We start from the raw sequence: 72,089 nt of genomic DNA on the forward strand, positions 1-72,089 counted from the left end.
ATTGGTGGGAGGCTGACTCTTCTCTATTCTATCTTCATTCGCCCAGCCTCGGAAAGTCTGTGGACTGGATGATGTCAATCTTCCCCTTTATTTGTTCATTCTGCAGTCCTTACCTTGACCTTCATTTGGCACTCAAATTCCAAACCACATTGTTGGCTTCTCCTTAATGTTATAACTCATCACAAGATTACACATGACCAAGCTAGGATGCCTCTTCTTCTGAAATATGCTTCCTTTCCATACTGCATCAAAGTTGTGGATTCTCTCTTTCCCTCCTTCCCTCCCTCCCCCCTCCACATCCTGTCAGTTACATAGTACTATTCATTGGTTAATTAATTTAGTCCTTAAATATTAATGGGGTATTCTCTATGCTTCCAAGACTAGATTTGGGAGTTAGAAATATCCAAGTAAGCCTTGCCTCTTAGTCTCACTGTGACTGGATTTCAGACTCTTATTTAAATAGCTTTTCATTCCCACTGTCAATAAGTTCATTTTATTATCTTGTCAAGCAGGATTCTCAATCAGATAGCCTATCCCTTCCTCTTCTCTGCTTGTCCCCAGGCCTGTTCCATTTGAGTCCCTACCTAACCTTCCTATTCACTACCAACAATGGGTCCTTTCAAGACTCACTCTGCAGTGTTGGTCTTTGTCCATGCGACTAATGTTCTCTATTGCTAGAGGCACCGTGTTCAGACCCATTCGTCTGCATGTGAAGGAGTTGTTATTGCTGGGAAAACCATGTTCACACCTATTAGACTCTATAATCCGTTTCCCCTTTCACAGCCTTGTGTCCTGCATAGCCGCGCCTTTCAAGCATGCCTTCAAACTCCTTCACCCAGAGTCAATAGGTATCTTACTAGAGATAAGGAATCTCTGATCTGCCAATGAAACAGCATGAGCATGCATCTGAGAACTTGGAAAACATCCCTGGACATCCAAGAGCAGACCTGGCACTCAGAGCTAGAACTGTAGTATCCTCCTGTTAAGCACAGCAATCCCACAAAATGCCAGCATCAGACAAAGCCACTTGGAGATTGTGATAGACAAGCATGAAGCCAGGACCAGACCACTAGAAACTTCACAATAGCTCCCATTCTGGCCAGTATGATTGATTGTTTCTCCTTTGCCAGATAGAGTTTTAATATCACTGAGTTCCTCCTCATACTAGGTAGGCATTATTAAGGAACCCATTCAGAGAATTACCCCTGGTTCCTGGCAACATCTAGAGTCTAATCCAAAAAACCATTCCTGTTTCCATAGCTCCTCACCATGCCATGTAATACAAATTCAAGTCCTTTGTAGTATCCTTTAGTGAGATACTCCATTTTTCTCCAATGATGTGTGTTTTCTTTCTTTGAAATTAAAAAAACAAAAAAAAACAAAAAAAAAAACATCAGACTTTAGCTACTTTGGTTACAGAGCATTTGAGAAATCACATAAAAACTGCGTTTTACTGAACTTATTGCTGTGAAGAGACTCTACAACCATGCAACTCTTATAAAGGAAACATTTAATTGGGGCTGGCTTACAGTTCAGGGGTTCAGTCCATTATTACCATGGTGGGAATCATGGTCGCATGCAGGCAGACATGGTGCTGGAGAAGGAGCTGAATCTTCAGGCAGCAGGAAAAGACTCAGACACCTTGAGCTTCTGAGACCTCAGAGCCCACTGCCAATGGCATACCACCTACCCCAACAATGCCACACCTACCCCAACAATGCCACACCTACCCCAACAATGCCACACCTACCCCAACAATGCCACACTTACCCCAACAAGGCCACACCTACTCCAACAATGCCACACCTACCCCAACAATGCCACACCTACCCCAACAATGCCACACCTACCCCAACAATGCCACACTTACCCCAACAAGGCCACACCTACTCCAACAAGGCCACACCCACCCCAACAATGCCACACCTACTCCAAGGCCAGACCTACTCCAACAATGCCACACCTACTCCAACAAGGCCACACCTCCTAATAGTACCAGTCCCTAGGAGCCTATGGGGCCATTTTCATTCAAACCATCCCACCCTTTAATCTGAATTCAATACTGAGAACCATAGCTACAGTCTGCCTGCCTTTCTCAACAAGAAGCAGCTTGTTGAACCTTGCTGGTGAAGTTGCTTCTTTTCTTTTTTTTTTTTTTTTTTTAAAGTATTTATTTATTGATTTGTTATGTATACAATAGTCTATCTGTGTTTATGCCTGCAGGCCAGAAGAGGGCACCAGACCTTATTACAGATGGTTGTGAGCCACCATGTGGTTGCTGGGAATTGAACTCAGGACCTTTGGAAGAGCAGGCAATGCTCTTAACCACTGAGCCATCTCTCCAGCCCTTTTCTTTTCTTATCTACCTCTCATGGCAAGACCTGCTGCTGAAAATAAAGCTCCAACATTTTGATCTGTTAGGATTAAGAAAAATGGACTGTTTAATATCAGACCCTGTAGAGCAAAATATAAGAAAAAGAGTCCCAGTATGAGGACTCTCTTCCAGGACCAGTCCTCAAAAGAGTTCCCAGGGAAAGTGCCAGACGCTGAAAAAAGAGAGGAAAACCTGGCTTCAATGAGTGTAAACGTAATAAATGATTAAATGAATAAAAAAGTTTTGAATGCTTGTAGTCCTAGAGCAATCAACAGATATTCCTGAACATCCGCATATTTTGACTGTATTTCTTGCAATCACATATTCTTAAGAAAGCATGTGTATGATTCCCAGTTTTTTGATTTTTTTCAAGACAGTTTTTCTGTGTAGCCTTGGCTGTCCTGGAACTTACTCTGTAGACCAGGTTAGCCTCAAACTCACAGACATCTGCCTATCTCTGCCTCCCATGTGCAAGAATTAAAGGCATGTGCCACCGCTACCTGGAATATATTTTTTAATTCAAGTGAACTTTTCCATCCTTAAAGTTTTTCTTTGAAAGGAAGCATCACTTAGTATTTAAAGTCAGATCTAAATCTGGACATTCAGTTGTGGAATATCACAATACATCAAAGGCATTGCCTGCAAGAATTCCTAGGAATTGCCGCAGCATAACTAGGTTACTGCTTAATTTCCCCCACCCCGTTTTTCCCTTTTTTCTTTTAAATTTCATTTTGTTTGAATTTGGGGTTGTGAGAGGTTTCAGGGGCGTAGGGCAGATGCAAGGGATGGGAGATGGGTGGGACCCCAGGATACATGGGCAGATGCAAGGGGATGGGAGATGGGTGGGACCACAGGATGCATGATGGGAGAGACAAAAAAAGTTTTTAAAAAGTGACGCATTTTGGAGAAGAAAGTAGGGAGGGGAGGAGAAAAGATGGGTACAGGGTACATGTAGTCATTGACTCCACGTGAAAATTAAATTAATTCCAAATTGTCTTTGAAATTATAAGAAGCTTATACATTAGCCTTAAAACAACAGGTTTCTCTCCTTTGACCAATTTCAGACTTTTGAGAATGAAAATATATCTATTTTCTACTTTGTCTTTCACTAAAAGCCACAGCTTACAATTTCTTCCTTATTTTGATTACTGAGGCTGTCAGCATAACAGCACAAAACGCTCCATAAGTTTATGTCAAAGAGAAAATAGAAAACCTTCTCCTCCCTGAAACCAACTGAAAACATTCGTATCCAAATTCTTTGCCATTTAGTCAGCAAGCCAAACCCAGTTTCACTGTAGAAACAAGCAATTGTCAAATATCAAATAAGTGAAGAACTGTGTTAGCATGGGCATTGCTTTATTTCATACATGACTGGAGTGATTTGGAGGCTTGAATATTGGGTTTAGAGAAAGCAAACATTTCCCCTAACAAAACCTAACCTACTCCAATGGTTGACTTAAGGCTAACATTCATTTAAGCCAGGTATAAAAGGGGTATTGAAAGTCCGGATCATGCTCTCTGATATTCTGGACTTATAGTGAGCAAGTTGTCAGCTGGTTCCTGGAGTCTCTATCAATGCCAGCAAGAACAAACACTGGTTTGGTAATCCCCTTCATGCCTTTCAGAAAGCAGCCATGATGTGGTTGTTTCTCGAATGCAAGCCTTCTTTGGCAGCACTCAGAGAATTGTCTGTGGAAGGAATGATGCCAAAGTTCCTGCTATGGGATTTTAGACAGCCTTCTGCATTTATACTCAGACACAGAGCACCAGACAAGCGTGTGATAGACCGAAGACTAGACTGTGCTCCAGTCTCGAGTCCATCTCCCACCAGCTGCATTAACTTTAGTAACTTCTCTGAGCTTATCTTCTTTAAAAGTATCACAGGAGTAAGAAATACCTACACTGGCAGATATATTTTGATGGTTAAATGGATCAAAATACGACCCAAGTTAGCACCAGGAAATGTTAGCTTCTTATTTTTGTGTCATGCTACAAGGGTCTGGAAAAAAATCTGACAGCAACCTTTTAATATGTATATATGTATACATATATATTAAATGTTTGTATATTAAAATACCATTGCTTTGCTTTCTGTCTCTACTGGAATAAATCTGCCTGTGGAAGCTTTCCTAACGTTCACATGCAGGACATTGTGTTGTTCAGTGTATTCTAGACACTCTGAGAGAAGTGAGCTGAATATTTAAGTGCTCCCCAAAGTCAGTGCATGATTTAGGAAATTATGTATATTAGAATGCTATGCTGCAACGTGATACACTAGGTCTCAGTGAAGCTGTGGTTCCTAATTCAGGCAGTATTAAGTTTCTCGGCTTCAATTTTATTACAGCGTAGATCATCGATATCAAGTGAATCCAGCCAACCATGGAAGCACTGCTAACAAGAGAAAAGCATTTGAATGTATCCAGAAACCACTCTATGGAGTTTCACACAAAACACATCACTTACACTTCAGAGACATTTGCTGGAGCTTTTACTAATGCATGTTTACCAAATGCGTGTGCAGTCACCTTTGTCTCCAGTCTCTGAAGGTTTGTGCTACATCATTTATGCTCAGCTTTCCATGGGAGAGGCGGTGTGACTGAGGACAGAGCACAGCTTCCCCACACTAGAATCAAAAGTCGATAATGTGGTTCTCAACCCTTTTCAGAGTCGCTTCTACTCTCAAACTAGCCAGACTACGGTACTGAACTTTTTTGCAAGTTCTTTTCCTTACTTTCTTCTACTAATTAAAAATGATACTGTCTCCCAGACCTCCCTCCTACCCACAGAGCCGAGAAGAATCAGCACCTCCCCTCCTTCCCAGCCATTTGTTTCTCCACTAGAGCATTTTACTTAAACGCTTTTCATACTAGAACGTACTATAATTCTTTTCTTCTCATACGATCTTGGCTTTTTGGTTACATCCAGACTTGATACACTGCTTTTTATTAATTAAATTTGTTCGTTGACAATTTCATACAAGCATATGACACGTTTGGACTACTCTCATCCCCACCTTTCTCAGCCCCTCCTATCCCTGTCAAGCCACCACTTGCTACAAGTCCTTTTCCAATGTTCATGTCTTTGTGTTCATGTATTTTAAAATGCATTTATCATTTAAGGGAGTGGGGAAAGGCGTGCCATGGAGTCTATATGGAGAGCAGATGGCAGCTTAAGGGAGACGGTTCTCTCCTTCTTTTTCAGTGGGTACCACTGAAAAAACTTAGTCAGGCTTGGCAGCAAGTGCTTTTATACATAGGGGCATCCCACTAGCTTTTCTTCACTCAAACACAGTATGAGTTGGAGCTAGCCATCCTTTGGGTCACCTTGACACTTTGTAAGTATTCTCCTACCACCTGTCTATCTGCAGGTAACCACATCCATTCCTCATGTCATGTTTTCTTTTCCTAAACATCATAAGGGTGGTTAGGCACCTCTGTTTCTTTTAATGCAGTTCTAGCCCAGTTGTTGCTCTGACAACCAGTTGTACAGAAGTGTAAGGGGACAAGACTTGTTTCCATGACAATGAAGTTTTGTTTTCTACATTAGGGAATTTTCGCTGCAACATTTGTGGGAGCCAGCTCAGCTATTTTTGAGTTACGTATAAATCTGGAAGTGTGTAGTTAAAGCGATGAGGAACAAGATAGTCCCCCTCTGTCAATAGGATAACACTAAGGTATTTCCTATATAGCTACTCAAACTGTTTTCACATAATACAAATCACATTGGTTTATAATCCAGTGGATATAAATGACGTTTTGCCTCAATGTAAAAGTATAGAGTTTAGGGCAATGATTCTCAACCTTCCTAATGATGCAACACTTGAATACAGTTCCTTATGTTGTGGCGACTCCCAAACATAAAATCATTTTCCATGCTAATTCATAACTGTAATTTTGAATTATGAATTGTAATATAAATATCTGTGTTTTCCAACAGTCTGAAGTCAGCCCTGTGAAAACGATCATTTGATCCCAAGGAGTTGTGACCCACTGATTGAGAACTACTGGTTTAGGGATATTTTTGTTATGCAAATGTACATACACTTCTGAGTTTCTGAAGTATTTTATCAGTTCCCAAATCAGCATGCATGGTTTCCAGAATAATGAAGCCATTCTAAAGAATTTGAACTACTTAAAAATAAACATTTTCGAAAAACTACTGGAAAAAAAACAAACCAAATGAAATGTTAAATTGTATATTCAGGTCTGTTCTGTTCAACGTCTTAGTTTAAAAACATGAAAAACTAGATTTATCCTTTCAAGTTAAATATTTTCTCTTTTAGTTTATAGAAATACATTATGGAAGCTAGTCAAAAATGGAATCATCACATTGCAAATCTAAAACATAAAAAGTTCTACTTTCTGACATGGTCTTTAAATTTGCCTCAAGATGATTTCCAACTTAATACCCTCCTTTAAATACGGGTAGAAAATCAGAGGTCAGCCAAACGTCTTGACGATGTTAAATTATGTTTTAAATGCAGTCCTGAAAACTCTCGTTTTCATTCTCTAATCTTAATTCAGAGAAAATGGAAAACACAAGGTTTCAGTCCCCAAAGAAGCATCAGTTCCTCAAGCGGCTGATTTGGGATAAATGGCCCTGCATGTGTGCCCCATGAGCTGAGTTAATGTCACTGTGAGTACTACACTTCACCTTTCTGGTTTGTTCTAATATTTCCAGCGTATTGGTTTAGTGTGTAAAAGGAGTGTTGGAAGACGGCTCTTGAAACCGTGAAGGCAGAAGGCTGCCGTTTGTCTGGAAGGAAAACTCCAACATCTGACAATAATTCTCTATCTTTCACTTGGATGGGTGACATAATTGGTTATAGCCATGGCTTTTCTTCACACACAAATTGAACTGTTTCACAGGAGGTTGACTTGGTTCTTTTTCTCTTCAAGAAGTAAAAGTTATGTATGATGCCATTCTTGGTTTCTGCCTGAGACTCAATAATATGCCCAGGGTTAGCAACCAAACCCATTATCCAGTCACCACAGTTATTTTTAAACCAGAGAATTTTTTCTCTGTGTCGTCAAATGTGTTTAATAATCTGCAACAGTCCTATGTACGTTATTCTTTTTCGAGAAGTTCATGTATATTTGTGTGTGTGTGTATGTGTGTGTGCACATGTGTGTAAGAACACTTTCATGTCATGGTATATGCATGGAAATCAGAAGACAATATCTGGGAATTGGTTTTTGCTTTCCTTCCACTTCGGGATCCAAATCAGACTGAGGTCTTCTGGTTTGTGTGGCAAGTGCTTTAACCTGCAGAGCCAGGTCCTTGACCTTACTCTTTGTTAGCACTGGCTATGGACAAAAGCCTGCTCAAATAACAAACTGTGTCATTCTTCTGAATTACTTTGGAGAAATACCAAGTATAGTTTAAGATGTGCAGACTGGCCTCCATACTCCCTCCCTCTAAAAATAAGTGTTTAATTTTATTCTCATGTGTTTTAAGAAATGCTAAATTTTTGTGTTTATTATTTTTTTACAACCACATAACCTAAAGGTCAGACCAACCCACATTCATCTTCAAATATTCAGCTAAAGTTTCGTCACCTCCTTCCAGCCTCCTTCTAGTCCCATAATTATCATCAGCATATCTTCCCTCGCAATCCTATGCAGGTTGCACCAATACATCATGACAAAATTGCTTGCCTGAGAAAGAGTGAGATTTCCTTCGGGACAAAATGGTTTCTGTTGCTTACCTATGTACCGCTAACGCTAATGTAGGATGTCTTATGTGGTCGGCAACCAACAAACATCTCTAAAAGAAATGATTGACCCAGACATGGGTTTTATGTGCATGTCCCTGGTGAATGTTTATATCACAAATGATGAAAGACCGCAGATTTGAGATTCAAACTGTATTGGGATAGAAGCTTCTTCTATTTCATAAGAACTTTGTGCAATGGTCTTGGGTAAACCATTTAACTACTCCACGCTTCTTTCCCCTAGCTATAAAGTGAGAGATAATAACATCAGCCTTATAATACTGCTGTAAGAAATGATCATAACATCAGGCCATCTGATTCTATGAATATCATTAAAAGAGTTATTATTTTAGGAAATCATTCCCATCCAATGCCACTTACCATACAGAAGAAAGATGCCAAAAATTTTCACCTACTATTCTCGTTTAGTCATCCAAGCAGTTCTATTACATTGTTGGCAATTACACAATGCTTAAGTCACAATAAACTTAATTATTAACAGATCCTGATATTATTTGAGTCATCTGATGGGACACACAGTGATAAATAGGATAGATCATACCTAGCTATAATAACTAACCAATCCTGAAACTTCAGAACAAGGTAAGTTTGTTTTTGAAACCTCCAAACTCTGCTCTGGAGGCAATGGTTTCCTTACAAATTCCCATTCCAACTTTACGTGAGGCTTCGAAGGCTATCTACAGCATGCTCCTTAGCTACCTTTAATACATCATTCTAGTTTACTGTGGCAGGGAATGAGGGACCTGAAGTATTGCCCTTTGGTTATAAGTTCTTCAATTATCGGATACATGGCACTTCTAAAACCATAGGACATTGGCTAATGTCAGTCATAATCTTTAGCCCAACTTCAAGAAAACTACAGAATATGGGGGGCCCATGAAGCCATTCCGTGCGCAGTAAATATTTTGCTACATCTAACAAATATGAAATGTTCAAAATGGTCATATATCTGTCTCTGAGTCCAGTCTAGGCTTCTCAGGTAGAATACAGTAACCCAAAGTACAAAATAATTTTTAAATAATTAATAACTTTAGTGTGCGTATATCACACAGTTTGGATTATCTTAGAGTTAAAAATAGTAAGAGTTGTTTCTCTGAAACAGAAAACTGATTTGTCAAATTTGTCCAATTTGCTCAAAGGCTGTATGTTCAGACATGACTAAAACCTTATTTGAAGTGGATTTTTATTAACCTTGCCTAGAAGTATGTAAAATCATATTTAAAGTTTTCTAGCCTATGTAGGAGGCCATATCAAATTTGAACTTCGTCAGTCATTTGCCAACTTACAAGTCAACTCTAGTTTTTACAAGCCCTAAAATCTCCATCACCAGTCGTGTCTGTCGAAAACTTTCTGAGACTTACAAAGATTTTCGAATATCTCCTTTACTTACTTGTAACATTAGGATGTTCCATTTTAAAAACTCCAAGGTAGCTTCCTTCTCAGAAAATACACTATACTGTGGCTCTATCAGGTTACTTCTTTAGTAATATGGCAGGATATTAATGAAAACATTCCACATATAATACTTTTTTTTATTAACTTCATTTCATATGCATAGGTCTGAAGGTGTCACTTGTTTGTTCCCGGCTGCCCAGAACCAAAATAATCACACAAAACTTTATTATTTAAATCACCACTTGGCCAATCACTTAAATATATTCCCAGCTAGCTCCTAAATCTAGAATTAACCCATTTCATTATTTTATATTTCACCACGAAGCTCATGGTGTACTGGCAGTTCCAGCTGGCAGCTCATGACTTTCCCCTCTGGCGGCTACACGGAGGTTCCTGACTGTCTCTCCTGGAACTGGAGTTTCAGACAGTGTGAGCTGCCATGTGGGTACTGAGAATTGAACGCAGGTCCTCTTGAAGAGCATCCAGTACTCTTTTACCACTGAGCTGTCTTTCCAGCCCACAAGTAATACTTTTGAGTATTCTCTTGTCCAGGATCCCCCAGAAAGCTGTAAACTGATCTGATAGTGTTGTTGCTTAAATCATTTTTAGAAAATGCAGTAATGTGTTCTTTTGTATATCTTCCTCTAATGGCAAATTACTATTTTCATCAAGGTAGATTAGATTTTGTTGGAACCAAATGAAAGTTATTCTGAGACAAGTATTATGCATAAAATAAAACTAAATAAATAAATGGAAATCTTGGACTAAAATTGAGTGAGATTTAAAAAAAAATGAAAATGATCTCTTTTCTAGAATTCTGGAAAAGCAGATCGCTTTAAGAGAGAAGTTTTAGAGGTAGTATTAGGTGAAGGTCATGTCCCTGAAACACAATTATTGCCTCCAGATTTGATGGAGGAAGCACACTCAGCTGAAGATGTGAATTCTCTGAGTTGGTAACAAAGAGTCACCTCTATCAAACCGCTAGTGACTCACGGCAGTTCACAATAAGGTACTGAAAATTCCGTTCCACATGATTTATTACTTAGATGCTCTTGAAAATAACTTCTCCCAAGGCAGAGCTCCTTTGCAGTGAACTTTTCAACTATGTTTAAGAAAAGGAATAGCTGATACTTTGGTTTAATATCTCCAGCAGAAATGCATGTAAATGAGATATATTATGTATATAAATATATGGCCATATCTTACTCATGAAATTATTTTATAAGTCTAAATATCTATTCTTTTCATTCTATACGCTATATTACAGATGAATATAAGGGAAAGAAATGTTTTTAGTAGGAAAAAGGGATTACATCAAATATTGTTTCACATGTAAAGATTTGAAAAGCAATTTCCAATTAAAAATAAAGAGAAATAAACAAAATAGCCTGAATGTCATTTTAAGAAAACGTGGGCTCTTCATTATATTTCAGAAGCCCTAATGTTCTTAACCTTAGTGGTGAGAAAGAAAAATACTATTATGTGTATATAAGAAAAAGTAGTTTATAATAATAATTTGTAACTGATTTATGAAAATTATGGCTTGTAAGCCCCTGAAATTTTTATAGCAATTTAATTCATTATTGGAAATGTTTCATATGTAGAAAAGAAATATATGTGGGTATGGAATAGGTGACAATAGGGTACTTTGGATGCAAGACTGCAGAAGAATTTCGTATAGCTTAATTATTGGTCCATTATTTCTGCAACACTGCAAAGAGCTACAGTGGATTTGGTGTTGGTCTGCTATTCCCCCCTGGAAAGAATCAGATCTGGCCTGCTCTATCTCTCATTACTGTGATGACGGCTGAATCCAGATGCTAAACACTCAAGGGGCACTCTACTGCAGTGTTAAAGACTCTGAATGAACACTTCATCCCCCAAGAATGTAACATTCCAAAAGAAAACAGCCCTCCTTCTGACACTAGTAAAATTGTGAAGATGTGTGATAAATCAGAGATCAAAATGAAAGGCCAGAAATTGCTAAAGGTGTACTGCCCCTCACAGGGGGTTTCTGCTTTTTTCTTTCCAATACATGAAGCCACACGTTATAACTGTAACAACAAAGCTTGTGGATACAAGAGCAGAAACAATGATAAAATGTCTGAACACTAAGTCAAACAAATGCTGCAATGCCCTTAAGATAGGCATCCTCTTCTTTCCTTCCTTCCTTCCTTCCTTCCTTCCTGCCTGCCTGCCTGCCTTCCTTCCTTCCTTCCTTCCTTCCTGCCTGCCTTCCTTCCTTCCTTCTTTCCTTCCTTCTTTCTTTCCTTCCTTCCTTTTTTATTCCTTATTCCTTCCTTTGTTCCTGTGTTCTTCATTTCCCTTCCCTCTCTCCTCTCTCCTCTCTCCTCTCTCCTCTCTCCTTTTGGTGGCGCTCAAGAACAAACCTATGGGGGTGTACACATAGTTTACCACTAAGCTATGTCCCCAGCACCAACAAAAACAAAGTGACTCTAATTGAGAGCCTAGAAATACATAATTAGAGATGCATCTACCTACGGATCACGTTCTGAAATGGGAAGAAATGTTTCATCCTTTGTACAGTGGTTTATTCTACTTTCTTTTTCAACTGTTTTCTTCTTCCTTCCCCTTTAACAGAAATTTTCATGTCTTCCTATTCATAAAAGATCAACTATAGCATTTGACAATTCCATTTACCTGAATCAACTTTCTAAAGAAATGAAAAAAACCCTCTAAATAAAACCATAAACCAAATTTTATTTATATAAAAGACAAATAAATTTGTCTGTAATCTATTTTTTCCCACCAAATGGTCAAAATATTTTAATTGAAAATATGCCAAAGATGTTTTTAAAAATGCTCATCTCCAAGTTTGGTAATCAAAAAGTGAAATACTATATTTCATCATAATATATATCATATCACTATAATATATAATGCCTGTCTGTGTAAATTAAAATATACTAAAATGAGTGTACTTGTTTTACTAAAATAAGTAATTGCTGACATTTTTTCTTTTTGCTTAAAAAAATATGTGTATGTGTACTTGTATGTGTGAGTGTATGCTACTTGCAGGTGCTCATGGAGGCCAGGAAAGAACTTTGGATCCCCTGAAATTAGAATTACAGGTGGTGGTAAACTGCCTTATGTAGAGGCAGGACTTGAACCTGGGTACTCTGCAAGAACTACAAGTGTTCTTTCTTCCTCCAATCTATTTTAAAAATATTTTTTAAAGTCACTAAAATGTTGACAAAATTATTCATCGTGATATCTTTTCGCTTGCTTGTGAAATAACCCTAAAAGGCTGATATATTTGAACACATGGTTCCCTGATGATGGCACTGTTTTGGTAAGCTTTGTCTAACTGGCAGTTGTGGGCACCCAGGGAAGGCCTTGTGGATTAAAACCCCACCTTACTTCCAGTCCCAGTCTCTGTATCTTGATCCTTCAAAGTATCGTGAGTCTCTTCCGTGGGCACCATCATGGATTCTCCCACACCTTCCCTGTCCATTATGGACTAACCTGTGAGCCAGAATAGTCTGCCCTCTTATGAGTTGTTTCTGTCAACAAAAAGTGGACAAAAAAAATCACACATAGTGTTATTTGCATTTGTAAAGTGGAAATAACCCCTACGTCTAAATTTATAGTAGGCTATAGTAAATTGTAATACATTTATAACATACAAGCAAAATGACCTTGAAAGAGTTTTATCACCATTAGAAAAATATCCCATGATGATGGCTTCTTCAATAAAAGAAAATAGGGACAAAAAGAAAAAAAATCAGTGGAAGAACAATTGAGGAAGACATCAAACCTCTACATTGACATATCTCTGACCTACACAGATACACACACACACAAACAGGCACACACACACACACACACACACACACACACACACACACGGGCACAAGTGAGTAGTTTGGCCTAGTAAGAAGGGTTGAGGTGGAAGAGATGGGGGAAAGAGCATGATGGGGAAAAGCCAGTTGAGTCTTTGGAGTGTAGCAGAAGGAAGAGTAAAAGGAAGAACAGGTCCTTTGAGGTCCCCTTGAGGACTTTCAGATTTCATGCTAAGAACAGTAAAGGACCACTGACAGTTTGGGCTGAGGGTCCTCAAGCTTTCACTGTCAGAGTGTTGTTTTGTTAGCTGTACTATACAGAGTCAAGTGGATACAGGAATAAGCCTCAAACATGTTCCCATAGCTGCAGGTAAGACACAAATTGCATATTAGGCAGGCTTCAAAAGTGCAGTCAGATACTAAAATGATGACTCAGCGGGTGGAATGTTTGCTATGCAAACTTGAGGACTGGAGTGCAAAGCTCTGGCACCTAGTCAAAAAGCCATCTGTGCTGGCGCTCACCTACAACCTTAGCACTGGAGAGGTGAATGTGTAAAGATCCTGGAAACCTCACTGGTCAGCCAGGCTCAGCAAATGGTGATCAGTGAGAGATGGTACCTGAAAATAAATAGAAGGCAGAAAATGATAGAGGAAGACACTCACCATTGGCCACTAGCCTCTACAAGTCCACTCCTGAGTGCACATGCAGGCACACAGGAGCACACACACACACACACACCACCACCACCACCACCACCACCACCACCACCACCACCACACCTCCCACAACAAATATCAAGATAAAATCAAGTGCAAAATGTTATGGGAGTCTTAGAGATGGGCCCTTAATTGTGGGAATTTCTAGAGTTAGCCAGAAGAAGGAAGAGAGGAATGGAATACCAAGCAGATTAAAAGCACTAAGCCTTGGAAGCATGATCGATACCTGCCTGACACACACAGGTACAATTAACATCCTGAGTTTGAAGGCCAAAAAGTCAGACCAGAAGAGAAAGGTCCCATTCACTGAGTATCTTCGAAGCTTTGCCAGGTGGGTTAGAGTTTGGTCCATGAGTTAGCACATGATGGAGTAATATTTGATCTATAGTAGGAGTGGAACAGGTGGGTAAAGTAGAACACAGCGGACCTGGTTAGCAAAGAAGTGGGCCGTTAAGCAAGAGGTAGCAATGGAGACACAAACTACAAAAATATGTGCACTTGACAAATATTTGGGACTACTCTTAAATGAACGTGTCTGGAAGGCACTGTCTATGACTAGTCCTGAAACTTGTTTCAGCTTTAAGTACAGTTGACGGTGATTGGCAGTAAGCAGGAGTCAGTGTGTGAAGATGGATGCTTTAGAAATCCCATGCTTTGCATCACTGGAGAAAATCAAGACAAACTGATTTCCCATAGAAATAAGCACCAGGAGAGTATGACGGGGGAAATTATTAAAGGAAAAGGAAAAGGAGAAAGCTAAAATCTCTACAAAGGAAACAAGCAATAGATGTGTACCCACAAAAATGAGCAAACAAACAGTGTGACCTGAGCTATAGAAACAAGCCTAAGAGTGTAACATGTTTCCTGGTGTGGAAGATGACTCAAACGACGAAAACACAGCTTTGAGGTGAAAGAACTCACCACAGAGAAAGAACACATTTCCAGAACACGGCAGCAGATAAGCACAGTCGACTATGCCAAAGAAAATCGGGGAGTGGTCATTTGAAAATATACTGAGATTGTTTTGAAGACCAAAAGAAGAGATGAGAGCAGTTAATCAAGCCAGTGCACAGATCATTCCCACAGCGGCAGGCTGTGAGTCCTGCTATGTGCCTATTGCTGCCTCCTAATCTTCCCTAAAACACATTCTGTTCGGCCTGACTTGACACATGATAGGTGCAGGATATGTCTGTGAAACAGAGAGATTTACGTCTCCTGGACAACTCCTCTATCCTCCACCTCCCGCACTCAAAGGAGTCATCCAGACCAGAACACTCCAACCTCGTTCCCACCCTTGCCTGCCAGGCAGTTCATCTCAATAGGCACCGAAGACTGGGGAAGGACAGGTCTCCCTGTCAGAGAACAGGTACCAGGATTCAAAGCATTTGCTGGCTTTGCCTTTTCCTCCCATAGTTCTCATTCTTTTCTAGCCACTAGTCTTCATGTCATCTAAGGGATCTTTAGAACACAAATATGCTTATTTAGACTAAATCACTTACTAATTAACTCAACAGATAGCTATGGTAACGAATAAGCATCACATAGTAGTGAACATGGCCTGTCTTTGCAGAATTACTATATTACTCAGGGTTCTCTAAAGGAACAGAACTAATAAAATTTGTATTTGCAAGTCTAAAGTGAACTTCTTAAATTGCCTCACAGGCTGTGATCCAGATACTGCAGCTATGACTGTCTCCCATAATAGAAAGGCCAACGGCCCAATAGCTGTTCAGTCCACAGACTAAATATCTCATCTGGCTCAGTCTGATGTTGGAGTCCGAGGATTCCCAGACAGCTGCCTCAGTCACAGAATAGATGAACTTGCCCGCAAAAGTGAGGGCAACCAGGCAAAAAGCAAAAGCTTTTATGTTCTGTGTGCTTTTATTTAGACTGCCACCAGAAGGTGCGGCCCAGATTTAAGGTGTCTCTTCTGACCTCAACTGATCCAGTCAAGAAAAATTCCTCACAGGTGTGCACAGTTGCTTGTGTTTTAGTTGATTCCAGACGTAGCCAAGTTGACAACAAAGATTATCCATTCCAATCACCTTGAACCAAAGCCACTAACCAAATAAACAAGGCTTTGTGATATGAAGCTGAGAGGCACCTTCCTGAACAGGCACGTCAAGAGAGACTTCTCTAGCCATACACAGAGCCTCACAGTGTCAGCTTATTCTGGGTGTAAAAACAAAAAGTCAGTCTGAAAAAGCCTGGGATAAAACCGGACTCATTGAACATAGCGGACAGTGAGGACTACTGAGAACTCAAGAACAATGGCAATGGGTTTTTGATCCTACTGCACGTACTGGCTTTGTGGGAGCCTAGGCAGTTTGGATGCTCACCTTACTAGACCTGGATGGAGGTGGGTGGTCCTTGGTCTTCCCACAGGGCAGGGAACCCTGATTGCTCTTTGGGCTGACGAGGGAGGGGGACTTTATTGGGGGAGGGGGACGGAAATGGGAGGCGGTGGCAGGTAAGAGACAGAAATCTTTAATAAATAAATAAATAGAGAAAGAAAGAAAGAAAGAAAGAGAAAGAAAGAAAGAAAGAAAGAAAGAAAGAAAGAAAAGCTCAGGAACTGTGCTGTTTTCTTTGGAAACATTTATAGGCCTCCCTATTCTTTGTATCCATAGGTACATGGAATATAGGCAGAAAAATATACTTCATTCCTGACCTAGTAAAACTAAATATATTGGCTTCAGTAGCACCAGATCCTGCCCATCCATAAATTAATCTGTCACAGTGATCAGTACCACTGAAAGGGTTCAAGATAGGTAACATAGACGTGGAATATTTTATAAAAGACACAGAGAAATAGAAATGCTTAACAGATAAAGAGGTATTCTGAATTGGTTAGTGGTTTATTTAGATTATGGAATCTTATAGACTCACAAATCTGAGATTCCTATGACATACTCCAATGTACTGTGAATTGTTACATTCTTCCCAAATAACTGAGTTGTTACATTCCAGGTCATAGTGTTGGGGACAGATGAGGAAGAACAGTGACAGTTCTATTTCTTTGCATCCTTCTAGTTATCTACTTGAGGGCCACAGAGCTCGGGGGCAATTAGCTGTCAATTCTAGCATTATGAGGTGATTAGTGAAGAGAGTGGGTTAAAGTTCTCCCAAGGTGCCTTTTCTCTGTGTGATTCTTCAGTGACGATGACAGCAGGATTGAGTGAGGCTTCTGGAAATGCTCACACAGGCATTGGGTGTAATCAGTACATGGGGAGTTCAGGAAGGTCCCTCGGGAGCAAGAGAATGAGGTCAAGAAGAAGTCATCTTCCAAAGATAATACAAGAAACAGCGAGTACTTTGCCATAAGAACCAAACAAATAAGACACACATATTAACTGTGTATATGCTTTTAATCTAATCAGATCAATGTGTAGCAATGCAATTCTCATAGATATCATTGCTTATACTATTGCAGTGTAATTTGTGCTTTATATATCTATCCTTCTGCCCTGTTAATAATTCTTTTCAGAGAAACAGTATTTCAGTGGGGTTTACTCTATGACTCTCACACTGTCTGGCACTGATTAAGAACTGAAAATGCATTTACAAAATGAAATGGAAATATAACTGAAGAAGGCAGATATACCAAAATACAATAAGAACCCTCAGGTAGTACATAAAAGGATAATCAGATTAAGGTGACATCATTGCTCTTTAGAAATATATGAAAGAGCCATTGATTCTTAACAAACATTCTGATTGTTAAAACTTGTGTCTGTTGTAGACATTCATTTGAGAATATCAAATACACATTTTTTAAGATCACATAGTTCTAGATACTTGGCCTTTTTATACCTTTATTCTTTTCTAAAACATTTATTATTTGTTATGCACAAGGTACTGAGACAGGAATTAGAATTAGAGTATTAAATAGTTGTCATATTCATGTTTCTCAAGCACGAGTTTGAATGTAATTGGCTCCCATAAGCTCATTGGTAGTGGCACAATTAGGAGGGGTTTTGAAGCAAGTGTGGCCTTGTGGCAGGAATTGTGTTTTTGTGGGGGTGGACTTTGAGTTCTCTTATGTTCAAGCTATGCTCAGTGACACAGTTAATTTCCTGCTGCCTGCAGATCAAGATGTAGAACGCTCAGCTCCTTCTCCAGCACTATGCATGCCTATATGTCGCCGGGTCCAACCATGATGATAATGGACTGAACCTCTGAAACTGTAAGCCACCCCAATTAAATATTTTCCTTTTTACAAGTTGCTATGGTCATGCTCTCTCTTCACAGCAATAGAAACCCTAAGAAAGAAATTGGTACAAGAAATGGGGTATTACTGCGAGAGACCTGACCTTGTTTTTGTTTGGAGGAATTTGGACTTTGATATTTTGGGTTAGGAAAGCAGTGGAATGCTTTAAGCACTGCTTAATGGGTCATACCAGTAGGCATATAGGACATTTGATTGTGGAGTCCTGGCTCAAAAGTTTCAGAGAATGATCTTAGTATGTTGCCTAGAGATCATTCTTGTGATATTTTGGTGAAGAATGTAGCTGCCTTTTGCTGTTGTCCAAAGAGTCTGCATAAGGCTGAAGTGGAGAGATTTGGATTATTTCTCTTGGCAGAAGAAATCTCGAAATAGCCTAGTATTGGCTATATCGTGTGGTTATTAGTGTTAACTCTAATGAATATTTATAATGAAATGAAGCGAGTTGAGAAAGTAAAAACACAATATGTACAATTCAGGGAGAAAAAGAGCAACAGGAAATCAAATAGAGGTAAATCCTATTTTCAAGGAGATAAACAGATTAAGAAATGAAATAAAGGGAATGGTGATCTCTGGGCAAGATCCTACCCAAATCAGTTTCCAATTTGTAAAAAGGGATTAGCAGTAGGTGGGGCGGTACACAGCTTTAATCCCAGCACTCCAGAGGCAGTAGCAGAAGGATCTCTGCGTTTGATGCCAGCCTGGTTTAGAGATTCAGTTTCGGTAGAGTCAAACTTAGGGAACAAGTCAGCTGCTCTCTATAACCGCTTCGGTCCTGCAGTTTTCCTGCTACCAACACTAGAACCATGGGGACAATTCTTTCATGAAGTTCATCTGCCAGCATAAGATGCAGCTTGTCCCCCTAATCCTGAGTAAATACTCCCAGAAGATTCAACCTCTACGATGCTGGTCTCTTAATCACAACTGATTTCCCATATTAAGCTAACCAGCATCAGTTATCCCCCTAAAACAAAGGTTTCACTTCAGTCATGCTGGTCTCTTGTGACCCTGATAGAGTCTTTGAAGGACTCTCAGACTTCCCTCTGAAACTGCACAAGCCAGGCCTTCACCATTCCCTATCACTCTTGGTATTGTCTTTAATGTTCCCATGGGAGCTCAATAAGCTCTGGACATGCAGGTTTTTTTCAGCCCCAGGTTCCAAAATCCTTCACAATTCTCCAATAACAACATGGTCAGGTCTACCAAGGCAATAGCCCACTCTCTGGTGTCAATATTTGTCTTAGTTTGCTTGCTGTTACTGTGACGAACATCATGGCAAAAGCAAGTGCAGGAGCAAAGGACTTTCTTCATCTTTATAACTGACACTCTGCCAGGAAAAGAAGTCAGGATAGAACTCAAAGGCAGACATTGAATTAGAGGCCTCGGAGAATTTTGTTTATTTGGGTTGCTCCTCATTGCTGCTGGTTCAGCCTGCTTTCTTAGACAACCCAGGATCCACAGAACAGTGACGTATCACACAGTAGCCTGGGTCCTCTCATACCAATTGTCAACCAAGAAAACAACACACAGAGACTTGCCTACAATCCAGTCTGGAAAATGGAGGCATTTTCTCAGTTGAGGCTCCCTCTTCCCAAACCTGGCTTGTGTAAAGTTGGAAAAATAATAAGCTAGCCATCGTGCAGGCTAATAGCAGCAAACAAGGCCTAGGTACAAGCTACATCATTACAAGCTCCGCAATAAAACCTTGTTTTTAAAAGAGAATGGTAGCAGGAATTATTCAGGTCTGTCTTGCACATGTAAAAACACAGAACTGGGGAAAGCAATGTTTCAAATAAGCCTTGAAAAAATTACATTAACAGGGTGAAAAGAGAGAGAAGAGTATAGTTTTACTGAAAAAAAACAATGATATTCAAAGCTTGAGCAGAAATGATTATGGAAGGGGTATATGATTCTGGAGAGAGAATGTCTTCACACAGTGTACTGAGGATGCTAAAATGTACACAAAACCAGGGAATAATGTGATACATTCGTTTGGTTGGGCTGCCATAACAAATCATCACAGACTTCCTGGCTTGGTTTACACAACAGGCATTTCTTCTGTCTACAATCCTGAAGGCTAAATGTCCAACATCAAGGTATTATAGATTCTTTCTTATGAATCTTTCTCCTTTGCTTATATATAAATGTCTTTCCTCTGAACATATCTGTGCTCTAATCTCTGCTTTTTGTGTGGACATATAATGCAAATGGTATTTTTGTAGTCACAGTTCAACTGAAAATTAAAGCTGGCTTTGGAGTTGCAGTGTGACTCTCTCCTTCTCTAACCCCAAGCATGTTTGTTGAAGTAAAATCTTGTCTCACATCACAAGATCTACCTGATCTGGGACAGAAGAAAAAAATCAAGAGACTATTGTATTGCCACTAATCTCATAATCCTTTGGTTTGATTTTTACTCTTTAAAGCTTTTCTTAAAGTATAAATATCTCAAAATTTATAACATATATATTACTAAGCTTTTTGTCATACTATTAATGATCATATAGAGTACTAACTAATTCTAGAAAAACGCTTTATCTAGCTTCCCATACATGATTTCAGATTTGAAGCTCTATCAGGTAACTAGGAATTATGTTTTTGTACTCTGGATGTACATAACAAATATTGATCCTTTAACTTCTTTGAAATCTGCTGCATATGACATTTAAAATATTTAAGTTTTCTGCAGTGAACCAAGACCATGCCTAACAGTTACCTTTGAAGTCTCCAAAAGGATGATAGGACCCCACAATGATGATTCCACCAGGACTATGAAACACCACTAAGCTGACAAACATCACCTAAAGATTGGCTTTGGACTACAAACAGCTCAGGAAAATTTCAAGGTGGCTAACAGACAGTCCAGTCTCACAGACTACTCTAACCAGGACTTGAGACAAGATAAGACACTTTCCCAAAGTCTGGACAACAAATGATACAGCTACCTCTTCCAGAATTTGACAATTAACCCAAATTTTTCTTTTCAGAATCTCCTAAAGATGCAGTCACCCCCAGACAGCTGGAAGTAAATTTAAGAACACTATGCCCACACTTCCAAGAGTTGGGGTGGGTGGTTTTTGGCTTTTTTGAGGGGGGGCATTATGGATATTTATCATTGTTTAGGGGGATTACTTACAAGTTGTTATTGGTAATGGTCACTAAAAACGCTGAACAAAGGAGATTAGATTCAGAGTTCTTGCTTTGAAAAAGAAAAGGGGGATAGAGATATGATAGGATAATAGGTACATTATTGGATCTACTTTTAAATCAAAAGCAATTGCAAGTTCTAAATATTTTACATTGAAATGTATTTTTGCTTGTTGTACAAATTCAAGGCTATTTTTGTTAGAACATACTTTACACATATTTCTAATATTGTTCAAGGTATTGTACCTATACAGCTCATTAACAACGTAATGCAAATTTCTAGTTTTTATTACCAACGATTTAGGATACAAAGGAAATGTAGTAACTAGTCACCTACTCTAATCAAACTTTTACTACATATAAGGTATGTTTTCATGGTCAAACAGAGATATATTTTAGATATTTCAAACACTTCAGAGAACTGCAGAATAGGACATTTAAGATGTTTTAACAACATAGTTTTTTATGACAATGAGCCATACCTGCTCCTGGCACCACCAATCTATTTCAGAGAAGATGCTGGACATCAAAGAAACTCTACATGGAGTTTGCTTTCTTTGTGGCAAAAGTAAGCTACTGGGAATCCTTGCTTCAACTCTGCCAAGCCCCAAGAACATTGTGTACAAGGGCATCTTCACATCACGCTATGATAGGTTTATGCTTTGCATAATTGCTACCCCGTTGTAACTATGCCTTGTGGGCTAGAATTATTTTCGTTCTTTGTTTCTCAAGAGCTCACTATGGTGATCATTCAATGGAGAACATCCAGTACACATGTTATGGATTCGTAAGAATCAAACTTTACCCCTGACACTACCAGAGTGCATCAGATGAATTCTCTGTAATATTTCTTTTTATGAAAACATCAGGAAGTGACTACATCAGTAAAGTTAGGTTTTCCATATTTAAAAGTATAAACCTCCCAAATACCAAAAGAAAAAAAGAAAGGAAAAATATTATTCGGCTAGGAAATTTCCAGGGGAAAATCCAGTCCAATCAATCAACAGTCTCCACTTTAATCCAGTTTATAAATCAACTCCAGCTTAATTTTTGGGGGAAAAATATCACTTTCTTCATGTCTTTTCAATTTAAGAACTCAATAAGCGGCTCTCATGGTCTATCTGGTGAAGTACAATTTTTCCCATCTAACTGCCCCCACAGCCTACCCACCCATCACTCATCCAACCCACTAGCCACACAGCTGTCAGAATTAACCTTCCTGAAGTATAGTACTATTCTCTTTCATACTCAAAAATACTTTAAGACTCCCCAGAATTAAGATAAATTTCAAATTATTCACAACTGTTAATATTTGGCACTCACCTTTTTTTTTTTCTGTCACATCCTCTCCTGTAGATACTAGTCTTTAGCTAAGTTTCCAAGCTCTTGTTCTCAGATCCTTCTTTAATTTTCCTGCCTGTGTGTTTCTCTGGTGTGTAAACTGTTCCTGAACCACGTGCATTTCTCTCTTCTAGGTCTGAGTGTCTGTCATAAGATCTAGCATCCTGGCCGGTTGGTGGTGGCGCACACCTTTAATCCCAGCACTCAGGAAGGACAGAGGCAGGTGAAGCCCTGTGAGTTCCAGGCCAGCCTGGTCTACAAGAGCAAGTTCCAGGACAGCTAGGACTGTTACACAGGGAAACCCTGTCTTGAAAAAAAAAAAAAACCCAGCATCCCCAATCAGCCGAGCTTTCTCCACCTGCTGTATGTCATTGCTGATTTGTACTGGGCATCAGCGTGATTGATCGTCTGTGCTCTGCTCATATTCCAGTCAGTTTCTCACAGCACTCTCTTCCTCTCTTAGTTATCTGCATCCGTATTGTACTGAGTACTATTAGCATCCAAACCATATTGTTTAACGCACACTCCCTTTATCGCACCTCCTACTCATTTTTCTACTTGAGGTCCTCAAAATATGTTGCTGCAATCTTTCTCCTTTTATCTTTTAAGTTCACCATGAATAGATTTTTCATCCAAAATCTATTAACAGCTCCCATGTTAAGGTCATCAGTAGGAAAAAGGAACCATAAACAAATAATAATGGCAGAAAATTCTTGTGAATAATCTATATAGATAAAATAAAATAAATTGTTGTAAATAATTTAAATGTAAACATAGGCTTTATCACCAAGAAGTATCAGAGCTATTACATTTAATTAACGGCTTCTAGGATTCCTCCCCTCCTTTGGTTCTTAGGACAATACCGCCTCTTCGCTCCTCCATCTGTATTGTATTAGTTGGGGTTCTCTAGAAAGACAGAACTGGCAGAATAGGGGTGTGCGTGTGTGTGTGTGTGTGTGTGTGTGTGTGTACAGGATTTATTAGAGCGGCTCACAGGTTATGGTCTATGTCAACAATGACTGTCTCCCAATAGAAAGTCCAAGAACCCTCTAATCGTTCAGTTCACGAGGCTGGGTGACTCAGGTGGTCTTCATTACATGCCGGAATCCATAAGTGGACTCTAAGACCAGTGGAGAAATGAACTTGCCAGGGAGGGTGAGGGCAAGCCGGCAAAGAGCAAAAGCTTCTATTTTCCTTATCTAGGCTGCCTCCATAGGTGTGACCCAAATTAAAGGTGGGTCTTCTGACCTCAAGTGATAGGGATTTAAGGTGAGCCCTCGGGCTTAGTAAATTCCAGCTGCAGTCAAGTTGACCTCCATGAAGGCATTTATTATCCGGTGCTATGGTCTGAATCGCCCCACTTCAGTAAGGTGAGGTACCTAGATTTACCATCCCTCGCCTCTCTTTCAAACACGCTGACAGCCTAGCTTTATGCAGTTTCATGGTTTTCAATCCTAACAGTAAGTTAGCAAGAGTTATTATATCTCTAGGTCTGATCTTTGCCTTTGTTCGAGTTTCAATCTGTACCGTGACCTACCAATCATTCCCTCCACTTAGACGTCAAGTAAGCAGTCCAAACTACACCAAATCTAAAACTGAACTCTTGGTTCCCTTCCTCCATAGAACTAGCATTTATTCATTGGTGCAACAAGAAGGGAACAGTGCAGAATTTGGAAAGAGCAGAAAGTCGGCTAATGGCTTGAGCCCCACCCAGGAGGTGTGGAGAGAAAGGGAGGGAGGAAGACAGGGAAGGAAGAAGGGACCACAACGCGCAGGCGCGACCCTCGTCCGCCCGCTTTGGCGGAGCCGCGAGCGCACATGCGCAGTGCGGAGTTTGTCCGCTTTTGGGCGCTGTTTTAATAAAGTTTTCGCGGACACGCTCTCCTTTCCCCGGCAAGATGGCGGAGTACGACTTGACGACGCGCATCGCGCACTTTCTGGATCGGCATCTGGTCTTTCCGCTCCTCGAGTTCCTCTCCGTGAAGGAGGTGAGAGAGCTTGGAGGCGGAAGAAGCTGTAGGGACGAGAGAGGCGGCGGGAGAGGCGGGGAGGCGGCGACCGGGCCAGCACACGTGCGAGCCGGAAGCCGGCTCAGGCCTCCCTGACACCGGCTGGGCCCCGGGATGCGGGGCCCACTGTTGGGGTGCACGGGGCGGCGGGGATTCGGGGGTCCGAGGTGACAGAGTGGGGTCCGGCGACGCCGAGGCCACTGCTTCCTGCGTGGTGTGGGATCCTGAGGGCGTCCGCGGCCGTGCTCGCCCGCCCGAGGCTGCGCTGGTGGGGCGGGAGGGGCGCCCGGTGCGCGCTGGCCTGGCCGTGGGTGCTGTCGGAAGTTTCAAAGTTTCTTTTAGGAACTGAGTGGGTGGGCTTGGGTTTGGGGTTGCTGTGCGCGGAATCCCTTGACATGATTCTCGTACGCTTAAAAAGTAGCATCTGGCCCCTTGAATTAACAGGATACTTTGCTCCAAGTTTCCTGGGTTTTGATAGGTATTCGCTTGGTAGAAACGTCACGTATGTTGTCGGGGGGCGGGGGATGAAGACACAGTGCCACAAGCTGCAGTGTAAACTTTGTTTTCTGGTGTCGATGTTCGGACGTAACGTAATGGGACTTGGTCGTTAATGTTCACTAAGGATGTAGTTCTGGGAATTCATCATAACATGTTTCAGCGTTTTAAGGCTTTTGGACTTTGTTTTGGGGTATTGAAAAGAAATACTGGCTTAGAAATAATTAGGCTTCGTTTTACATTGACTTTTGGAGAAAATTGATGCATTTTAGTAAGTAAAGCTACTATAACATAAGGATAGAATTTTGTCCAGCAAAGTTGATGAATTCTGTTTCTGCACACAGATGATAACTGTAGATTGGTGGGTGGTTCGCGTTCAGATAGCATTTTTTTAAAAAGTCTGATTTTGATGACATAAGCTTCCAGATACAGTTTATATGGCAGGTGTATTCTTTATATTCATAGGAAGATTTCTAAACACGTACACACGTAGATTACTCTAAAATTGTTGATAATAATAAAGTTCCATGCTAAAAAATGGCTTAGCAGGTGAGACTTAATACATTTTTTTTTTTGCATTGAATTTTGTACTGTACATGAGAGATTAAAAAGTTGAGTGTGCGTTTTGTTTCATTTTCTGGGTAAATGAAAGTCCTTTGGTACATGAGAAATGCATACGGAAATTCCTCACTTTCTGTGGGTAGCAGAGATATTTTGAAACTCCCTGAATTTCATATTCTTTGTGTGTACTCCTTTGAGGATGTTGCTAAGATGGCCTTAGTACATCAAGAGGAAGACAGATGTTGGAGTTTCTGGTTAGCAGTTAACTAAATATTGTAACTTGGCATTTGGTTTTGTTTTTCGAGACAAGGTTTCTCTGTGTCGCTTTGGTGCCTGTCCCGGAACTAGCTCTTATATACTAGGCTGGCATCAAACTCACCTGCCTCTGCCTCTCGAGTGCAGGGATTAAAAGTGTGCACTACCACCTCCCCGCAAAACTTGGAATCCTGAAAAATCCAACTTAAAAAGGTAGACATCTCACCATTGAAAAACTTAACTTTTGTCTGTAAGGTAAAGTAGTACATATGAGACAGTATTGGCCAAGTGCTGTTAAAGTTTTTCTGTAGTCTTCAGTGGATAGAACTTTGAGGAGGTGCTTGTATCCTGAAAGCTAGACAGTGAGCAGTCAGGGATCATGATGGATGTCAGGACTGACACATGGTAGGTATTGGAGAGCATGGTTTCCAGAAGAGGAACAACTTAGGTTCTCCATGTTCTCGCCCTTTTATAGTTCTGCATAAAGGCTTTGAAATTGTTGAATAGTTAAATGACTATGTATTTGCATATCACCATTTATTCTATGTCGAGACAGATGGTTCAAAGGCCCATACCCTGGGCTTTGAATTTGGACATGGGTTAGAATCCTTGCCCTGTTTTAATTTCTCTGCACTTCAGATTTTTTCCTCCCCTTTTAACCAGTGTCTCAGTCATCACACCTTTCAGTGTAAGCTCTCTTCACATTATAGATTTGTTTGACCTGTTTGGGCTTCTGTTTTCCTTTTGAGGGAAGATCTTGCTGAATGACCTCAAATGGTCTTGAACTCCTTATTTGCATGTCTGTAACAGGAGGGGCTGTTTGTTGGGGTTTCTCTCCTGCCCAGTTCCCACAGCTGGCAAGTCCCAAAGAATCACACAGAAGTTCTACATAAGTTATAAAAGTGATTGGCCCATTAGCTCAGGCTTCTTCTTAGCTCTTGTGGCTTATATTGACCCATTATTTTTATCTATTTCATATCAGTTTTCCAAGAAATGGATTTATAAGACCATGCCCAAATTTTATATATATATATATGTATATGTATGTATGTATAAAAGCAATTCAGCATCAGGAATGTATGTTTGCCAAGGACTTCCAGGGACTGAACTAATCTCTTGGTATGGCAGGCAAGCTGTTTGCTACTATGATCTATAGTCCACGTTCGATTTTTAGAAACAGGATTCCCCTATGTAGCTCAGGCTGATCTAGAATCCTGTAGTAGGAAGTACGGGCTGCTTTTCATATGGCCGGGCTCCTGGCTGCCCGGCTAGCTTATGCCCAAAATAATCACACAGAGATCTTTATTAATTAAATTGCTGCCTGGCCCATTAGCCACTTATTGACTAACTCTCACATCTTGTTTCAACCCATTTCTAATAATCTGTATGTCACCACGAAGCCATGGCTTACCGGGAAAGATTCAGCATGTCTGATTTGGCAGCTTCATGATGGGCGGCTCTCTGCCTGCCTTCTTCCTCAAAGAATTCTGTTTTGTCTACTCCACCCATCAAAAGGCCAAGGCAGCTTCTTTATTCAACCAATGAAAGCAACACATAGAAAGAAGACCCTCCTACACCAGAATCCCACTGAGACCTGGGATTGTAAGTGCATCCCAGCACCCCCGGCTTCATGAGCTCATTTCTGTGACCTCTTATGCTAGCAGTTGCTGATTTTCAGGCTGGTTAATCTGTTGGATTATGCCAGTTTACTCATCCGTTGTAGCTTTAAACGACCCGTGAGCTATGCACAGTTTTAGGAATATACTTAAATAGATGCTTTAGTTATTTTGCAGAGTTCATGAGTTGAAGAATGTATGACTTCAGGAGATAAAAGCTTTGAAGTGGTTGTATTCTTGCTAGTAGGGTATTAATATTCTAGCCAGTCTGTACTGACATTAGCACTGATGTTTTTTATCATAGTCTTTATAGGCAGTTCCCTTTTGATTAAGGAAGTTGAGATTGTCTCAAGTGCCTTTTGTCCATTTGTCTTAAGTGACTATTAAGATGTCACTGTTGAAGATTTGTGTATGATTTGTGATGTTCACCTTAGATTCTGTGATACACTATTGTGGGCTCTTCCTAGATTTTTCTTTCCTTGGCAAATTAAACTCAGAACATAAGTCTTATCTCTCACATAGATAAATGTCTCTCAGATTCCTTCTTTGTTCTCAGCCTTCATCTTTATGTGTGTCTGTGTATATGTTTTTTTTCTATGAGCTAATACATGTTTCCCAAGCACGCAAATCAAAAACCTAGCATCGGTTGTTGGCTTACAACATTGGTGCTAGTATTATTTTAGAGGTGGAGAAGCCCATAAATGATTGCAACTATTAAGTGAGAAAAATGTGAAGGCGTGTCCACATCAAGGAGAGGTTGGTAGGCATCATGTGGAGGCAAAGGATAGTAAAGAGGTGAATATTTAAGAGCCTAGTCCTCATTACCTGTGTGGAGAGGGGGCAGGGGTTCTTGCTTTGCAGTGGAGAAGGCATAGAGATTTTTATATATTGTATAACTTCTAGAAAGAATAAAAGATTGCTTGATAAAACAGTAATTAAATTGTTCATTTTCAAATCTTTGAGTAGATAATATGTTGAGTAATTGGGTGCTTGCTATTTTGGTTACTTTTTACAAATAGGTGACCCTGTGGTGTGTGTGTGTGTGTGTGTGTGTGTGTGTGTGTGTACGTGTGTGTGTACGCACACGTACTGAAGGTGAACCTAGGGCCTTCTGTACCCTAAGCCAGTGCTTTACTACTGACCTGTATGTCTGGCCATGTGATGGGTTTTTCAAAACTGAGGGGCTTAGGAGAGATTTCAGTGCATTGGCTTCCACAACACACACGTGGAGGTCATTGGACAAAGGCTAACTTCGTGAAGTCAGTTTTCGTCATGCTCATGTCATTTCAGGGATTGAATGCTGTTCTCCTGACTTGCTTAGCAAGTGCTGTGCCTGCTGAACCCACACACCAGTCCCCCCACATATGCTGAACCAACTCAGCAGCCCGTACAGAGACACATGCACACGCATGCATTTTTAAATGATGTTTCATGAAGTATGATGCTGAATAAACAGAAGAACTTAGATATACTCATTAAAAGTAGTTTTTCTCTTACAGATATATAATGAAAAAGAATTATTACAAGGAAAATTGGATCTTCTTAGTGATACCAACATGGTAGACTTTGCTATGGATGTCTACAAAAACCTTTACTCTGATGATATCCCTCATGGTAAGCTTTATTTATCCCTCATGGTAAGCTAAAGCACATCCGATAGCTAAATGTGTGTGAAAATTTATGATATATGAGAGCTGTAGCTAAAAAGCCGTTCTTAAAGTCTTTGGGCGAAAACACAAAAGAGTCACAAGGATTCTAAGACGTGTTTCTGCTAGTGAAAGATGTGACTCTACTGTAAAAATAGGTGTCAGATACCTTCCGATCATAGTGTGCGCCATCAGAGCTGTGGCTGTGCTACAGGCTGATGGCCTACAATTTTCTGAGCGTGCTGCACTTTAAGTTTTGACATCATCAGGTTACTTGGGAGAGTTATTTTGAAAATGCAGATTTTGGCCCACAACTCAGACCTATTTGATGAGACGCTCCAAAGCCCTGGATTAAAGCTGAAGAACTACTAGGAGAGTTCTAGACTGGCCCAGGGCAGTAGATGCTTCTTGAAGAAGAAAAGGACAAAAAATGGTTCCTTAAGTACAGGAACTATGGCCTGGGCTTGGAGGTACACACCTCTGATCCCAGCAGCCTAGGGCCTGGAAGCATAATCAGGTGAGTTTGAAAAGAGCCTGGTTTATACAGCAAATTCTAATCCTACCAGAGCCCTGCCTCAAAGAATAAAAAAACATAGGAAATGCTATAGGGCTTTCCCCCTCTTTGCCTTTTCTTTGGCTGCGCATGTAACGAATTCTGAACAGAATTCACTTTTTAACATTGTTGTTTTTAATAGCAGGTTCTCTGCTTTTTCGTTTGGGCATGAATTTGGAAGTTTTTTGGGTTTTATTTTGAACATCTATCTTAAGCACTGAGATTTATAAAGAAATGCTTAGGGAAAGAAAAGTTCAGTCCCTGTTGGGCCGGAGTGGTGCCTCATAGGGGGAAGCATTGCTGCAAATGCCTTATGACCTCAGTTTGCTCCCTGGAGCCCACGGTAGAAGAGAGAACCAGCCCCTAGGCTCACCCCGATAATCCCCATCGTTCACACTGAAAATAAGTATAAAAAAGGAAATTGGGAACAGAAACAGTATCCAGGTGTGGAGAAGGAGCAGGATCGGACCATCCTTGTATAATGAAGACACTGTTAAAGTCAGTATAGCTTTTTTTTTTTTAATTTATAGGCAGTAACTATTTAAATTTAGTTTGTGATGAGATTGAAGGGTTTTGGGTTTTTTTATTATTTATTATCTTATGTGTATGATGTTTTGACTGCTTGTGTGTTTATATACCATATGTTCGCCTGGTATCCCAGAAGATCAAAAGAGCCTCACATACTAAGAGATAGTTATGAGCTGCCCTGTGGGTGCTGGGAATCAGACTCAGCTCCTGGAAGAGGAGCAAGTGCTTTTAACCACTGAGCCATCTCTCCAGCCCCACTATTGTCTGCTTTTATCTCAGCTTCCCAAGTGGCTAGAAGTACAAATGGATACCACCACAAGTACAAGGGCTATTAGTTGTTGAGCATTAATCTGAGATACTTTGCAGCATAGATTATGTGAGAGTTTTCTCTATATTTTTGTGGTGGTATAGTGAACAGAATTTGGTTTGTGAAGTTATAGTTTATATTAAAAAAGATTCTTGACCAGATTAAAATTGCATTCCATGTAGTAATAATATGTAAACCTTTACTGTAGTGCCTGTGTTCATAAACTCTAGGGTAGTAGTCAGTCAGGAATTAAATAGGAACAAATAGGATACTTGGAGTGAAGTCATGGAAATGTGGAGCCGGGTGATACTTTACCTGTTCCTGCCTATTCTCAGCACTAGTCACCCTGCCCTTCCTTGTTTGTGTGTAGATTTCCTCTCCACAGTAGGAAGATGAAGCCCTCTTTCTCTATGTGCCTTTGGGGCTCTAGTGAAAGGAAGTTGTGCATTTGGGGAAGGTGTTGAGTTGGTGGTTCCTGGCATGTGAGGGAAAGTATAAAGAATAAATAAGTGTGTATAGTTTGAATTAATGGAAACTAGACAGTTTCATGGAGTGGTGTGGTTTAACTCATGGTACCATTTCATTAGCTTTGAGAGAAAAAAGAACCACAGTTGTTGCGCAACTGAAACAGCTCCAGGCAGAAACAGAGCCAATTGTGAAGATGTTTGAAGATCCGGAAACTACAAGGCAGATGCAGTCCACCAGGTAATCTGTGAACTCGGATCCTAGAAGGTCTCTAACCTGGGACCCTGTAGTAAAAGTTGAGGATCTAAGTGAGTGCCTCACTTGTTGATTTTCATGGATCTTTATTTTTTAAGGGTTGTATCTTATAGCAATATATCTTAGTACTAATTTATTTTTTTATGTGTATAGTGCTTTGCTGAAAGATGTGTATTTGCATACATGCCTAGTGTGCTTAGTGGTCAGAAGAGAGGGTTAGGTTCCCTGGGACACGAGTTACAGGTGGTTGTGAACCTCTGATGGAGGCTGGGTATTTGAACACAGGTCCTCTGCAAGAGCAGTAGGTGCCCTTAACAGCTGAGCCACCTCTCCAGCCCTAATACTATGATTTTAAGAAAGTTTTTTAAACCAGCTAGTCATACCTTATCATGCCCTGGCAGTTCAATATGTCCTGGTCCTTGATAGGAGACATTTGTCAATATTTGGAGACTGAATGTCACATTGGAGGCGTGCTGCTTGCACCAAGGAAGTATACAGAGGGAATGCTGCTAAACTTTTTGTGTTCAAGATCCGCCTTTCCCTGTACCCCTTCCCAAGAGTCAGCCAACTGAAAGCCTTTTGGAGAAAACCCTGTTCCTGGTGGATGCCTAGAATGCCTGGGTTGCTTTCCAAAGGAGAAACCTGAGCTCACTTACCGCTTACATTCTTTTACATTTTTCAATGTCTGTACTCATCCCAGCCAAGATTATTTTCTTTCTTTCTTTCTTTTTTTTTTTTTTTTTTTTTTTTTTTTACAGAAACAGTTTCTTGTTTGGTTTCCAAATAAGTCACATTGCCTTAATATTGCTTAATGCTTTGAAGCTTTTGGAGTTATTAGAAATATTTAAAAGTAAAATGTGCTAAAATTGAATGTTACTGATGTCATGTCTTAACTACCAATGTGTTTACTTCAGAAAGTTTTAGTGACTTTGCTGTTGGTTTCTATAATATATGTTCAAACCAAATTTTTAAGAGATTGACTCTAAGGTTTTTTTTGTGATTTGGAAAAGTCTTACTTGTTATTATTAGACAAGCTGCAGACATTACACAGTTACTCTGCCATGCTGTAACATGCTATGCACCATGCCATATTACACTAGGTCCTTGTGCAGACACACATACAGATAAAAAGCTGTTCAAAAGAGAAAACTCTACCTTTCTTTATGAATATGCAGAAAGTGAATGTTGAAATAATCCGGGTGTTAGATGAGAACAGATGTTTTAGGATGTGTTAGACACATAAAGATTAGAAATGGGGACTGGAGAGATGGGTTAAGAACATGTACTGAAGCAGAGGGCTAGCCCCATTTCAGGTTCACACAATCGCCTACAGTAATGTGCGCTATACCCACACAGGCTTCTACTCATAGCTAAATGTATTTAGAGTAACCATTCAAAGAAAAGGTTGGAGATGGTGACATAAAGGAAAGAGCAGAATGCACGTAGGATGTACTTCCACACTGTAGACAGAGCCTTTCATATTGAAATGGCTCTGTGCAGATTAGCTCTTTGTCAGTTTGGTAAAGTTAGACTAATCTGGGAAGGGGAACTTCCTTTGAGGAATTGCCTCCATGGGATGCTTGTGGGGCGTTTTCTTGATGAATGGTTTTCTTTGGGAGGGCCCAGTCTATGTACGGGGAGAGAGGGGCAATGTCACCCCTGGGCAGGGTGCCCTGGGTTGTATAGGAAAACAAACTGAGCAAGCCAGTAAGTGGCATTTCTTGATGGTCTCTGCATCCCCTTGGGCCTCCAGGTTCCTGCCCCGACTCTCCTCAATGTCTGATTGGGAAATGAACCCTTTTCTCCACAGGTTGCTTTGCTTCAGAATGTTTTATCATAGCACCAGAAAACAAATGAGGGACTCAGCTGTTACAAATGTGTACTCTAATAGACTTACAAACTACTTTATTTTCACAGAAATGGTATTTTTCTACTAATCTCTTAGTTGCCATTGATCATACAGTGCATTTCCTATACTCTCTCAGAAAGTAGACAGAGAATAGTGAAAGTCTGAACTTTGTGAAGTTTTTTATTCAGTTTTGTATTCAGTAATTTAATGCTGTCAGGGCTCCCAACGTGTGCCCCAGGCCACAGCATACTCCCACATATGAAAAAAGCCTAAGAAAACATTTTGCTTTTTATTCTTTCTCCTTTGGTGTCCTTGTTCTACTTGTCTTTTACTAGTTTGTTTAGACCTAGAGTTAATGCAAAACTAATTTAAGAAAAATTAAGTTGGGCTATTTGGCCGCTTGATTTGAGTAAGTATTGTGTGAGGTTTGTAACACTGTGACCTAGGTGCCATCTAAGTTTGGTCTTCAGTCAGAGCCTGAGAAATCTGAAAGAAAAATTTCTAAGTTTGTATTTATTCTTATATCAAAATTTGACATGTGCTATTTGTTTTATTCTCGAAGTTATATTTCTGTTTAAGTATTGAGATTTAAAGTGACTTTGGATGATAATGTAGAAGTTAGAGCTGTGTAATTTGTGTTCTGCAGCCTATAAACCATAATAATGCTCACTTTTTCCAATATTAAGGGATGGTCGGATGTTATTTGACTACCTAGCAGACAAGCATGGGGTAAGTATTTTTTTAATATTAAAAAAATGGTCATTTTTGGAAAAAGATCTTTAGGGACTAAGGCTGTGCAAAAATTTATAGAATTCTTAGGTTAACTTAAATAACAACTGGTATGTTTTTAAACACAGTTTTTGTAAAAATCAGTGATGAAGGGGAAATTTTTGTTTATAATCCCCATTTTGTAACAAATCCTCACAGGGTTTGCCTTCTGTGGATCATCATATAATAGTAACTCTCCCTGCCTGAACTGTGTAGGCCAAACTGTCCACAAATTCTGGTGATCCTCCTGCTTCTGTTTTCTGTGCTTTGGTACAGAATATTTAGTAGTTTGTTGTTTTGAGCCTTCAGTTCTTTTAGATTTCTTCAGTTTTATTTTGTTTAAAAGTTAATAATGTTTTGAGGCCAGTTTTCAGAAAAAAAAAGTTCTATTGTGTGTGTTATTTTTGTTAACAACGTTGGAGGTGTCCATGTGCTTGGTAATTAGTTTAGTCAACTTAGTGGGCTTACATCAGATGTCAGCTGTAGTTCAAGTTTGTCTGTTTATGTTTTTAGTAAAATTGCTATCAGTACAGTTCAGAACTCTGAGGTAAAAACAATATTAAATGTTCAGTTCCATGCATACACACATATGTACATGCAATCAAGTACTTCTCTGATTAGTGATTATTGGTGGCAATTGTTCATCTAAAAGAGATAAATGAATAGAATTTTGCAACTTAACTGTGGAAACTTCTCCCCCTCCCCCAGTTTAGGCAAGAATATTTAGATACACTTTACAGATATGCCAAATTCCAGTACGAGTGTGGGAATTACTCAGGAGCTGCAGAGTATCTTTACTTCTTTAGAGTTTTGGTAAGTACCTCCGTGTTTTTCTTTTCCTTTTACTCTGCTTCTAGAACTTTTCCTGGCTCCTCAAAAAAATAAAAATTTGTCTGTTGAGTCTGTCTGTTAAATTTTTTTTTTTTTTTTATTTTTGAGACACGGTTTCTCTGTGGCTTTGGAGCCTGTCCTGGAACTAGCTCTATAGACCAGGCTGGTCTCGAACTCACAGAGATCCCCCTGCCTCTGCCTCCCAAGTGCTGGGATTAAAGGCGTGCGCCACCACCGCCTGGCTGTCTGTTAAATTTTAAAACAGTCATTGGCAAAGGAGAAAGGTAGTTTGCATTTAAAAACAGAAGAAAGGAAGGAAAGAGAAAGAAAGAAAGAAAGAAAGAAAGAAAGAAAGAAAAATGAGAAGATCCTTCACAGCAAAACCCAAATAGAAAACTATAATAGGGCCTCAGAATTTGAAGGGAGGGCTGCCAAGATAGGATGGAAGTAGACATTCTTGGAGTACAAACCTGGAGACCTCAGTTTGATTCCAGAGTCTATATCAGGGTGTATAGAGAAAACCACTCTGCAAAGCTGTCCTCTGACTTCCACACTTACTCTGGCAGCCTGCACCCATGCACACATCTGTATGCATGCAATAATAATAAATACAATTTAAAAACAAATTTGAAGGGATCTTTAATTTGACCTTGAAATCCAAAAATAGGAAACCATTAATGTATGTGAATTTTAATGTTAGCAGAATTCTATCTTATCATGGGTTTATTATGATACTGTCAACAGAGTGAATGACACAGGTTTAATAAATGTACCCAATCTGTGCCTTGTTCCGAACAACTGATCCTGTATTTTTTTAAATGTGCTTTAATGTTGACCTAATTTTTATTTACCCATATCAACTAATAAAAAGTAAAGGAAGTGATTTCTTCATTACATGGAGGTGTGGAGGAATTTGAACAGTTACTAACTGGCATTGTAGTCTGCTCAGTCTACAGATTGTGTGCTTTTGCAAAGGTAACAGAGCCTGGTATGAAGCCTGATTAAAATTCAGGCTTCAACTTAGCAAGTTTTCTCATTCTCTCTTCTATTTAGGTAATCGCCGTAATAGGTACTCTTTAAAGTAATCAAAGTGCTCCTCTTATCTAGCCTTTTATGGAGGAAGTTATAATTGGGACTCACTGTGGATTAATGGACCAGTACCCAAGCCTATAGTTATTTTAGTTAATTTTAGAAATTAGAGAAAGTCCTGCTTAAGCCAGCGACTTAGATTTCTTTATTTTCTCTTGGCTATTTTTCTTCTAGTTTTATATGTCACAAAGAAAACATTTGGAGCATGCCATCTCTGGTGCCTTCCATGAAATTCAGGTTTCCTGTTTGGGGTAGTTAAAGAGGCAGATGATCGTCATTTATTCAGATTTCTCCTACACTGCAGTTGTATGGGACGGTCTCTAGACTACCCACTATCCTTTTTTCAAGGAAACAAATCTTTTCTGCCTATTTCCAAGCTTGATTTAAAACATTGTTTGCTCATTCTCTTATTTGTGTAAATGAGTTCATTTACGGATAAGCTGTGATTAGCTTGCAAGTGCACTGAAGGTAATCATTGATGTTGACCGTGAAGTGACTTATCAAAAAATTCCATCGCTTTTACCTTGAATGTTAGCAGGGACTGAAGAGAGCAAAAGTTGATTACCTTGAGAATATAAACAGCTTAAGCTAGGGTTGTAAAACCAGAAGCCTGGTATGATTACAGGTCCATGAAAAGAGCCGGTTATTCATATCATCTGTTACTTGTGGGAGTGAATTTTGAGAATGAAGATTTAGTGTCGTGTTAGAGTTCGAGCACAGTAAATTTATTGTTGCTGGTCAGTGAGTGAACGTGCCATTTTCCTAAGACATGGAAACTTAAGGTAACTGCTGGAAATCCAGATATTGAAACTCTTCTAGTATATCCACGCTTGAAAGCAGGTTGCTGTGAAGAGCCAACTGGAATGAGATGGAGTTGAGCCAGCGCAGTGCACACGAACCGTGGGGTTGCAAACTTGCTGAAGTTGTACAAAAAGCTTTTATTCCACCACACATTCTAGTTCTGTGAATGTCGTGTTCATGGAGTGCAGCTTAATAATTAGCCTAATAATTTCTGTAATTAATGGATGCATGCCTTATAACTGGGGGTTTTAATATTTACTTTAAAAATTATGACACATAATACTCTGTCTTTAAAAACATTCAACTATATACCTTCACATTATTCCTAAGAAATCTTATCTTGGAATTCCGATAATAGAGAGTAGCAAATGGAAATTGTCTTTCTTAGAATTTATGCAGAATTTTATTGTTCATTTCATAACAGAAAAGATTGGAGCTGGGTACAAGCTATTTTCTTTTGGTACATTGTTACCTAATGCAAAGGAAGAACAGATGATTTACATACTGCAATTAAAAATTGTAGGTGTTTATTTGAAGGCTTAATAGTAAAAATAAAAGCTTTGCTTTGGGTTTGGAGTGACATGTTTTAATTTAGTTATTTCTTTTGCATTAGACTTTTTTTATTTCTAGATTTTTTTTTTCCTGGTGGTTGGGTACTCTTGAATCTATGGTTAAGGAAACATTAGCTATGAAAGAGCCTTTGTAACTGTGGGCTGAGATTAGAATTTGACTCTCCAAATGACCTATTGTAGGTCAGTGTTTATAAATTAAAGCTGTGTGACCCTAGATTTATTTTTAAAAGACTTGGTGACTTTTATAATATGTTGATTGTACCGTTTGGATGTGAAACTTCTTTGCATTATACTTCAAAAGTGTATTAATTAAAATGAAATCAGGAGAGTTTGACATTTTGGAATGTTTTTGTTTTGAAAGTTACTGAATTTTTATTAAGGAAGGGTCTGTTCTCACTTTAGAGCCTTTGGTCTACCTCTAAATATGACCATTAAGCAACTATTGAAAGTAAAAGTTATTTGAAAATACCAGAACCATTTCTGATTACTATTTTTTAGGGTTGTGTCGTCTCCCCTCCCCCCACCGCCCCGTTAGAATTGAAGATGTATTGAGGTTAACAGTCAGTGGCATATCAATCCCTTTAAAATTACTTTCCATGGTTCCCAGACAGCTTGGGTAACAGTGACTCACTGAGCATTTGCCAGTTTTGACTCTGCCCACTATCCTGTCAGTTTTAAAAGGTGTCTAGTTCATGCAGATTCCCAAGCATGGCCTATACTCACTGTCTCTAATTGGAATATGTATTGAGTTGGTTGACGGATTAAGTGTTTGTTGAATTTGTTAGCATTATAGACTTGATGAAATTGCGTATGTCAGAGGTGGGGTGGGGTGAGTATGTGCACTCAGGATTATTGCGTGCATTTGAAGGCCAAAGTAAGGTTGGGTATTCTCTATGACTCTATGCATTATTCCTTTGAGACAGTCTTTACCTGTACCTGGAACTAGAGTAACACACCCCAGCGTATCTCACCTCCCCAATCCCAGTACTGTGCTTAGAGGCGGTTTGGTTTGTGGATGTTGGGATCCTAAAATAAACAGCTGGTACCCTACCCACTGAACCATCTCTGGCTCCTGATGATATGTTTTAATCATTATATAATAGGAGCAATTTTATGGAACTTTATCAAATGGTTTTTGAATTTCAATGAATTTTGGCATGCATCTTTCTCATTACCAATTGACAAAGATATTTTTCTGAATTTTCAAAAAATTTTACATGTATGAGTATTTGTCTAAATTTGACTGCACCTTGTGAATGCCTAGTGCTTACAGATGTATAAAAATAACAATAATAATCAGCAATAAAAAACCAGGGGGGGCATTAGATCCCCCTAGAGCTAGAGTTATCGATGGTTGGTCAGCTACCACGTGGATGTGGGCATGGAACCTGGGGCCTCTGTTAGGACAAGTGCCCTTGACCACTGAGCCATTTCTCTACCCCCAAGAATATGTCTTGTGTCCTCTTTGTCATTGTACTCTAGTCCTAGTCCTGGACATTATTGATCTGCATTGTGTGCCCACAGACTGGTTTTGCTTCTTTTAAACTTTGATGTGGAATGATAAAATATGTATGTTTGTGTCTGGCTGTTCTTTATCAGCAAGGTTTGGAGATTGTGTTACAGCAGCTATCAGAATTCTTACTGCTCAGTGGTATTCCATTCTGTGCATGTACTTCTGTTCAGGTTTTAATCTATTCATAATCATTTGGATTGCTTCCAGTTTTAGCTTATTAACAATTGTGCGTGTTTATATATGGATCATTTTGTGGGTATACTTAATGATAGAAATTGGAACAAGTGGCCTTTTGATCATGTTTCAAAGAAACAGAGTAAATGGTGTTTCTTCGGGACTAAATGGCTACGGGACCTGGTGGGACATAAACCTCCAGTCAACATTCTTGCTGCACAATGTTGAGACTGTAACTAATCTTTCCTACAGGTTCCAGCAACAGATAGAAATGCATTAAGTTCACTCTGGGGAAAATTGGCCTCTGAAATCTTAATGCAGAATTGGGATGCAGCCATGGAAGACCTTACTCGGTTAAAAGAGACCATAGACAATAACGTGAGTTATATGTTCTGGATTGATTCTCTGAAATTTCTATGTATTTGTCGTGTTTTCTGATATGGGACAACATTGCTCTCTTAAGAGGGATAAGACATAAAACTCTTTTATATTTGGGTTTTTGTTACTGTTTTGACTTGACCAAAAAAGCATAGTTGATTTGCTCTTGTTAACTTTGAAGACTGACACACTTGGTTTGACTGATAGAGGAAAGGATTTAGCCCTTCATGTCTGCTGCAGCTCTTGCAGCTGTTTACTACTGTGCCAGTGGAAACCGCCTCCTACTGTAGAGAGCTGTTGAAAGGTGACGGCTAGACCCACGTTCACCCACCTACACAAATTGAGGACTCTTTACTTCTGCCCTTGTTTATACAATGTCTTCTGAATGATTATAAAATGTAATAGTTTGAAATATCAGAGATCATGAGAAGAGGATAGTAGTCAGACTTGATCATAATGCCTGGCTAGTATACACCTTAGACTACGGTCTAGTTCTGATTACAGTTTTGAGATTGCATATATTTAGAGCTTGTCTGTTTTTCACATACTAATATTTCCTGTGTATACATTTCTTAATCCTTCAGTCTGTGAGTTCTCCGCTCCAGTCTCTTCAACAGCGAACGTGGCTCATTCATTGGTCTCTGTTTGTTTTTTTCAATCATCCAAAAGGCCGTGATAATATTATTGATCTCTTCCTTTACCAACCACAGTAAGTTACTTCACTGTTTAATTTTAGTTTTTGATTATCTAAATTTGTCACCTGCCAATTTTGTTTGATTGTAGTATATGTGTACTTGATAATTAAAAACCTCACATGTATCTATTAGGTAAGTTATTTGATAACTCTTGGCCCGTCTTTCAAAATTCCTCTTAAAGTATGATTTCTGAACCAACAATATAGATATCATGAAGACTCAGGGCTCATCCAGAGGATTAAATCAGACTTTGCATTGTCACAGGGGCCTCTGTTGTCCTGCATATAGTTGGTCCTCTATTTTAGTGGGTTACATATCTGTAACCAACTGAAAAAAATTTCATTTTTACCAAATATGTACTGGTATTTTCTTGTAATTATTCCATAAATAATATAGCATTAACTATATTTATCAATGGTAATCACAGCATACAGAGGGAAATCCCATATCAACAAACAGAAACTATATATTATTAGGTATTATAGGTAATTAGAGATTATTTTAATTATACAGGAGTATATGCAAGCTGTAGCCCATAATTTTATAAGGGACTTAAGCATCCCTAGATTTAGACAAACAATGGCATTTTGGAACCAATCCCCTATTGATATTGAGGGTTGACTATATATTCAAGTGTAAGGAATTAAGACTTATGCTAAATTATTGGAAGGGAAAGAAGGGTAGAGGTTATATCATGGAAGAGTCCCTTTTGAATCAACTTAACCTGTCCGGCCTTTGGCTTATCTTGAGTTGATAAGAAATCTACCCACTGCATTGTAAATTTGTTAACTACACTATTGTGTTGTTGGCCAGAAGTTTTGTTTTGTTTTTATTTTATTTTTTTGTTTACCTTTTTAAAGTTCTTACTGTTACTGAGGTTCTCTGTGTACCTCAGTCTTGCCTAAAACGTGATCATCCTTCTTTGACTCACAGATATATACCACAGATTTGACTCTTACAGATATAAGGGTGTGCGTGTGTGTTTGTGCAAATAAGTAAGTAAATAAATAAATAGAGTTTCTGATTAGTTGTTTTGTTAGCCAAGTAAGAAAAGTTATTTACCAGCAGGGATTCAGTTGTTTTTTATTTCAGCAGCCAAAGACACACAACCAGGACAAATGAACTTGTTTGAAACTAGAATGGTTGCTGAGGTGGGACCAGGGCCGTGGTCTGGGAAAGGTAGATGTTTTCTGAGTTACAGCTGTCCTTGGGCTCCTGTCATTTTGCACAGCAGGACGCGGAGATTCACTACTGCAGTCTAATATTCAGGCTGAGATTTCAAAGGAAAACAGTGCTTTCATGTCAAATTTATGCTTTAGTAAAGTCATTTCAGTGACAGCATGATATGAATTACAAGCCAGGCCTTGCAGCTTTGTGTGTTTTCTGTTCTGTCCAAAGCTAAAACAAGAAGCAGAACTTCTTGCTGCACAGATATGTGACTGATCGGTTCAAACTCACATCTCACTTCTAGAATGTCATAGACCTCATTACAAGCACAAAGGAAAGTCCCATATTTCTAAATTCATTCAGCTAACTTCAACTGGAAGTGATGAGACTGTAGTGCAGTTGCATGCGAAGAAGCAATGTCAAGACAATTTAATTAAATTATATAAGCAATAAAGTGTTCCCATATGCTTGTCAGTAGATAGCAGTAGTTAGTATCTAGAAAGAAAAATGATTTTAGAAGCTAAACATAAGAATTGGGGGTGTTAGCTTAGTGGTAGAGCTACATCTCTGTATAGCTTTTCTGAGACCCTGGCTTTGAGCTCTGGCATTGCAACATCTCCATCCCCCCCCCCAATATTAAGTATTTGGAAATTTTATTATAGGTCAGCATTAACCAATAAACATTTTAAAATGTGTAATAAATTAAAAATTTTTTTATTTACTTTTTTAAAGATGATCTCATTGAGCCTACCCTGTCCTTGAACTTTAGTGTCTAAGGATGACTTGAACACCTGATTTTCTGCATCCTGCTCCCAAGTGTGGACATTACAGGTGTGCACTGTCATGCCCAACTCAATTGCCATCAATTTTTAAGCACTTCTGAATTTGAACCCTGTCAGTTATCCCCAATGAAGGAATTCTATTTGTCTCATTACTTAACATATGTTTTTAAACATATACTCAAATGCTTTATTTTAATTTTGTCATTAGCATAGTTTAGAAATTTGACTTCTCTTATGTAAGTACCTGTGTAATCATCCTAGTTCTTCACGTCATTTTTGTCAGCTTCTATGTATTCACAGAAACGGTATCCCAAGGAAGTGGCTCACAGGAGTATGAAAAGAATGCAAGTTTAGCATCAGATAAGTTTGCAGATTATTAGGTATTAAATTCTAAAACCCTGAAGAATTCAGAGGAATATGTAATACAGTGATGTGTGTGCACTTGCATGTGTATATGCATGTGTACATGTTACAGTCTAGGAGAGCATGGGAAGTCCATATTTAAAAGCTTCCTGGAATTTCATCTTCTGAGAAGTTTATAATTGGATGAACAATTTCTTTGGAGTCAACTTTATTGATGGGAGCTGTATCTATACTCTAGAACTTGAATATATAGCTTTAAGAAATCATCTTTACAGACATAATTCTGAACTTGACATCATACCTGGTGGGGAAGGTACTCAACTAGTATGTATTGGATCTATATAAGGAAGTTGTTAGAGTAATGCAATGACTTAGAAGGTTGTCCATCGTCGCTAGTAGCATGATTTGGTAATTAATGGTGAAGACCCCATTGGCATTTATGTCACATCTATTCCTGTTTTTCATGATTGCCATTGCTACACATTTAATCCAGCCCATGTAATACTTTAATAATGTCCTCATTGTTTCTACTTTTACATCAGCAAAATTAGTTTTTGTACGTGCCCAGTGTTCAGACTGTGAAAGTACCTACCTGCACATGCAAAAGTCTCTCTCCTCTGTTCCTATGAGAGAGTCTAAGTCATAGCTGTCTCCAGAGCTTTTGGGATAAACTAATAGTATATCTAGAGACCTTCCAGCATCGATTCCGCAATAGTAAGGACTTACTGGATTCTTGAATGAGTCTTCCTACTCACTCTTGGCAGTAGTGGTACAATTCCCATCCTGTCATTGAATTCTGCTGGTTTTGTAGGTAGTTGTTCCCCTAAATGTTTGCGGTCTTAAGTTAAACAGTGTAGACAGATGTTTCCTTTAATTCACACTGCATTATTTACATTGAAAATTGTGGGAGTTTAGTGACTATCAAGTAATTGTTGTATTTTTACTTTAGGTACCTTAATGCAATCCAGACAATGTGTCCTCATATTCTCCGCTATCTGACTACTGCCGTCATAACGAACAAAGACGTGCGGAAACGCCGGCAGGTGCTGAAAGACCTAGTGAAAGTTATTCAGCAGGTAAAACCAAACACCTTAAATCGCTGAAACCTTAGTTTTGATCTCTTCTAAAGTAAGACTCTGGAGTCTTAGGTGAAAATATGTAAAGTGGAAGGGAAGTGTACATGAAGTAAGAAGAGAGATAAGCCCTAAACGTTTACTTCTGTAAATTCCCAGTATCTTTGTGACAGATGTGGTGTGAGTGATGATTGGTGCTTTCTTCCAAAGACTCTGGCTTGCTTCTTGGTAGTTTGGGGAGTTGTAACCTGCACAACTCAAGAGCTGCTTCTTGGTGTTTTGGGGAGTTGTTACCTGCACAACTAGATGGTGACCTTTGGAATAGAATGTATAGTAACATTTCTTAAGATGGACAGAAGCCACTGCTGTTAGAGTTATATTGAGCTTCTCAAAAAAACAAGCATAAACAGTCTAAGAACTCTTTATTTAACATAATAATGCATTTATACAAGGAAGCAATTGTTATAGTAGGGTTACATCTTCATAGCTGAAGAAGTTCTTCATTGTTTATTGACTAAAGGAGACTAAGTATTAGAATTGAAAACTGAATAATTCTGAGAGTTTAGAGACTTTGGACAGTATTCCAGGCTTACTGAGTTACCTGGGATACGCGTTTGCCTAGGTGCTGTGAGAATAGGACTGGATTATTTGCTGTTAATTAATGATAAGAAAACTGGAAAGTGGTGATACTTTAAATAGGCCATGTGCTAAACAGTACTCCACCAGCTCTAACGGGACATGTGACTTGATTTTACAGGAGTCTTACACATATAAAGACCCAATTACAGAATTTGTTGAATGCTTATATGTCAACTTTGATTTTGATGGGGCTCAGAAAAAGTTGAGGGAATGTGAATCGGTAAGTATGAATTTTTACTAATCAGTTTACATTTTTAAATTTCTAGACGTGGTATTGAAGTAATTGAATTAAAAAAGAAGCTAAATGGGTTATTGGTAGAATGAAGTCATGTAATTAGCATTTGTCTTCATTGGTTACAGAAGTTAAAGCCTCAGCTGTTTTGAATGCATCTGGGTCTCCTTAATTCTGTTTTTCTAATCTGGTTTATATGTACATACATATCACAACTTTGACTCATATTTGGAGTTATTTTTAGAATTTTTTAAATGATTATATTTAACATTTCCTATAAACCAGGAAATTTTTATAGTTATGATTTTATACCCAATCTTTCCTTTTGTTTAGTTGACAAGTTCTTCCAGAGAAAATCTGGAACTTAATATGTAGACCAAACTGTCAATGGACTCACAGAGACCCATTCACTTGCCTCTGCCTCCCATACACTGGTATTAAAGGCTGGCATCTTTACGCTCTGCTGCTGCTTTTATCATTTGTTTTGTTTTGTTTGATTTTTAAAGAACTTTGTAATGTTTGTGGGCACACACGTGGAAGCTAGACGAGAGCTTTGTGGGGCTTGTTTGTCCTTTCACCGTTGCGTGGGTTCCAGGGTTTATGCTTGCTTGCGATGCTTTACCCCCTGAGCCATATCCAGGGCTTTGCCACATCTAGTTAATTAATTAATTGATCAGCTCATATTCACAACATATTTTGTGGTTAGGTCAGGGTTGAGCACACAGTTTGTTATTTATCTTCAACTGATCTTAGGCCCATGATCTTTGTACCTTACGTTCTTGAGTGCTGGGATTGTAGGTGTATGATGCCATGCTCAACTAATTTCATCTTTTAAAATCAAATTTTGGGAAAAAGTGTACAATTTAATTAGGATCTTTTTTCTCTAAGGGGAAGAATGGAAATATGTATTGTGCTATTTTTTTAAATATTAGTCAACATGGAAAACTAAAATCTTGATAGTTTGTAATCTTAAACCATGTGATCATTACCGTTGCTGTTGAAATAATCTCTTTTAACTGTTACTGTCTTTGAAATAGCCATTCCTGCACTGTTTTCTCAGTCTGTTTGTCTTGTGTTGCAGAAAGTTCATGTCCTTAGTCCATTTCTTCTTTTTAGTAGTTAGGGCATGTTGGACTAAACAAAACATGCCAGGAAGTTGCTCTGCTGTTTCAGATCATCAATGAAATAAGGAGCCTTTCTTGAAGTTTTTCTTCCATCATTTTATAACTACTTGTTTAAAATATTAAGGATTTGAAGCATGAGCAATATTCTAGAGATTGGTATGCTGTAGGGTTTTTAGGTAGATTATAGTGAACAGAACAATAAAGTAGACAAAGTGAGTCAAGTTTTAGAAACAGTCGTCAGCAACATTAATTTTATAATCTATTTTATGCATATAGGTGCTTGTGAATGACTTCTTCTTGGTGGCTTGTCTTGAGGACTTCATTGAAAATGCCCGTCTCTTCATATTTGAAACCTTTTGTCGTATTCACCAGTGTATCAGCATTAAGTAAGAACACTGAGATCAGATATATATTTTTCTACCTTTATTTATAATCTGTGTAATTGCCATTTATTATTATGATACATGAAATAAGATTTCATTTGATTCCATTTTTGTTTATCTTTGCTTTTAGAAGAAACAGAAAATTTGCTCATGATTTGTGAAAATCTTAATGTGTTTGAATTTTGCGAATCTTTAGTCTTTATTTGTGTGGCAGAATAAAATTTTTGCAAGTGACAAGTTGAAAACCTAAACTTCCTCTCCGTTACCTTTTTAAACAGTAAATAGTGTCGTCCGTTAGGAAGGGCTATTTAAGATGGTTTTCAGCAGTAGGGCAATGAGTTAGCCCTTGCAAATGGGAAATTTTGTTGTAAGACCACTACATTTGGTAATAATTTCTGTTAATTAAGTTTATTTAATTACGTATTTGAATTCTCATATAGTAAGCTGCTGTGACATCCTAAAATGTTGAAACATGGAAAGCTTGTGGTAAAGTTGAGTTGAAAGTTTCTCTGTTGTGTGAGAAAATAATTGGCAAAATTGTGAAATGTACATGACCTATTAGAAACTAATTTCATGTATTAGGCTTTCAAAAATTATTAGTGCCCTTTGGCCACAGATGAAGTCAAATATAAAACGTAAAAACTTAGTGCTTTTAATGTTTGCCTCTGAGGAATTTTGTGTAAACCAAATTCTGTTTCTTAATGTCATTTGTTTTTGGTAAGAGATCTATCCATGCTTGCCTAATTTTAGTGGGTTGTCCTTGAAGTGGTTGTCCATAGTTAGACTTGCAGTGTGATCCCTGGGCCTTTCTTGGGGGCTTAGGGCTTCATTGTAGTTTGCAAGCATGCCTTTTTAAATTGATTTTCCTCCTAGTCTTAATAAAAAATTGATGTGTGATTTAAAAGGCAGGCACATCACATAGGGCTGGGCTGATGGACAGCTACCTGGATTAGAGGATTTGTTTTGGAGATTTGTAATTGGGCTTCTCTGTGAAAAAGGAATGCTTAATATTTTGGGTTTTTTTTTTTGTAATTTTCTCCATTCCCTTGTAGGCTGTGTTCTCTTTTGTGTTAGAATTGATTTGTTTTGTTTGCATGTGTATTTGGCCAGATACATCCTGCTCCTATGTTTTATAGCGGATCTTTGTTGAGTGAGTAAATGTGCTCTGAACATCTTAATCGTGAGGCTTCTTTGCATTGTGCTTCTGAGGTGTCATGGATAAGGAATTTGTGATAATTCTCGCTCTTTACATTTACAAGTTGGTATTTGGGTTTATGTTTACTGTGTTTGACAGTGAAAGAGACCAAGTGTTCATACTCTGGTGAAATGTGCAGCCTGGTCATGGTAATGGACTAGGACTCTGAATGCTTATGGTTTTGTCTGTGTTGATTGCTTTGCTTGGCTTGCTCTTTTGTACTGCCAGAATCCAACCAGGCCCTTGTAATTGTTAGGCAAGCTCTTGAACACTGACCTGTGCATAAAGTTTTCCTATTTATCTTATGGACATTTTAATTTTCCTTGGATCTCTTTTCTCTTCTGTTATACTATCTCTAAAACATCTTAAACTAAATTGCCAGAGGCATTCCAAAGCCCTGGGTTCTTCTTGTCCTTGCACTGCATTTACTTGAGGTTATCTAAACTTCTTTTTGCCTGCCTTAGAAGATTAAAAGTACAAAAAAATTAGTAATTTAAGGAATATGTTGATGTGGATCATTTTTCTTCAAAATAGTACGTTAGGCATATTCAGGTTAGTATGGCTATGAATGTTTTCAAATAACAGAAGTTTTGAGCTGCAAGAGCCCTTAGAAAAAACTATGAATCCAGTACTGCACAGCTATAGAAAAACTGATTTTAAGTCTTTTCAGTAGGATGAGTGTAGAAAAACAGAACTTTCTATGGTGGTAGAGGAACTGTTTTCTATCTTCATTGTTCAGCCTGAGCTCCTTGAAACATGACATATATTTCAAGTTCTAGAACCAGAGTTTTCAAATGTTGAGTATGCATATGTGTGCTGGTCTGTGTGGAAGCAATTTGGCTGACTGTCACATGCAGTATTACTTACATGTATAGTTGCGTATGCATGCAAGTATATTAAATCAGGCCTTCTTCATGATGTTTTAGCATATATTTTTCCGACATTTCTTTGGAACCTCACGACTTGTAGAAATACTGACTCTGTACTCTTTTATTTAGCTGGAAACCTTGAGGTTTGGTATCCAGCTGCTACCTGGATTACCAAGCTTAGGCTGGTAAAGCCTACATTGTATTGCTCTTCACCATGAATTGTTTTGTTGTGAACAGTTTATATTATTAGAAATAATCTTCATATAAATTGTTTAGAATACCAGCTGAGCCAAAGAGTAAACATGAAGTCCATTACAGCTTTTAATTCTGTATCACAAAATCTCTAGTTTTGTTTGGCACATACAATTGTGAGGTATAGCAAGGTTGCCTTGCTTTACCTTGGGTTGATTATCTCAAATCATAGCCAGAAATTAAATAATCACGTCCTGTCACTTGATTTTTTTATCCATGTAAATTACATCTCTTTAGCGTAATTGATAGACCAGTATTATACTATCTTTACTATATTGAATAATTTCATGTTTTTAAAGTTTTACTAGACTAGAATAACAGCAGCTGAGAGTAATATAAAGTATTTATATTAGGATTAAAAATGCAGTAGATCTCTTCATTCAGATTCCAATGACAGAATCCATAAAAATGACCAACAGAACTAACCTTTGTCTTTAAACAGTACACAGGAAGAAAGGCCTGTATATCTGTAAGAGCATGCTATGAGAACTAATTAAAGAATCTGCTAAGAAACTGTGACTAACTGAGAGCAGGACACAGACATTTCAGAAACACCAAATGCTGAATGCGACAACTGTAATGTGTATATGTGTATGTATATTTGTGTGTGTGTGTGTATAATATATTAATTAAAGCTTGGCTGCAGCCTTCATATCTTGCTTTAGTCAACAATGTTTGAAATTTTAAAAAAAACAAAACTCGTCAACTAAAATTTGGAAAAGCAGGTTGTATGAAGTCGATACTAATATCCTTTGTGAAGTGCTGGTCTCCCAAATCTGTGCTAAGATGGGCAGAATAACTAACCACTGTGGGGTTTCAGAATAGAGAAAGAGACCATCCACAAGACACGGATTACTACTTGATAGATAATCAATCTGGGATCAATAAAAACCCAGTTAAGTCTCTAGATCAAGATATATATGTTATGTTTGTAAATATGTCTGCTGCTATCAATTACTTCACAGAAACAAAGAGAAATACCTGGTTTGTGCTGGAAGCATGAACAAGCTTAGTTAAAGTAACTGGACTGAGGATAGATATTGCTTTTGTTTGGTGTTGAAGATTATTTGCTTTCTTAACTTATTTGTTATGTTTTTGTATCTGGTACCTGGTAAACTAGTCAACATAAAGATGTCTGAAGCAAGTTTTAGAGAAAATATTTAGGTCTACTTTGAAATTGCTCCAGACACAGTTAAGAGTTTTAGTACTGTTTGCATATAGAATTTGTTTTTGTTTAGATGGGGAGGATTCATTTTAGAGCATTTTGTAGAGTTGCCTAAGCCATCTTTATCTTTCAAGCTTTGGTATTTTAGTGTTTTGCATGAATTTGAGAGACAGAGCAGGGGTCGGGGCGGGGGTGAAAGACCCCAGGTACAGGCATACCAGGTCAAATGGCAGCTTTACTGAACTAGGTCTTTCCACCTTTACATGCCAATCCATTTTGCCAGCCTAGTTTTTATATTCTTTAATTTGTTCTTGAAGTGATTGGTAACTTAGATTACCTGAAGTTCCATCAAAGTAATGTACCAATACTCTTAGAACTTATTTTATTAAGAGTCAAGAAACGCAGTACAGTGGGGACCTTGAATAGCCCACCCACCTAAGGTGGAGCGTTTAAGCAGCTCCGCTGTGCATGGTGCCATGTCCCTGCAGCCATGTTAGAATGTGAGTATAAAGGAAAGGGATATTGATTTCAGTTAAGAGTTACTGTGTAGAGTGTGATTTCTTGCTTTTAAAATCTGAAATCAGGTGTTTACTTTGGTCAGCTCTCCAGGCTAGAATTGGTTTTTGGTTTAGCATTGCTAAATCCTGTTGTATCTCTCATAGATCTTTTAGGTTTTTGGTTTTATAGTTGTTGTTGTTGTTGAGCTATTTAGGGATTAGGTAAAATGCTTATTCCCTTACTTCTCAGCTTAAATACTCGGAGTTGATGTTTGTCACAAGCATCAAAGCCAGTTCATATTTCATTGAGTGAGTGATGGGAAGGAAGAGAGCTAACTGATTTGCTAGCAGTGGCATATGGTATTCATGAGGGGGGAATAACTGGAAGCTGAAAACTTAGATTGTAGCTAAATTGGAGGAAGACATGACTTGAAAGTTTATGCTTTTTGTATTAAGTGAGATTTTTTTATTTTAAGATTTGAAAAGAGCTGGGAAATAAACTGATGCTTGGGTTGTAGGATTAAACAACTATGTGAAATAGATTAAGGGCTCAAGATACAGATTATACAGATAATGGTAGTACCTGAGCCTGAATCAGATTGTGGCTAGAGTAGGAGTCAGGCAGTTAGGTATTCATTCGGTGGCTCCTTTGTGAGTTGCATGGCTCTCTTTTCTGGGTGCATAGTAAGCAAGGAGCTCACAAAGGTCTGTATTCTTGGGATGATTTATCACCGTCCTTTGTTTCCATGTAAGAGACAAGTGATTCAAGTGAGGAAAGCTAGAGACCCTAAAGTAAAGTTGGGAGTGTGAAGAAAGGTTAGTGTGTCTGCTGGAGTACAGTGCTTTTCATGGTGAGAGTAGATGAGAAACCATAATTAAAGGAGCAATTGAGGGACTTCCTTCTAGATATGGGGTACATAGTTAAAAGTCATGTCTAAGAGAATGTGATCCTGAAGAAGGATCTGAAGTCTATGCAAAGTATAAGTCAAACACTGTCTGTAAAAACTAAATGTGTACGTTTGTCTGTCCTTAGTATGCTAGCAGATAAACTGAATATGACTCCAGAAGAAGCTGAGAGATGGATTGTGAATCTGATTAGAAATGCAAGGTTGGATGCCAAGATTGACTCCAAACTAGTGAGTATTATAGTAGGTTTGGTACATGCTGTTTAACAGTCACGGAATAACTACAAATTTTCCATTAGAAATTTTATTCTGTATACTGTGTTTGAGACAGGGTCTCACTGTGAAGCTGTGTAGATGAGGCTGGCCAGGTGCTCCTCTGCTGGAATTACAATCATGCACAACACAGCGCCTGTTCAGGAAACTTGGTTAGGTTAGCCTGGTGATGCAGGCCTGTAATTGCCCCTAGTTGGGCTCTGAGGCTGGATTGAAGGCCATACTGGGCAAATACCCTCAAAATGGAAAAGTAATACCAGGATGGCAGCCGTCATCAGGCCTAGGGGTATACCAGGACAGGACTGTAACTCTGACAGAGTTCCTGCCTGTTCCGTGGCAGCCCATTTCTGGTTCTATATGTCCCACCAAAAAGTAGTTGGGTGACAGTTTTTTGTTTGAAGGTGGTAGTACCTCCTATGTTTTCTTGCTGGGTGAATGTTCTTGTCCCTGTACAGTGTACAGGTGTGCAGCAGGCTGGTGGTATTGTGTTATGCTCAGATTTACTGAGACGCTCCACTCATTGGCTTTGCTACAGTAATAATTTGTCTTTCATTTTAGGGTCACGTGGTAATGGGTAACAATGCAGTATCACCCTATCAGCAAGTGATTGAAAAGACAAAAAGTCTTTCTTTTAGAAGCCAAATGTTGGCCATGAATATCGAAAAGAAACTCAATCAGAACAGTAGATCAGAGGTAAGAGCCAAGCATTTTCCATTCTCTTTGGTATTTTGCAATAATGTAACAACTGTTACATGAACATTGAGAACATATCAGTATTGGTTAGTTCTAATTTTGTGTTTCCTTTTAAGCTTATAAGTATTTTGTTCAAGAAAGTAAATTTTGTCTTAAATATGTTAGGTTCCTAATTATAACTGGGTTTTTTTTTTTTTTTTCTTTTACTCTTCTTACGTGACTTCATTAACTTGCTTCCTTCCTCAGGGCTCAGCATATCATGTTGATGCCGATAGATGATACCTTACATGTGCTTGAAATGTGTGTCCTTTCTAACGCTAAAGACATAGTTCTATAAAAATACTGCTTTCTATGCTGATCTTACATAAATTTTAATTTTATCTTTTATTTGATGTTCATAAATAACTGTACAAAAATACCCCTTCTCTTTTTAGTAGAGATCCCTCGTTTTAGACGTTCACGGAATTTGAGTGGCCTTGTAACTTCAAAATTCCAAAGCATTTGTAATTCTACTTACACAGTGAGCACATACAACTGAGGGTAGAAAGTGTTAGTAAGTAACTCAGAATATTTAAGGACTCATTGAATTGAGACCAGAATAGGTTAGAGTGGATTTAAAATTGCATTCTACAACCAAGCCTAGTAGAACTGAAACTGAACAGTAGTTTATACGATAATTTTTTCTTGTTTACTTTTTTCCTCTATGTCCAGAACAAATTTGATTATTGTTACCATGTTAGTGACTGATTATTGGTATGCTTTATTCCCATCCAAAAGCTGTACCAGTGATGAGGTGTTTGTACTTCCTTCTTCTCTTCTTAACATGGGGTTTCCATCTTGATGGTTTCTCTCTGCATGTATTTTAGGCTCCCAACTGGGCAACCCAAGATTCTGGCTTCTATTAAAGAATTCTAAAGAAAAGAAGAAAAAGGAATCAATAAAAGACACAGTAATCATTATATATATAAAGAACAACATGCATTTTTAGGAGCATTTGACATGTTTGCTGTAAATTTTGGAGAATTTGAATAAAATTGGCCATGATTCACTTTTATCTTGTTTGAGTTTCCTTGTATGTGCAAGTGTGTTTTATTAACTTGGTTTTCAAACAACTATATTCCTAGTTGCTAAACCCATATAAGAGATCCATGTGTAAACCCAGTTTCCCAGGGTACTGTAGGACAGTACATTACAGAGTATTGGCATGGGGAACAGTATGTGTACATGGTTCTTTTTTAAATATGTGCAGATTTGTGTACTTTGTGGTTGAGGTACAGAACTATCTTTAGGTCACCTCAGTAGTTCTAATATGTGGTAGCCACTAATCTCTGTCTCTGAGAATTTTACAAAAATGAAATTAGAATCAGCCTGCCTTACTGACAAGTTTTACATGCACAGTTGTAAGAGGAAAAAATTCTCAGAGCAACAAATGTATCTATACTAAATATAGCATATAATCAACAAATTGTCATATAGATCAGTCCTGTATTTCTTTTATCACTTAGGACACCTTTTGTTTATTTACCATATTGTAATAATGATGTATTTGTTGAAAGATACTTTGGTGCTGTGGCCCACAAGACCTCAATTTGTCACTGGTTTAATAAAGTGCTGATTGGCCAGTAGCCTGGCAGGAAGTATAGACGGGGTGACCAGAATAGGAGAATTCTGGGAAGAGGAAAGGCTTAGTCTGCAGTTGACACCCAGACACAGAGAAAGCAAGATGAGAATGCCTCGCTGATAAAGGGTACCAGGCCACGTGGCTAACACAGACAAAAATTATGGGTTAAAATGTAAGAGTTAATAAGAAGACTGAGCTAATAGTCCTACCAGTTTATAATTAATGTAGACCTCTGTGTGTTTCTTTGGGATTAATGGCTGTGGCACTGGGCAGGGTAGAAACCTCTGTCAACAAACAGCAACAACAAAATGATATGTGGAATTGAAAAGCCATGGAGTCGCCAGGGGAAAAAAGACATGAGCTGGAACCTGGCTGATAGGCCACAAGTCTCATAATAAAATATAAAATAATTGGCCGGGCGGTGGTGGCGCACGCCTTTAATCCCAGCACTCGGGAGGCAGAGGCAGGCGGATCTCTGAGTTCGAGACCAGCCTGGCCTACAAGAGCTAGTTCCAGGACAGGCTCCAAAACCACAGAGAAACCCTGTCTCGAAAAACCAAAATATATATATATATATATATATATATAAATTGGTTAACCAACCATATAAGAGCTAGCTAACAATACGCTTGAGTGATTGGCCAAGCAGTGTTTCGATTAATATAGTTTCTGTGTGATTATTTCGGGAGTCTGGGCAGCCAGGAAACAAACAAGCAGCCTCCCCCAACACTTTGGTGGTTTCTAGTTTGGTAATACTACAAGTAAAGCTTTTAAAAATAATTTTTTTAGTTACTCTAGTTAGAGACTATGTTGAAGTATAAGTCACATTTTATAAATTCCCTGAATGTCATACACTCTTGAGTTTAATAGATACCTATCTTGGGTCTTGCTCACACAGAATTGGACTGGTATGATTGTCTATTTCTCTTTCTCCTCCCATGCTAATGGTATAAACATGAAAGACCTTTCTTCTGTTTTATTGTTTGTCAGACCACTGCTAAAAGTCAATTGTTCAGATTCTCATGTAATTTTATTGCATATTCCACTTAGAAAGCACAGAACTCCCAAGAGCAGGGTGTACACCGTATAATAATAACGATTTTCGCCCTGAAGGCTTTATGCTCTCCTGTTGGAATTGTTCAGCTGTTATATAGTACAAAGGCATGTGTTTGATTAAGTGAATGCTTATGGCTATCTTCAATAAATTTCATTTCTGTAAACAACCAAGTGCCAGAATTGAGGTTTCTGGCTTTTGGCTTGGGATATGGGTATTGCTAAGTAGAAGTCCAGAGGTGCTGATTGTTCTGAAAACCTGAATGTCACCCTGGCAACTCTAGATAGTATAAAAGAATATTTGTAGCATGAAATTATCAGAGTTCATGTCGAAAGCTTCAGAAATCGGTATCAGTAACAAGATAGAAAGTGATCCTCATATAATAGCTAATTTTATTATCAAAAGTTCTGATCAGCCGGGCGGTGGTGGCGCACGCCTTTAATCCTAGCACTCGGGAGGCAGAGGCAGGTGGATCTCTGTGAGTTCGAGACCAGCCTGGTCTACAAGAGCTAGTTCCAGGACAGGCTCCAAAACCACAGAGAAACCCTGTCTCGAAAAACAAAACAAAACAAAAAGTTCTGATCAGTAACAAAGCCATATTTCATTACAAGGCTAAGTAGAATTGCATGCACTACTAAGATGTCAAGTTTTAATCTATAACTTAACCAAGACACATTAATAGCAAATATTTCTCCACAACTGAAAAGTTCATCAGATGTGTCCTAAGTGGGTTACCAAAAGTTCAGGGAAGGGATGTAGTTACTATTATGTCTTTGCTGGGCTCGGAACAACCTTCAGGAAAAGGAATTTACCTTAGTCAAGCTAGAAACATGAAAATGTTCATAGTACTTGTATATTGGTGGCAAAGTATGGTTGGTCTAGTGTTTATGTTAAGGTGTAGAGCAGAGAACAACTGTATCAGATCTGTCATATTGCTGAAGGGTAGTTAGTCTTTTGTGGGTTGTTAGGGCCATGGTCAGGGATAGTTATTTGAAGTGAGCACAAAAAGTATTCCATGATCAGTTTGACCAGTGTGATCTCTGGCTAGTAGTTTTCCACTTCTTTTGAAACAATATGCCACTATTGGTTGTCAGGGTTCGAGAGAAGCCCCCAAGGAAAGACCAGCAACCACATGTGCAGTAACAAAAGCACTTTATTGATTCCAGCCTTGGGGTGGCAAAATGGCCACCCCCAAAGAAGATTACAAACTGCTTTTAAGCAGAATTAGGGAAATCCAGAGAGAAGGGATTATCTGGGGTTGACTGGTGGAGGAAAGTAGTCTGGGGGTTGATTGGTGGGAGCTGACTGGTGGGAGACCTAGTGGTTAGGCACTTGCCAGTGACAGGATAGGGAAAGCTGTCTTTAGCTTGCAGGAGGTTGGGAGTTTCTGCCGAGTTGGCAGAAGAGTCTTCGGAGTTCATCTATAAATTGCGGTTTTCCTGAGAACTGTTTACTCAGCTCTGTCTCATTCTAGTGACCTAAATTAAGGTTTCTGTCAGGGCTCTCTGGTACACTGTCCCGTTCATACCCCTGTCCCCCCACTTCCTCCCCCCACAAGTCCTTTCATTAGTATCATTTAGAAAAAATTATATAATGGTCATTTTTGCATATTTATAACATCTATTCATTATCAAGATATGTTCTTGACATGCATTTGTATAAAAATTACTTGGCTGTGGATATGACCTTAAACAACAGAAAAAGTTTTTCAGTAAGGTGCCAAGTCAAAATAAATTTTATTTTTCATGTTTGTAATATTCCACATTCTATGCATTAGCAGCTTTTGTGCAAATCCATGAAGAATTTACATATTTGTAAACTGCATATTTGTGTATTTTACATTTTTTTCTACTTGTAAGCATGTGTTTGTGCTATTTAAAAGTATGAGCTATATAAACATATATAATGTATATCCATATGTGTGTATAGATGCACACAAAAATATGCAAACTATTTTAAAAAATCAAGAAATACCTAGTAACTCCTTTCAGTTCTTCTGCTTAAATAAAAATCTTAATTTTTGCCTGGCAATGATGGCACACGCCTTTAATCCCAGCCCTCCGGAGGCAGAGGCAGGCAGATTTCTGTGAGTTCAAGGCCAGCCTGGTTTACAAGAGTTCCAGGACAGGCTCCAAAGCTACAGAGAAAAAGAAAGAAAAAAGAAAAACTTAATTCTTGAAGAGTTACATTTTCTTAATCACCCCTGGAAAATAAGCACTGTGGTGACTTGTATGAATATTCTGTTTATATAAAAGTTTAGATTTCAATTTATTTCAAACTGAAAGTATGCTTGGTATTCTGTAGCTTGCTTAACTCAGCAGGTTAGTCCATAGTTTCTCACTGCCTTTGGTGTTAACCTCTTATGTATGATACCATAGATTACTTAAGCACGTGTTGTGTAATAGTTTCCTCTGAGATTAAAACATTTCATCCTGCAGGAAGCTCTTTAAACCAGAGGTAAACAAAACAGCTTCAGGAAGTTCCTGAAACTGACCAGGTTGACTTTGCCCCTCCCTCTCAGAGTAAACAATGAAAGCTGGGAGTCTCTGTGATCTGTGAAGAAGACTTAGACCAAACCAGTTGCCTAAAAGGTTTCAACCTACTGAGGCATCCAGAAAGGACACTTGAACCTGTTGAACATGCAGTCTGTGCAGCATTTTTCATGCTCCTAGCTTTGTGAGCTGTCATCCATGCTGGGGTGGGCTTTAGTGATGCAGATGTCCGTGAGTCGTTTGGGTTTCTGTAAGTGAGCCCTCACCTACTCATGTAAACAACACCAATAAACATCCTTGGTTCACCAAATTGGACCTTGGTGGTATCCACACTTTTATGTTTCTTGGAATCCCTGTCAGGGGTGAGTAGATGTAAGCATTGCAACTCCCCAGAGAGCATCCTGTTACACAGTGTGTTGGTAAACAAGCTTCCAACTCTTTGCTTAGTGTGGAGTTTTTTTTTTTTTTGAACGAGTTAGAATAGTGTGTGTTTATGCCAGGGAAAGCTGTGTGTATTGTTGATTATTAATACAGAAGTGGTTCCGACTTAATGTTTTTGATCTGTCTCCTTTGGCTTTTTCTTTCTTTTAATTCTAGCTTCTTAGATTGTTCTCTGAAGTTTTACTATTTCCCCTGTAATAGCTGAACAGCCCAGGGCTGTATTTCTGTTCTTAGAATGGTTAATTCTAGAAAATCTGGCATGCATGATTTTACTTGTAATTTAAAGTTACTATCTCGGCACCATCCAGATGTACAGACTGTTATATTGAATGAAATTCCCATCTTTTTTTGATATCCATTCTGCCCATATTGTAACACTCAAACAACATTGTTTTGCCACTGCTAGAACTTCTTTCTTTAATTGATATTTTTCAGGCTCACTATAATAGCTCTGTGCAAATTTTAGTTAAGCTAAATGGGATTCATCGTGACCTGTCAATTGGAAGATGGTGTTTGTACTGTTCTCTTGATAGAAAGATGACTCTTTGGATATTTTTTTCCCCAAATTTCTGAGGTTTGTTTCCTCGGGTAATTTCATGGGGGTAGGCAAGTGTGTGTGTGTGTGTGTGTGTGTGTGTGTGTGTGTGTGTATGTATGTATGTGTGTGTGATATTTTGCAAATATTTTGGTTGATTTTTTTTAAACATGCCTTCTGGTTCTCTCATGACCGTTTTATCTGGTTTACTGGTAGATATCTGTTGAATTTCTCACTTTGATGATTATTTCACCCTATTTTTTATGGTCTGTTTTTAAAAATCTTACTTTTGATAGCTAGATGAAAGGTCATCACTCAAGTGCTTGTCAAGTCTCAAACTGCACACTTTAATGAATGTCTCCGCCTTTAGTTAGAATGACCATTCTCAAACTGGAGCTTTGCCTGTGGTTTTATACTTTAACTCTCAATTATTATATTTTATGCACTTACCCACTATATACATAGACACACACAAGTGCAAAAAATAATTAACTAGAGAATCTTTTAAATGCAACCTGTTTAAGCTTTGTATTTTGTGTGCTGAACATTCTCTGCTCCTTTCCTTGTCCAAGCTGCCACCAGTTACCTCCATGAATTTTATAGCTTCGGTACTCCCCACTTTATTTTTCATGACTAAAAAACGCACCATTTTATGCCAACTATAAGCCTTGCTGTTTTCAAACTGTTTTGATGGCTGTAGATTAAGAAAAGCCTTATAAATTGTTCTATTCTGTGTGTGTGTGAGTGTGCGCGTGCAATGTATATACTAGTAATTGTGTCCCTAAAATGAGAACCTGCTAATTGGTGCTAAAATACCTTATAGAAGCATTGCTCTCTTGTCCAGGTGCCACTCTTCTGGGAATGAATTTTGTCCCTCTACGGCCTCACTATGTAATGATTTCTACATGAGAGGGCCCTTGGTGGCGAGAGCTCACTATGAGTGAGGTGAGACACACAGGTCATACAGAGAGCGTAGGTGAGGGGTTTATTGAAAGAAGGGTAGAAGGGGAGGGAAGAGAGAAGGAGACTAGCTTGCCTCTTCAAAACAGCAGGAAGAGAGTGGGAATGGGCAGAGCTTGTTTCTTAAAGGAACCTTTGCACCTGTGTACAGACTTATGTACTGCCTGAGTGCATCCTGCCAGGTGGCAGGCCATTATAATGCCTGAATCCTAACACTACCCATGCCTGTACTTCTAGTTTGCATTTTACTTTTCCTCTGGAACTCAGTTCTGATATCAAGGAAAGTTTTTCTTCTCTCTGGTGTATATTAGTCTTCAGTAAATTGTTAAAGAATAATATTCAGGAGGGGAAAAATGTTGGTTTGAAGCTCTAAAGCTGAAACTAAGTTTACGAATCAGAAAATGTACTTCTGCCATTGTTATGATATGGCTTGTATCTTTGTGTGCCTGAATCAAGCACCCCATAAATCAATAGTTGAGCCTCATGGCACAGACTTGATCTCAGATACTCAGAAGGCTGAAGCAGGAAGATTCAAAGTCTACGGCCTGTGTGGGCTTCAGGGGAAGCTCAGTGCCAGCCCTGAAACATGCCAAAGGAGCAATATGAAAAGGTTAAGGTTTTCAAAAGGCCTGGAGATACAGACAAGTGGTGAGGGGCCTGCTGAGCATATGCAGGGCCCCAAACTCAAACCCCAAGACTACAAAATCAAATATATATCATCAGAGTCCTGCTTTTAAGTAAATCAAAAGCATCATTCAGACTTAAGATTGCTGTTAGATGAGTTTATTTTGTTTGGAAAGAACAGTGTGCTGGGGGTGGGGATGGGATGGTCAGTTGCATGAAGACATGCGTCTTGGAATTGTATTTATACGAAAAGTTTTAAAACTTCTTTTTAGTCTTCTTGGTAATGGAGGAAATTAGAGTGGAAAGGTCTTCAAAGCCTCTTCTCTCTCAGCCTTTCAGCATCAGTGACACAGCTAGGCAGTGTACAGAAGCACTGAGCTTCCGAACTGATGGTGGGTGAATCTAGCCGATACTTCCTGGCCTCCTGATGATCCCTAAGCATGGCCACTGTTGTGCTTCCCGTCTGGTAAACCTGTGAACAGAAAGGGTGCTGCTACTTTGAGAGATCTTTCCCGCTTGGTTTGAAGAGGCAGACCACTGGGAAGTAACCCTCATGGTTTCTGTAAGTTGGTTGATCCAGAATAACACTGATTTGTTTGTGAGACATCTCTTTTTACTGCGAATCCCTAGTGTCTAGCATATTTTAGGCTTCTGTAAATTGTTAAATCAAAGAATAATATTCAGAAGGATCTGAGAGAGGAAAAAAAAATCCTCCGAGAGAGGAACTAACAGGGGAGCCACTGAAATTGACATCCCATTGGCAGTAACAGCCAGTAGTAAAACTGACCAGTAAAGACTAGCAATAAGAAAAGTAGTCAAGGCCAGGGCCAAACTATCAGAGTAAAATGTTTAGCGCTTCCAGTGAGACTTTAATTACTCTTAAAAGCAGCTCACTGTTCAACTGTTTCTGTGTTTCCTGTGCATAATTTACTCTGATGCATTTGCAATGTTGAGATCAAGGATCCTCTGGAAAAAAGCTCGACCTTCCTGGAGAAGGAGCACAAACACTGTTCTGTTCTGCCCAGTTTTCATTTTCTGAATTTAATAAATGGTTTGGCTGTTAGAATCTGCACAAATGAACATTAATGCATTTCCTATTTGGGTTCTAAAGCTGACTGTTGTGATGCCTTCTGTTTCATCTGATGAGTTGGGGTTGGGGGGAAATGCCAGGATTGATGGATTTTTTTGTTTTTAAGTGTTATGAAAACAGTGAAGAGACGGAAGTAATACTCTTTGAAGATGACGTTTGAACAGACACCAGCTTGGCCACTTGCAGGCATCATTCCAGGTAAATAAGATTGTGTGTGTGTGTGTCTTTCTGTCTGTCTGTCTAAAGATATACTTCTAAGATATGTGGATTAGTGCTAGAGAGGATTGAAGGCCGTAGGTGTGCCAAATGGGCAAAATGACATAAAGCATAATAGGTCACAAAAAAACTTCCTTATTTCATCAGGATTTACAAACTGCAAGTTCTGCAGGAATAAAATACTGAGGTGCATTTTTAGGGACATGTTTAAGTATTACTTCTTGCATTGCCCTCTTATTAAAGGGATGGTAATTGACCCATAGATACTGGGTAGGTATTTTCTTGTTCACACAAGCAGGTGTTGTTTGGCAACATAAAAGCAGCTGTCTGACAGAGAAAAAAAAAATGCTGTTATTCTCTGGTTTTGCACTCCCACCAGCAGTGTATGTTCCTCTTATCATACATCCTCACCAGCATGAGCTGTCACTTACTGTATTGACCTTAGCCAATCTCCTAGATAGAGATAACACTTAAAAGGGTTTTGATTTGCGTGTCTCCGATGGTTAAGGATACTGAGCATCTCATTACGTGTTTCTCAGTCATTTGAGTTTCCCCTTTGGAGAATTCTTAGTTTAGACCTGTGACCCATTCTTAATTGGGTTATTTGCTTTTTTGGTATCTAGTTTTTTGCACTCTTTATATATTTTGGATGTTAGCCCTCTATCAGTGAAGTTGGTAAAAAAAAAAAAAAAAGAACTCCTATCCTGTAGGTTGCTGTTTTTTGTCCACAGGACAGTGTCCTTTGCCAAGCAGAAACTTTTCAGTTTTATGGGACCCCTTCCCTTTTATTAGTTGTTGTTCTTAGTATCTGTGCTAGCAGCATTGTGTTTCGTGTCTTTTCCTGGGCCAATGAGTTAAGGCTCTTTCCCACCTTCTCTTGTATCAGGTTCAGTGTAGCTGGTTTGGTGTTGGATCCATATAGAGGTGAGTTTTGTGCAGGATTGTAAATAGGGATCTATTTGTGTTTTTCTACCTGCAGCCACCCATTTGATAGACACTTTGTTGAGGATACTGTCTTTTTTAAAAGTGGGCATCTCTGGCTTCTTTAGCAAAAATCAGATGTTCATAAGTAAGTGGACTTGGTCTGGGTTTTCAGTTTGATTTCATTGATCATCGTGTCTATTTTATGACAATATGATACTTTTTATTACTGTAACTTTGTAATTTAAAGTACAACTTAAAATTAAGCATAATGATACCTCTCTCAGTTCTTTTATTATTCAGGATTGTTTTAGCTATCCTTGGTTTTCTTTATTTCCATATGAAGCTTAGAATTGTTTTTGTAAGCCGGGCGGTGGTGGCGCACACCTTTAATCCCAGCACTCGGGAGGCAGAGGCAGGCGGATCTCTGTGAGATCGAGAGCAGTCTGGTCTACAAGAGCTAGTTGTAGGACAGGAACCAAAACCACAGAGAAACCCTGTCTCGAAAAAAACCAAAAAAAAAAAAAAAAAGAATTGTTTTTTTAAGATCTGGGAAGAATTGTGTTGGAGTTTTGAAAGAGATTGCATTGAATTTGGCCATTTTTACTATGTGATCTTACTGGTCCATGAGCATGGAGATCTTTCTGTCTTCTGATATCATCTTCAGTTTCTTCCTTCAAAGACTTGAAGGTTTTATGGTACGGCTCTTCAACTTGCGTGGTTCGAGTTACCCCAGCATATTTGGTATTAATTGGGGCTATTTTGCAAAGTGTTGCTTCCTGATGTCTTCCTCAGTTCATTTGACATTAGTGTGTAGGGGTTACTGATTTTTGTGAGGTAATTTTGTATCCAGCTACTTTGGAGTTTCCCAGTAGAAGTTTCACTTATGTCTACTATCAAATTGTCTGCAAATAAAGATATTTTGACTAAGAAGAATAAGCTTTTGCAACAGAATGAAATGCCTATACTATATTGTGTTCCTTCTCAGTTCTATCGTTGTTACCAGGAAAATATTTGAGTACTAAATTGATAAAAATCCAGTGGTTTTGATGGAAGTTTTTTTTCCTGTCCTGTTTATTGCTTCCCATAAAAGATGGGTTAAAACTTAGAAACAATAGCTCTAACATTTATCATGACTGGGAGGTGTGGTTTTATTGGTGTATCCCATCAGGGGGGTTGGGAGTTCAAGGAAGCCTGGGCTACATCATAACAAGTTCTAGTTCAACCTGGACTATGAAAAACCCTGCCTGAGAAAATAAAATGAAATCACCCCACCCCACCCCCACAAACACATATATGATCACTGTAAGATTGGAAATGCATAATTCTTGCCCCCCCCCGACTGGTGGAAAACTCTATATTTTTGTATCAGAAATATGGGTGTTGTGCAACCCAGAATGTGCTGTTGTGCAATAATTAAGGAATTTTTAAACTGAAGATTAAATTGGAATGTTGTTATAAACATAAGGGAATGGCCAACATTTTTCTTTGTATTAAAAGAAAACTCATTTCTAAAAATATGCAGCTCTTTGTGATGAGAGCTGAAAATGAGTTTCAGTGGTTCCATCCGCGGATGGGTGTTAGCTCTACAGCACTTTTCAGCAGCCTGTGCTTTGATCTGGCGGCCTTTATTCAGGTGGTGTCAGCAAGAAGAAAGCATGGGCATGGCATTGGCACCAGCCAGTCTCAGCGTCTCCTGGAAGGAGCTATGCTTCTAGAAGGCGTGAAGTTTCCTTTACCATGTGAACATAGGACATAGTACATCATCTCCTGGTTTAAAACTGTTTTATTTAATTGAGGCAACTGTGGGCTTTTCTAAAGTTATTAAATTTAAAATGCTTGCCTTGGTTACAAAAGAAAAGTGTTTTGCTATCTCCTATTTTTATCTTTCCTAGAAATCAGAGATCAAAGGAAAGGTTAGGAACAGTACCTTAGTCTTTTAAGTGTAGTTGGTTAGGTTTAACATTCAGTGATGCAAAATAATTTGGTATAATCTCTACATACTGATTTTGTTCTACTTACCAGTCTTGAATGGTTAAGCTAAAGACTTTTTTTTTTGTTTACCTTCCATCCCATCCCTGCTGAAATCTGAATTTCTTCTCTCACTCCTGATTCAGTCATGCATGGAGCCACACTGGTTTTTCCTCATGTTCTTTTGCTCTCTCTGTTTGCTCTCATTTTTTTCCCTTCACCTTGCTTTTGTTTCCCAGCAGTAATCTACTGATAAAGAACTAGAGTTATCCTTGGAAAGTGAACCTCTAAAAACCGTTTTCAGTGTTTTGTGGGCTTCAACTTAAAATAATTATCACATTACCTGCCCACAAGGCTGTTGGCCAGCGCTCAGTTTCCTTCCCTGTTCCCACACTCTCCTTTCCCCGACTCCTTTCCCAGTTCATGCTTCCTCTTTGTAAAACACCCTCCTTGCCATTCATTCATCAATCCTTGCTCATTTTCTCTATGACACGCAGTTTAACTAATTGATTCAACTGCTCTGCTTTTCTACCCAGTGAAGTTCTATACCTATTGACTTACATTTATAAAATTATAGTCTGAGAACAAAACCATTAATTTATACTTGGGAAATGAACATCACAAAAGATCACTATCAATAACTGTTACTCTTTATCTTTGTAATATTTTTCCTGCCAATTTTTATAAATAAACATATTTTGAAATAGATCTTTAAATAACTTTGTAAATATATATAGTTAAATTTTGTTATGTACCAGGCATGGTGCCTCCTACACTGTCCTATTTAAGTCCTACTAACCTGTAATTCTAAGTTCAGAGGACTGGAAACACACACACACACACACAAATAAAAGTAAATTTTTAAAAGGTTGCTAAGAATCTTTAAGAAAAATTCTTGTTTGTGTGTAGTTCCAGACCAACATCACCTGAATTTCATAAGCTGTAATATTTAGATTATCTGTCCCTTCATTTCTTTCTTATTAAATGAACATACCAGTCACTCAGAGTCTTGAGTTAAATTTTTCCTTTATTTATTGCCCAAAGGGGTCTCATACTTGATTCCCAGACATTCTAGGCTACTGCCAGTGCTGCTGGTTACCTTTCACTCATTGCCTTTTCCATTCTGTGTTTTTCCAGGAGACCAAGGTAAAACTATTGTGATGTAGCTTCCAGACATACACAAACCCTCTGCTATATTCCTTAGTGAAGGCAGTGACAGAGTCCATCTGGTTCGAGTTCCTGTCTTCCTTTCTGTCCTCCCCTTCCCTTCTCTTCCCTCCTGTTTTCCTCCCCCTCCTTTCTGCTTTCCCTTCCCTTCTCACCTTCCTTTCCTCTTCCCTTCTCTTTGCTCCTTTTCCTCCCTTCTCTCTTCCCTCCCCTTTCCTTTTATTTTTTCTCTTCCCTTATCACTTTCCTTGCCTCCTCTTTATTCTCCCCTCTCTTCTTCCCCTGCTTCTCTTTCCCCTCCTTTCCCTTGATTCTTAGATGATTAATTTTCCTAGGGAAAGATATATTTTTGTTTCATCCATAAAGCAAGTTTGCATGAGGTAAACTTTTTGGTACTTTTATATATGAAAATATCATTCAACTTCTCTATTTTTTTGTTTTTAAATTATTTTCTTAATTATATTTCACTTGCTAGATAAATGGTGAATAAAACTGTGGGTATAAGGGAATACATACACTTAAAGGGATTTTTTTTTTCCCTGACATTCCAATAGTTTATTGCTTGATAGAGAAGGAAACTATTTTTGGAGCTTTATGAGTTGAATGCTAATCCATTAACACTTATGTTTTTTTAAAAAATTAATTAAAGCTATGGCTCTGAGTCTTTTTATCAGAAGTATGATAAATTGGACTGTATCTTCTACTGTGACTCGATAGAACTTTAATTTGAAACAGTTTTTAAATTAACTTTTTATTATTAATATATGTTTACTTTTGCTGCAATGTAATTTAGAAGTTACCCTTTTATAAATTATTTTTGCAGAATGTATTTCTATTTCCTTTTTGTCTCATGGACACTAGATATTAAATGATTAGGATATTTTTTAAATGGTCTCAAGTGTTTCCATAGACAACTGAAAAGAATTGCATATATTTTACAGTGTCCAACCTGTTTTTGCTGGAGGGTCTCATGTATCCCAGGTAGGCCTGGAGAACTCATTACATCATGGTAGCCAAGGGTGACCTTGCTCTTGTGCTCCTCTTGTCTCCACCTCTCTACTGAGATTACTCTCAACCATTGTCAAGTATGTGTACAATCTATTGAATAGCAATTGCCACTGGTCTGTGTGTACTGTAGATCTACAGAACTTCATCGACAGAACTCACAGAAAATTTGTGCATTTTGGAACATTACCCATTTCTCCTCAACCCCTATTAACCTCTATTCTATTTCCTCTATGAATCTGTTTTTAAAGTATACCTAGACGTTAGTCTGTTAAAATTGTCTGTCTACATTATATTCTCTACATTTCTCATACATCTTAACAACTTTTACTTTTCACATTTGGCGCTGTATAATTTAATACAGACGTCACTGTTATTTGTTTGCATCATGTTCTACCCCAGCAGGGCAAACTCCAGATCCTGGAGCTTCACGTCCTATGTCGGCAGGCTTAGCTGGCTGTGCTCTCCACATTTCTGTCTGCAATGTTCTTCTCTAGGGCTGCTTTCACTCCTCGCATGCAGCTCTCCTTGCTAGAGATCCTTAGTCTGGCATCTCTACCAACGAGAGACGCTTCAATGCAACTCAGGTTCCACTTCCAGAGCTTCCGGCAGTGGCCTTAAGGGATTCAGGGATTGGTGTTGCCTGGCCTCAGCATCAGCTCTCAAACTATGGAAAAAGCTCCATTACAGTGTCCTTGGTTACTCTAAAGCCAGAACCGTGTTGACAAGTGCAAGTTCAGCTTCCACTTTGGGATGGAGTCCTGCTCTCTCCAGTCACATTTGCAGCAGTTTTCACGTGTTGTTTCGTTAGGGGCTCGTTCACCCGTTCGGAAGTTAAGCTGGGTGGGGTCTTGCTGTGCAGACACTCTCCTCTTTATCCCAGTGTGCTAATCTCCTTACCAGTTACAGCCACCCAAAGCCTTGGCTATCATATTTAGCTTGCCAATGTCCTTTCCTCTCCAAACTCTATGTTTTGTATTTCTGCCTCATTTGGAATTTTTTTTTAACCATTGTAGGCCTGCATAAGGTTGATTGCTAATTACCACATGATAGAGTCAGTATCAGGCTGTCTTCACATCTCCTCCACCAAAGAAAGTAGTCTGCCTCTTTTAAATTTAGCCTCAGGCAAATTCTTAGGACAAGGGTAAAAAGCAGCCACATTCTTTGCCAAAATACCATAAAAATGCTCTTTCTTGAGCTGGGCTCCCACAGTCTGCAAAGCTCTCAGTTCTACTGTCTTCCAAGCTCCTACTAGGATGGGCCATTTAGCTCTGCTCACGCTGTCCCTCTGCTTCTCTAGTCCAAAGTTCCAAAGCCTTCTACATTCCTCAAAAAACGCACAGGGTTAGGTCTGTCACAGCAATATCTTACTCTCCTAGTACCAACTTCTTTCTTAGTTATTTTTCTATTGTAATAAAACACGTTGACAGAGGCAATTTAGAGAAGGCAGGAATTTTTTTTCTGGCTTGTGGTTCTAGAGGGATATAAGTCTACCATCACAGCAGGGAGCAGAGCAGCCCTGAGCTCACATCTCCGTCTACACACATGAAACAAGAATGGTTCTTCTTTAAGGACTGCATTCAGAGCCTGGAACAAAACATTCTCATTTTCCTTAATGATAGTCTCACTGTTAACTTGTGCGATCCTTTCTTACCGTGTGTGCAGAATAAACTGGCTAATACTGCCTGTAGTGGAAGTCTTCTGTGTCTCCCAGAATGAGGCAGCCTATTGGCACTTCTGTCAGATTTCTAGTCCGGTGTTGCTGGCCAGTTTCATGTCAGCTTGACACAAATTCGTGTCATCTAAAAGGAGGGAACCTCAACTGACTAAAGGTCTCCTTAAGATCTGGCTGTACAAACATTAGGCAGAGACAGAACCCAGGATGAAGGTTTCCACTGGGTCCTCCCCCTTGGAGTTTGGGAGCCCTGTGGAAGAGGCAGGGGGAAATTTTGGGAGCCAGAGGAGTTGAGGACCAGGAGAACACAGTCTCAGGAATCAACTAAGCAAGGATCATGGGGGCTCGTTGAGACTAAAGCCACATTCTTGGAGCCTGTGTGGGTTTGTGCTATGTTCACATATGTTATGGTTGTTGATTGGTGTTTTTGGCTTTGTGAGGGGCTCCTTACAGTAGGAGTGTGGGTAACTTAGCAATATTAACTAAGACACCCATGTTTATGACTCATTTGCCTGTTTTGGGGACTTTTTTCCTCTTATGGGTAGCTTCACCTAAGGCTTAATGTTGGGCCTTATTGTATCCTGTTGCTTCATTTTCTGTTGCTGCCCTATGCGAGGCCTGCTTTTTTTGACGGGTTGGGGGTCTGGGGGAGAAGGGAAGATGGGAGCAGATTAGGAGGAGTAGAGGGAAAGGAAGCTGCAGTCAGAATGTATTGTATGAGAAAAGGATTTTTAAAAGAGAGAGAGAGAGAGAGAGAGAGAGAGAGAGGCAGAAAGAGAGACCCAGCTGTATGGCATTTTCTCCATTAGTATTAGTTAGGAAGGGCCTAATCCATTGTGTGTGGGAATGCCCTTGGGCCTGGTAGTCCTGGGTTCTATACAAAAGCAGGCTAAGCATAGTGAACAAGCCTTTAAGCAGCACCCCCTCCACAGCTTTAGCTCCTGCTTCCAAGTTCCTGCGCTGCTGGAGTTTCTGTCCTGACTTCCTTTGATGATGAACAGTGATGTAGAAATGTAAGCCTAATAAACCCTTTTCACCCAAGTTGCTCTGGGTCATGGTGTTTCATCATTGCAATAGTAACTAAGACACCCATGTACTAAACCATCTTATAGGCAAAAAATAAATATATTTATTGAATACCCATTGTATTCTGGGCCCTGTGCCAGGGGTCCCAGAGAAGAATAAGTGATAAATATATGCTTTCGGCTTTTCTTCTGCTAGAAAGCCTAAATTTTAAGGAGCTTTCTTGTGCTTATGCTTGCTTAAGCACATCAAGTAATTCTCTTTTCAAAGGTTGTTTATTAACTTGATAAATCTTGCATGTACTTTAATTTTTTCTAAGTAGGAGTTACCTTGTAGCTGTTGTGAGTTTATTGTTTCTTGGTTAGTACTGATCGAATGAGTGATTTTATATTATTTTGACTCAAGCTGGGCGGTGGTGGAGCACACCTTTAATCCCAGCACTCGGGAGGCAGAGGCAGGCGTGTATCAGCAGTAAATAAATGCAAAGGCAGATATTAAAGAATATATATACATATATATTTTAATGTTTAAACAAACTTACAGAACCGAGGTTTCCGCTTAACCGTTTCACAGGAGGCAGGAAAAAGGAAAAAGGGAGGGGCCACCTCCCATGCGCCCGATTTATCCCTATGCATTCGCCTGAGGCAAACCCGCCCCCTAAAGGGGCTGGCTTAACCCTACATCTCCCCCTTTTGTCTAAATAAGACAGAACTAAACCAAATATAACTATAAACAATAATAACAAATGATAAATGTAACAAACAATATTAAGAACAAAAGTTTTGCTAGACATTCTATCTCAAGGAGTCTAAATAATGTAGAGAGTAACTACAATTAAATAATCTTCAACTCCATCAAAGATCTGAGAAGGGAATAAATATTACTTAACAAATGAGAGATATCCAAAATGTGCAACAATTGACAGAGACAACTGACTACCTGGGCAATCACCCAAAGTCTCGTTTGCAATGTTGAGTCAACCAACTTTGGCTAAGGCCTAACATCAAATGCAAGGAACTTTCTTAGAATTATCCTACCCTGTCTTGGCAAGATAAGACAATCCTATTTCATATCTTAGTCAATAGTTGAGGTATGGGCTTTTCTTAACCCAAAGGCCAGTTCTGCCAAGAAGACAAGCTCCCAGTGGAGTGTCTTTGGTGCTCAACGTTCTCTCGGGAGTAGAGTGGTGTTGCCAGGAGTAATTGGGTCTCGTTGGCACAGAATTCTAGGTTAGATTAAAGGCCATTTTCTACAGCTCTTCAAAGAGGCTGAAGATTATACTATCTATACTAAAAATAATCTCTATGTATCTAAAAGACCTGATTAACCTAAAAATAAATATGACAAACATAAAATTCTCAATACCTATCTAATTTGAAAACTAAGAGAATAAACAACTGTGCAATATGAAGACAATGATCTTCACCTGTAAACAATGTCATTACATATCAAATGTAAACAATGTTATTACATAAATAGTACCAGAGGTAGAAATGTACATTGTGATATGATAGATGTATCCATACAATATAAGCATACTCTTATACAAAAATAGATGTAGGAACACTCACATTCAATATTCAATATACAAGAAACAGTACCAATATAATTTTCTAAAAACAGTAAATCACAAATACCAATCATCCCATCAAATCAGTTAATCCCCCCCCTTTTTATATATATATACCCCTAATTCCATACAATATGAGGCAAACCCGCCCCCTAAAGGGGCTGGCTTAACCCTACACAGGCGGATCTCTGTGAGTTCGAGACCAGCCTGGTCTACAGAGCTAGTTCCAGGACAGGTTCCAAAGCCACAGAGAAACCCTGTCTCGACAAACCAAAAAAAAAAAAAATTATTTTGACTCAAGCTCATTTTACATAGGGCAACATTATAGTTTATCTTCTAAACTGAAGCCTATCATTTCTTCAGTTCTAGGTAGTACACTAGAGAAAGGGTTTTTAAATGGCAGGATATGCTTGCTTTGTCTACTCTTAAAAGGAAGTAAGATACTGGGCGTGGTGACACCTGCCTTTAATCCCAACACTCAGGAGGCAGAGGCAGGCGGATCTCTGTAAGTTTGAGGCCAGCCTGGTCTACTAGCTCCAGGACAGCTAGTGCTGTTAACACAAAGAAACAAAAACAAAAGAACAAAAAACGAAAAAAACAAACACAACAGCAACACAGACATTAAGATGATAAGACAGTGAATCTGATTTTAGACGAGACTGGTAATTTTCTGTTTGTGACAAACATTGAAATTTGCAAAAAGTAGTTTAACAGTTATATCTGAATATTTTATATATCATTATCTTTATTAATTCAGAGTTGGATAATTATAGACTTAGCATAAAATACAGCTTAATCTTTAGAATCCAGTACAGGGATGGCATAATGTTCGGTATTACAAAAAGAGCTGCAATCTTGTCTAGACTTACAGAAATAACTTCGTCATAAATCTTGGAACCTCTGTAAAGAGGATGAACATTGGGCATTTTCCAGTTCATTTATCTTGGCATTTAGTACACTTAGATCAATGGGCAAATGAATTTGATACTGTAGATATTTGAATCACTTATCGAGCCCTCTTTTGTTATTCTCGAGACAATGTGAGTATATGAATCCATCACCAATATTAAAAGCCATCTGGAGAAAAGGTTGATATCTTTGGTAATTCCCATAGTTTTATGAGCCACAATAACTTTATTTAATTAAAGAATCAATATGCTATTTAGTGTGTGATTGAGAAATGTCTGTTAACTATTTCAAATGTAAACAGAGATTTTATAAAGATGTGTTTGGGCAATGTAAAAAATGCACTATTTACTCATTTGAAATAGCTGTTGAGTTTCCCAAACAGCCAAAGTTAGAATTGATGCAGTGATCAGATGCTTAAAAGAAATTCCACACTAGCTCAGAATCAAGAAATAGCCATTTATTAAGGGGTAAACTCACAAATCAAAATCCTCTCCAGTTGAATCATCCTATCCAAAGGAGCAGCCAGTGGAAAAGGAGCAAGAAGGGGAAGGAGAACAAGGGGAATGATGCCCCCGTTAGACTTGCACGTATATAGTATAAGAGGCCACGCCCCAGTAGGCAGGTAATTTCAAGCTGTGATACTTTCTACAGCACCTCCCCCTCTTCTTTAAATAAGAGAGTTCTAAGCCTAATTTTTAACATAGAAGCATGACAGTATCGATAAAGAGATGTGTTTGAGTTATAAAAAAAAAAACATCGGAGACTTAGTTACTCAAACTTAAATCTTATTTCAAATTTGCTACCTTCAACTGATACCAAGTACTTTTGCACGCCTTTAATCCCAGCTCTCGGGAGGCAGAGGCAGGCGGATCTCTGTGAGTTCAAGACCAGCCTGGTCTACAAGAGCTAGTTCCAGGACAGACTCCAAAGCCACAGAGAAACCCTGTCTCGAAAAACCAAGTACTTTTGTGTGCTTTATGTCATATCTTCTGAAAAACATCTATAAAGGTCATCTGTCTGTAAAATCTGCTATCTCTGTGGTCCTCAGGGTTGACTGGCTTATCTGCATGGCTAGGCAGATGCCCCCTCCCTCCCCCAGCACCCCATGTG

General features: G+C 38.9%; 1 protein-coding gene across 1 annotated transcript; it reads left to right on the top strand.

Moving 5' to 3' along the window:
- Positions 1-24,564: 24,564 nt before the first annotated feature.
- Positions 24,565-52,759, top strand: Eif3e (eukaryotic translation initiation factor 3 subunit E). The gene is made up of 13 exons (XM_041637627.1): positions 24,565-24,721; positions 29,169-29,283; positions 31,291-31,408; positions 33,959-34,001; positions 34,749-34,853; positions 39,273-39,398; positions 39,983-40,107; positions 43,355-43,481; positions 44,236-44,337; positions 45,750-45,859; positions 50,868-50,970; positions 51,571-51,705; positions 52,572-52,759. Exons 1-13 carry the CDS (start codon positions 24,632-24,634, stop codon positions 52,608-52,610), a joined length of 1,338 nt encoding a protein of 445 aa, XP_041493561.1. The 5' UTR covers positions 24,565-24,631; the 3' UTR covers positions 52,611-52,759.
- The last annotated feature ends 19,330 nt before the right edge of the window (positions 52,760-72,089 follow it).

This window comes from Microtus oregoni, unplaced genomic scaffold, assembly GCF_018167655.1.
Source record: "Microtus oregoni isolate MIOR12 unplaced genomic scaffold, Mior012 000053F_ref0000044, whole genome shotgun sequence".
NCBI classification, from domain to species: domain Eukaryota; kingdom Metazoa; phylum Chordata; class Mammalia; order Rodentia; family Cricetidae; genus Microtus; species Microtus oregoni.

What these genes read in the sequence shown, in the direction of transcription:
- Eif3e (XM_041637627.1), top strand. Translation starts at nt 24,632, where the DNA reads ATGGCGGAGTACGACTTGACGACGCGCATCGCGCACTTTCTGGATCGG. An exon ending in TTTACTTCTTTAGAGTTTTG is followed by an intron (nt 34,854 to 39,272) that starts GTAAGTACCTCC and finishes TCTTTCCTACAG; the next exon opens with GTTCCAGCAACAGATAGAAA. An exon ending in CCAAGATTGACTCCAAACTA is followed by an intron (nt 50,971 to 51,570) that starts GTGAGTATTATA and finishes CTTTCATTTTAG; the next exon opens with GGTCACGTGGTAATGGGTAA.